Source organism: Phaseolus vulgaris, chromosome 11 (assembly GCF_000499845.2).
Source record: "Phaseolus vulgaris cultivar G19833 chromosome 11, P. vulgaris v2.0, whole genome shotgun sequence".
Lineage (NCBI taxonomy): Eukaryota > Viridiplantae > Streptophyta > Magnoliopsida > Fabales > Fabaceae > Phaseolus > Phaseolus vulgaris.
The window spans coordinates 14,635,138-14,707,226 of NC_023749.2; the positions used below are offsets into that span (position 1 = coordinate 14,635,138).

Consider the following 72,089-nt stretch of genomic DNA (forward strand, 5'->3'; position numbering starts at 1 on the left):
CATTTTTTAGTTTTCAAAAGTTTGAGAGGTGTAATCAAAGGTCCAACATCCACCTTAGCATGGCATCAAAGTTTTAAAGATTCATGCCAATGTCTTTTGAGTTACCATTTTTAATGAATTTCAATTTTTACAGGCTAATGTTACGGAATTAGTTAATTATTCTGTTCAACAAGATTCTGTTTTCTCTCACCTTAATGCCATAATGTTTAGCTAGAAAACGGTGCTCATATCACGATGCCATTAAGTTTTTGGTAAGCTGGGGTATCTCATTCTTAATCTCACCCCCCAAAAGTTGTTATTCGAATCTCCACAAAATTTACGAAAGCATCCATTTACTTTTAGAGTGGCGTTCTCCAAAAATAAAATAAAATAAAAATATATAAAAATGTTTTATATTTCAAGAATTTAAAATTTATTGAATGATTCATTTTAACACATTGTTTCGATATGAAATTTGTTAATTTCTAAAATGTTTAAATATATTTATTTTGTTTCAATTTTTTTAATTTTAATTTTTTTAATGGATAAGGATTTACTATCAAATGCAAAAAAATTATTCAAATATCAAATAATGATTAATAATTAAAAAATAGATTAATAATTTTTTTCTTGAGTAATCTTAATGGATGTTATTTTTTTTACTTTGACGGTTTTTACTTTGTTTACATTAGTAGAGATTGTTTTCAGTTGATTCACAATTATTTGAATTGACATTGTGAGGGTTCTCTTTATTATATTATTGATTGCAAATTTTGTTGACTTTTGATTGATGTTGACTAAAAATATATTCAATTGACATTGATCACAAATAATCTTACTTAATTAATGATCATTAAAAGTTTTACCCATTAGTATTTGAATACAAATTTCTAACAAATTATTGACACAAAAAAAATAACATTAATCAATGATAAGAAAAATATCGAGTAAGAAATAATAATGGTTTACTATCACAATAATCCTAACAATTTAAATAAAAACTAAATTTTACTAATAAAAATAATTAAAAAAATCTTAATCATCATCTATTAAAAAATAATCATCCTACTAATGTGGTTAAGTTTACAACACCTAATCAAAATCAATTTGAGAAGACAAGACAACAAAAAATTAAATTCTTACTTTTTTTAAGGTAAAATTTAAAAGTATCTAATTTTATATAATCATCTACTTACTCTTATTAGACTCTATAATTTTAACAATTCTCTTTAGATTATTGGAGAATCGAGCTATAGATATGATGATGAAGAATTTAGTATGGATGATATGATTAGAACTAATTTCATAGAACTATGTTGACATTAAAATAAATTAAATCTTTGTATAATATTTATTATTTTAAAAAATTTGTTCTTTTATTGAGTGAGACAACCAGTTCACTCTCACATACTATTATTTAAATAATCTTGTATCAAGTGAAGTTTAACTACACTTCTCTCTTGTCCAAACATTGGGAGTGTTTGTAGATATGAGTTGAATTAATTCTGTGTCCAATTGTCATCAAATCCAAAGTTTAAAACAAATTGTTATTTGGTTAGATCCGTTTTTTTTATATTTTAATTGATTATAAACATTCCCATCAAGTATTTTTCAATTATTTTTTTCTTTAAAGTTTTCCCTTTTATAAATATTAAGAGTGTTTGTGGATGGATATGCATAGATTTTAGTCTAACTTCTTCCTCAAATCCAAAGTTTAAAACAATGTGTAGTTTTTTCCCCTTGTTTTAGAAGCAAATTCACTTTAGTTTGTTTTGGTCTCTTTCTGCATTGAATAGATGATCAACACTCTTAACATGTGTTTTTCAATCCTGTATATTAAATTGGAAAATAATTATTGACTTTTAATTATCTTAAGCATCAAATACAAATATTTTGTTTTGTTTATATTTTATGTAGGGAAAATAATAATTGCAAAATCAGAAAAAAAGTTTCTTAAAATTCCAAAGTTAGAAGCAGGCTTTACAAAAACTTGCAGTCTCTTGTTGGCTAATATCTCCATGTTTTCACAGTTTCAACACTTTGTCCAAACAAAAACATCACTTTCCCATATTTGCCTCCAATCAACCACCACTTTTTAACACAATAGAGCTTTTAAATATCCTCTTTTATTATCCCATAAATGCTACAATATCAGCTTCGATATTATCTATGATTCCATTTGGGTATACAAATAAGGACAATGCCACTCTAACTTCAGATTTTAAACATAATTACTATTTTAATTTCTGAGTTTCTAGCTTTTTTTTTATAAGTTTAATTTATATAAAATGTAATTATGAGAATTTTCATTTTATTTTTTAATTTCACCTCCTTATAAATATAAAAGTGTTAATTAATTAAAGATTAAGTAAAAGGTAAGACATAATTGATAAAAGGTAATTAGTACTGTTTTCATTTCAACTTAAAAAATATATAAATTTTTTAAATATAGCACTTAAAAGAAACTTATTTAGTATAACTATTTTAATTTATATTGAAAAAGTTGATTTAGAATTCATTCATACATCAATTATTAAAAAGAATCCATTAAAATATTTCCAAAGTTACACGCTTCAGTAACAAAGTAAGACGCTTTTTTTCCCTAATCTATAATTTTCAAAATGAATTCTTATCACAGTTACCTTTATGGTTGCTTGCAACAAACAATTAATTAAATTATAAGAGACGATAAAATTTCCTTTTGTAATTTTTTTTCCTCTCTTTCGTCAAGAACAGAGATGATGTTTAAATGAATAATTTAAAACTGAATGAAAGAGAAAACAGAGGAAATCCCTTCCACATGTGCCGGCGCATTTCTCTGTATTAATATTTTGCCGCGCCATTCTCATGCGCTCACTGTTACTGACGTTGCACTCAGATTTCTGCTACCTCTGTTCTGTTCTGTTTTTTTTTTCTGTTCTGTTTTCTATCCCATCTTTTCATCTGTAATTTTTTTTCTTTTCATTTTCTTCTTTCAATGAAGAGCGATTCCAATGACTCTGTCTCCCCTTATTCTCCCAAACACAGAACTCGTCTTGTAACTTCCCGGTTCATGTCTCCAAATTCAACCGCTTCGCCTGAACCTGGTTCAGGCTCCCCGCTCCGCCGGTTCAACCGCTTGGCGAGGAAAGACTCCGCCACTCTGGCTGATCACATTGGCAACGACAGGCTCAAAGAAAGGGAAGAATACCACCACCATCAGAATCAGAAACCCACAAACAGAACAGGCTCTGTTTTCTCTGCTCTCACGAAACAGAGAAGCTGCAGGGAGTTCAGAAACAACACCAACTGCTTAGAAGAAAACGATCAAGATCGAGATGTTATTGGTAGGATCATGAAGAATGGTGTCTCCGGAAAATCTTCTTCTTCTTCTCCTGTGGTGAAGAAACCAAGTTCTTATCTTGATCCTGCGAGACAGTCTCTGGATGAGAATACCTTTAAGGGAAGCTTTCTTTATGCTAAGAACTCAATTAATTCGGAATCGGAAAATATGAGTTTGGATTCTGTTTCTCCGCAAAGAGCATTCAGTTCGAGAAAATTGGGTAGGGAGGTTTCTTCTAAGTACAAGGTAGCATGTGACAGAAAAGGAGAAGCTTCTGATTCAGACCCTTTCTCTTTTGATGATTCATGGATGATGAAGAAGTTTATCACACAGAAAGCGGTGAAGAAGGCTAATTCACTTATTGGGTACATGAGTTCCAAGTCTCAGTGGGCATTGTCTCCTGGGAGATCAGGATCACCACCTTTCTCTTTCGAAAACAAGGATAAACCATTGTCGTTTTCGAGCTTGAAACCTCCACACAAGAGAGTGGAGAAGATTCTGAGCATGGGTTTTGATCTCTTTAGGACTAAAAAATCTTTTTCTACTAGCGAGATGGTTCATCAATTGCGTATGCTTCATAACCGGTTGATTCAATGGCAGTTCACAAATGCTAGAGCTCATTCGGTGAATCACTCCATGTCTCTACAGGCTGAGGTATTGCTCACACTCCTGAATTTTGTATAGTTTGACACTCATATGGAGTACAAAGATCTGTTAAGAGATGTTTGATTCAGTTTTTTGGAGAAACTGACTATATTTGCAACCTCATCAAAGAACTAAGTAAAATAGAGTTTAATAGGCATAGAGTGAGTTTTAAGAGTTTTAATAGATAAACACTATCGATCAATCAGAAATCATCCTTAAAATGATGGTGAATAATTTAAGATAGCAATTATAAATGTAAATAAACATACTAGATACGGATTAACTTCCATACTGCAAAAAAAAAAGCAATTATTATTCCATATTTAGCCGAATCAAAACATGCAAGAAACATATTTGTGTAATGTTTTAGGATTCTTGTTTTATGAAATGGTTTTATACTGGATGTCTAATGGGGATAATGCTTTTGTGAATTGTTATGTACGTGTTTAGAGCAATTTGATAAGTGTTTCGGATGGTCTAACCAAGTTGCGGCATTCAGTGATGCAAAAGAAGATAGAGGTCGAGAGGGAAAAGCTCAAAATGAAGCTAAATTTTGTACTGCATTCTCAAGTGAGTGTATAGTGTGTCTCATTAATTAAGATTGATTGAAACAGATTCTAATTAAGAAATGTGTTTTTAGAGGTTTAGTTCTTTGTTCATTTGTGTGTGTTATGGTTGGTAGATGAAGCTGTTGGAAAGGTGGGCATGTATAGAAAGGCAACATTTAGCTGCAATTACCACCATGAAAGAGTGTTTGCATTCTGTTATATGCAAAGTTCCTCTCTTGGAAGGGGCAAAGGTAAGTCCAAGTAAAGACAATTAAGCCTTACCTTACAAGAAAACATGCATTTAGAAATTTTACTGTTATTTACAGGTGGATATACAATTGGTATCCATTGCTCAGCTGTATGCATCTGATCTGACAGATTCCATCAAGTCAGTGTTATCTAGTTTTTCACCCTTGGTATGTTTGGTAACACTCAACTAGTCCTGATATTATCTGGTGAAAACTTAAGATTGAAATTGAAGTTGAAATTTCTTCATAATCAGGCTTATAAGACATCTGAATTGATATCAAAATTAGCAAGAATTGTAGCTCAAGAGAAGTTGCTGTTACAGGAGTTCAATGATGTGTTCCACGACATTTGTGTTCTTGAGGTAACTAAATACTGTTTAGGTTCTTCTTCATATAGTACCGATATCTTATTTTTTTTCATGGCATTTCTCTTTTTGATGAGACAAATAAGAGGCAAAAAAGGTTCTACTTAGTTAAAGATTCTAATCTTATCAATAAAAAACAACGTGTTATGTTAATTTTGTAGCAAACTAGAAAACTTGTGTTCTTTTATTACTTAGACATGAAATGTTTTACTCAGTTATTTATTTATTGATTGATTTGGCCATGTGTTGACAGCTTAAAGAAAGGAGCCTAGTCTGCAGTCTCATTCAACTCCAATGTTGAGAAGAAAAATATGAAAAGCTGCAATTACTGTCACAAGATCACTTGGTAGATATTCAAGTAAATAGTTGATCAGCAAAAATGTAACAACTACAAATAAAATTCAATGGTAACAAACTAAGAAGTGTTCGTATATAGAGGCTGCTAACATAGAATTAGCATTTGTTCATACAAGATACTACCTCCAAATCAGATTCTTTTTTGGCTGAGCATGCAAGATGAGTTTCTATTTAGCTATGACATATATGTGCAGTAAAATTTTGAACTTTGTCATGCAATGTTCTGGTGCCAGCTTCTTCTTTTAATAGTTGTGGTATTCTTTTTCACTTGGAATGCAATGATAATATCATATTAGAGAAGAATTATAACCATGGTGTAGAGTTCTTGCATTGGAAATTGCTCATTTTACTTAAAATTTAGCCTACTAATCTTCACTTAGAACTGAAAACTACTAGGAAATCTTGTGTTGAAGTTTTATGAAAATAATTATGTTAGCATTCTTTCAAGAAAACTACCTGTAGTCTTAATTTTTACACATACTTAAGAAGTGCAACAATAATGATATATGATTTACCTGATAAACAGAATGCTAAACAAACAATAACTTAACGAAAAAACAACTCAAGCTATACAAAGTCGTCTTCAAAAATGTTTTGGAACACAAAAGACTATAGGTTCAACCTGATATTTTAAGATAGGTGAAAAAACTACTTCATAGTTTATTAGTTCAATTACACTTAATCTGTGTAAGAATAAACAGGCATTAAATTTGTATTTTAAAATAGGTATATACATTATATTTGTTCCTCAGTTTTTTAAAATCTATTCTTTTAGTTTTCTAAATTGAAAATTACATTTTTAGGTCTTCAATTTCAAGAAAATCTATTAATATATAGTTTTAAATTAGAGAGACTAAAATAATTTTAAATGTGATTAATTAAAATAAAATTCACCTAAATTATTAGAATTAAAAAGACATTTTAAGTAGAAAAAATTTAAAAAATTATCATGTCATTATTTTATTTATATATTTAATTCGTGATGTGGATGTTGTTGATCATTTCAATAAAAAGTATAACATGCTAATACTGAAAGAAAGAAAAAAAAACATTTTCTAAAATTTGGAAACTAAATGGATAACTTTTAATTTGGGGACCAAATAAAAAAAAGTATATGTTTATAATGTGGAATTATATATTTAGTTCTTTTAAATAATAAATTAGTACAAATAATAAAATTATATGTTTTACAAAATGAAACTAATAATAAATGATAATATTTTAATCCAACAACTTTACCTTCTAATTTTTATTTGTATTTTCATCATTTTTCATCCATTCTTGCAAATCCACTCATATACAAAGACAACAAGGCATTAGAGATGATTAAGCCTAAACATATTTTGGTTACATCCATCAATAACACTCTTTATATTAAATATATTAAAGAGTTGATAAAAAAAATTGTTTTTAAACAATACTAGTAAATGTTATTTAACTATTAAACAATGATTTTAAATAATAAAGACTATTTAACTAAATATAACTTTTTATGTGAAAAAGGAAACATGTATAAAAATAAATTACGACTATCCTAATAACAATAATAATTTAGTAATTAAGGGTGATAAACATTGGGTAAAAAAAGTATTAAAAAAATAAAAAAGTATGAAAAAAATCACAATGAATGATGGTGAAGATTAAAGGTGAGATGTTTTTCAAAATTAAGAATTAAATCTCCGTCACTTTTGGGCGATCACAAGATAACGAAAGGCTGAGAGAGAGTGAACAAACCATCCATCATCAGAATCAGAACATGTTCTGTTTTCTCTATTCTCTTGAAACAGAGGAGTTGCAGGGAGTTAAGAAGTGACGCCAATGGCTTGGAAGAAGACGATGAAATGAAGAAACTTGATTCTCATATTGCTCCTGAAAGACTCACCCTGAACCAAAATAAAAAACTCTTTCAAGAAACTTTCATTATTCTAAGAACACAATTGATTCATAATCAGATACCACATTCTCTGGCAAGAACATGGAATTCGAGAGACGAGGGTACGAAGATTTTATCTAAGTACATGGCAACAGGAGGGGGAGATTCTGATGATTCATGGATGGTGAAGACGCACAAAGCGGTGAAGAAGGCTAATAATTCTGTTATTGGGTACGTGAGTTCCAAGTCTCACTGGGCATTGTCTCATGGGCACATCAGCTTGAGGCCACCTCAACCTAAAAGTGTGGAGAAGATTGTGAGCAAGGGCATTGATCTCTTCAGACACAAGAAACCTTTAAATATTGAGTTGGTTCATCAACTACGTTTGCTTGATAATCGCTTCATCCAATGGCGGTTTGCAAATGCAAAAGCTTGTGCTGTGAATCACACCATTTCCCTTCAAGTTGAGGTATTCATCAAACTTTTGAAAAAAAGTTATTATTTCTTCAGATTTAAGCCCAACCAAAATCCGCTACTGATATGAAATTATCGAGCTTAAATTTGCATACCAAACAATAAAAAAGCATGTTAGATATAACTTTTAAATAAGAATTCAATAAATTTAACATACTTGTTATGTTTGCTTTGATAAAAAGTAAGTTGTAAAGTATAACTTTTACCAAAAGTACTGTAAAAATCAACAAGTTTAGACTTCTGATTGAATGACATTGTGAAAATCTTTAGACTGTTAAGACAGACTATTTACTTGTACTTGTTATGTTTCTTTGTGTAAGGTTTTTGGGTTGTTGGTTTATGAGATGGTTTTATATTTCATCTCCAATGATATTAACAATTTTTGTTTATTACCGTGTTCAGGGTAATTTGATATGTGCTTCGGAGAGTTTAGCCAAGCAAAGATATTCACTAGTACTAACGAAGATAGAGCTTGAGAGAGAGAAGCTTGAGATGAAAATAGATTATATATTGCAATCTCAAGTGAGTTTATAGTGTGTGTCATTTAGTTATGATTGAATGCATTGAAATGGATTCTAATTGAAATGTGTACTTGAATTATGCCATTGTTGTTTTAGAAATTTAATTATCTCATCTTTGGTGTGTGTTATGGGTTGGTAGATGAAGCTATTGAAAACATGGAGAAGTATGAAAAGGAAACATGTAGCTGCAATCACCTTATTGCAAGAGTGTTTGTATTCTGTTTCATGCAGAGTTCATCTTTTGGAAGGTGCAAATGTAAGTCCAATTAAAGACATTTAGGCCTTATATCAGTGTAAAAGATTTGCATTTACAGATTCTTATTATTGTGTTGTTTACAGATGGATTTGAAACTAGCATCTGTTTCTCAGTGGCGTGCATTGAATCTAACAAATTCCATAAAGTCATTGTTATCTACTTATTCACCAATGGTATGTTTGGTAACAATGTATCAGTCTTGTTATTGTTGAGGACTTCAAATTGAAAAATGAAGTTAAAATTCCTTCATAATCAGGCTGACGAGATTGCTGGATTGCTATCAGAGTTAGCAGAAGTTGTTATACAAGAGAAGTTTCTCTTACAAGAATTCAATGATATCTTCCACACCATGTGTCTCCTTGGGGTAACTAAATATTTTGTTTGGCCATTCTTCTAGATAATCCTTTTCTTTTAATGAAACAAATAATCAACAAAAGAGAATCTAATAAGTAGTTAAGAGTATATTTATATCAATCAAAACAAAGTTTTATGATGAGTTGTTGATATATAAGACTCATGTTCTCTTATGATCAAAGCACTTATTCTCAAAAGCTAAGGATGGAGAACTAAACATTTAGATAGCTAAGTTCTTATCATAGCCTCACCTCTAAAATCTAATGAATCAACAATTTTCACTTTATGGTAATAACCACCTCTTATATGAATTTCAAACACTTAGAAAACTCATCTTAAAATCTAGTTATTAGAAGAAAAGAATCAAATATTTGAAATATTACATCATGCTACTTTACTAGTTCATGTATGTAGTAGAGCTTAAACATTCTACAGTACCCAAGTTCTTATTACTTTATCAATTTATTTTGACATAATTGATTTTCATTATGGGGTGACAGCTTGAAGAAAGCAGCCTGAGGTGCAGTCTTATTCAACTTAGCTGCTGAAAGGAAAATATTAGAAGCTACAAATATTGTGAGATGACTTGAGAGGTATTAATGTAAATAGTAGATAGCAGAATTAACAAATACCTATTATCTACATGTAAATTATAAACTGCAAACAAAATTTAATGGGAAAGAAGCCCTTGTATATAAAGTCTGCTAACATAGAATCTGTTCATACATCATGTCATAATAGTTTATTCCTTTCATAGATTATACTTCTACTGATTAACTACTGATATAGTAAAAAGTCATTTGTATAGTCACCATAACTTTTCACTTGATATACTATTATATCCCTATGAATTGAACATTCACAAAGCTACTTTTTCACTTGCATAAAAGGTTGTGAAATATAAAACCACCTCTGGGTTTGATACTCACAATGTTTTGTGTTCTGCTTTTATTAGGTAACATCTATTCATGTCTATATCAATTTTCAAATTTCTAACAAAAAGGGAAGAATAAGCTTAGCTTATAACATGTGATAGCATCTCATGTGGAATGAATAAAGGTGTGAAAAGAAAACACAAGTCAAACTACTTTTTTGACCAAATGTTTACTTCAAATTGATCTGTTCTCAAAAGTGGTTTGATTCAATTTATTTAAAAAAAAAAATCAAATTATAAATGATTGTGATGAAATAGATAATTAAACTAGACTAATTCACTTTATAAAAAGAGTTCACGGATCATGCATTTAAACAAGTTTTTCTCCCAAAAGAACAATCTTTAAGAATTATTAAAAAATTTGCTTATATAAATAAAACTCTTGTATAGGAATTATCACGCCAATAGTTCTAAAAGTAATACTTCAGAGCAACTAATTTAAGTTTTGAAATCCCATAAACAACTATTATGGAAAATGTTTTGAATAGTTAAATACATTTTTTATGTTCCAATCATGTACACTATGTTTAAATATATTCTTAGCTTTTAAAAATACCCCCAAAATTTATATTCTGGTATTTATACAGATCTTATTATTTTTTTAATTCAACAAAAGTACATCATTTTTAGAATAAAAGCTAAAAAATAAAGGGATAAAATTTTTATAGAGGCCCAAGTAAGAAAAAAAAAGTCATGTTTTTAGCAACTAAAATCATATTTAAACTTGTAGTCTTCTATATTACCCAATAAATTAAAAATGTTTAATAATTTAAAAACAAAAACAGATATAAGAACAAAGATAGATATTGGGATGAGTATAAGAGTTTTCATGATTTTCTTTTAGTTTTCTTTTGAAGGCACACTCATGTCAAAGTAATATGAGCCTAATTACAAGATATATGCAAGCAACAAATACAAAATGAGAAAAGGTTGTCACCAGGCATCATCAAGTTAAAGCAGTTGACTCTTAAAAAATAAAACAACCACTTCATATTTTATTTATTTATATATATATATATATATTAGTATTTTAAGTTAAAAATTAAAGTATTAACTATCAAGTAGATGTTTTTTATTTGAAATGTGGCAAAATATTAACAATCAAGTATATATTTTTAATTTTTTTAATTAAATAATTTTATTTTTAACAAATAATTTTTTTCAATAATAAAAGATGGAAATTTAAGTGTTAGTTTTAAATTGGTATAAAATTAAATTAGTTTAAATAAGAAAAGATAAAATGACTGTTAATTGAACATTGCAATTTCGCTCTTCACTTGCAAACATTGACATCTTTAGAACTTTGCTCCTTTGATAAGTGTGAAAACAAGTTAGATATATAAGAAGGGTAGGTTGATTGTCTATAAAAAAAATTGAAACTTTTGTAAAGTTGTTTTTGACTGAGTGATGCCAAAGCAAATTTTTAACTAGACGATTTGTAAAAAAAAATCTAAAAACTTTATTTTTAAAAACTCTCTTCCTTTTGTTAGGACAGATTTAAACCCTAAACAGATGTAATAACATACAATTTAAAGTTTAAGGAAAATTTTACATTGTAGATTTTTATAATAGGAAATTTTTTTGTTGATTTTTTATGATGGTTTGTTTGTAAAACCATATTACATTAAGCTTTTTATATAATTTTGATAGACTAATGTTGTGAAGTTATAATAGATTATTATTTGAAACACAATCACTGAGGTCTAGATAACTCAAGTATTATTTGAATTCTCAGTCACTTATGACTAACAACTCAAAATCTAATCACTCTTAACTAAACAATCTAGTGTATTATTTGGAACAACAATCACTCATTGTTAAGATTTGAGTATTCTTTACAACTCAACCACTCTAGTCTAAAAGGATTTAAAAAAAATAATAATTTAAAGGATCACAGAATTTTGCTTATTAGATATAAATATTTTTTTCAATGAATACAAGGTTAAAACGTTATTCTAGTCTAACTAAGACTTTACCAATTAGATGAAGCAAGAGAACACAATGTGTTATATCTTGAATAAAAAGAGTAGTTGAATCTCACATTATCTATTTGAAACCATGAAGCATATTCATGTTTGCACTTTGTTGTTTAAGAACACTTCATCAAAATCAGAAAGGATTTGTTGGACTTTACTCTTTTGAATTTTTTTTTTTCAATCCATTTCCTACATTTTACTTTTGCATGTTTGGATTTTGATTTGGATGTTTTGTAATTTTTTTCTAGGACGATTTAAGACAAGTACACTGAGGAACAAATATGGAAATATAGTGGTGTTGCAGTGACTTAACAAAAGGTGTTGATAATAACTATATTATATCTCATTTGCTATTATTGGTGTTATTCGTAGAATTGCAAAGCAAATGAATGGGACTCTTTTCCGTGAATGGTAAGGTTTTTTACAAAAAAAAAATCTCAAAGTAAACCACTTTGCTTTTTATTTCCCAAACTAAAACTCTTTATTGTTTATAGCTGAAAATTTGATTTTAGGGAAGTCAAATTCTCACTTATTCTTTTAGTTTTCGACAAAAAAATCAGTTCAGAATTTGTTTTTTAGAAAAAATTTAATTAAAAATGAGAAAAATAAATTTTAAATGTAAAAAATAATTATTTAACTATACAAGGTTGAATATAATTTTGTTGAGTAGAAAATTAAAATATTTTTTAATTTGAAAATATAAGTAAGTGTAATCTTAAGGTTAAAAATTAAAAATAATAAAAATTTGAAATGATTTTCACAAATGCAGTTAGAAATATTTAAAAAAATATAGGTGTTGGGTTTAATTTGTATTAGAGAGGAAGAAAAATAAAAAATAATATAGGAGGAGAATTAATAAAGTTTTTACTGCATTTTTAAAAAATTTCATATAAAAAATTAATAAATTAAACTACCTATATATTTATTTAACATTTGCATTTTTTAAAATCATATAAAAAAAATAATTTACCAATCACAATAAATATCTACAAAATTTAACATTTTCTTCTATTTTAAAAATATTTTAATTCTCCACACAACCAAATTATATTCAATGTTACATAATTTATAATTTTTTTCTCAAACAAATTATTTAAAATTTATTTTCTCTATTTTTAATTATTTTTTTAACCTATAATTTATTTTTTTCTCACTAACTCCAACATTGCAGAAAAATAAATGAAAATCTCTTCTCTGAATCTAATCACCACGGATTCTAATTCCAATAAAGTTTTAGACGTTAACATTGACAAAATATTCTTAAATTTATTTTATTATTCTACTATTCATTCTGGGTAAAATTTTAGATGCCAAAATCGAAAAATGGATATCGAGACTATGAGTACCACACACAACATTAAAAATATATATATAAAAAAAAAAAGTTCTACAAGCTGTTCCATGACCGAATTCCAAGATTATTTTTTTAAAAAAAAAACACAAAAAACAAGTAAAAATTCAACTCCCTAAACACTAAATTTTCATCATATATATTAAAATCCACATCTCTTTTTCACTATCAAAAATAAAATAAAAGAATTCAAAATTATCTCCAAAATTTAGTCTCCTGAAAACCAAATTCTTAACATATTTTTTACTGAAAACCAAGAAAATAGGTGAGTATTCGGCTCTTCAAAAACTAAATTCTCACTTGTGAACATTAAAAAATTTTAGTTTGAACAATAAAATGCAAAGTGGTCCTCTTATGAATTTTTTTTTTAAAAATCCGAACTCTGCACAGAAAAAGTCTATAAATGGAGTTATGAAGTTTTTTTTTTCACACTACTAGAAAGAAAAAAAAATGCTTTTAGAAACTAATTTTTTTATTTTTAAAATGATAAAATTAGTCATTAACTTAATTAGAAACTAATAGTCTTAAGTGACTAAAATCATGGTTGCTAATTTTAGATACCAATTTAGATTCCAATTTAGAAACCAATTTAGTGACCATTAAATAAAAATCAATTTAGTAATCAAATATGTAGAAACTAATTAAGTGACCAAATATGCAGAAACTAATTTAGTGATCAAATATATAGAAACTAATTTAATGACAAACTATATAAAAACCAAATTAACAACCAATTTTATTTAAATCAATTTAATGACCAAAATATATAGAAACTCATTTAGTGACCAAATATATAAATACCAAAAAATGTCACTATATTAGTCTCTAAATAATATAATTTATTATAAAATATTATTTTATTATTTTTATTATTTTATTATTATTATTTATTTATTTTATTATTTATTTATTTATCAAGTATAAAAATCAATACATTTGACGTATCAAGTATAAAAATTTACACAGCTGCACCTACTATCATACTCACTCTTACTTTATCTACCCTCTACTAACATGTTTTTTTGATTTGATGAGTTTTGCAGGAGGACACATAAACCCGGCTCTAACTTTTGAGTGTTCTGTTTTGTTACACAATGTGTATAAATGCCAACTAGACTATTGCATACTGTATTTAAAAGATAATCTTAACATTGAAAATATCTACAGTTTGTATTTAAACACATAACAATAATAAACTAACAATAACCTTAACATTGAAAATGAAAAAACAGACAATATAACAGAACAACTAAAATAAAAGGTAATAGTTCATTACCTTTACTTGTTCTGATTTTTTATCCACCCAAGAGTTGTCTTTACGTCGTTGGTGTGTGCGATGAAACAATTCTAATATAGTGGGAGAAATTCCATTCATCTTTGTCTAAAAAAATAAAATAAATTTCACACACTTTCCATATTATATATATATATATATATATTGAGATGTTATAAAAAGAAAATAGTTAGAAAAACAAATTACCATATTATATTTATGCTGAGATGTGCTAATAGAGCCACATGTGTGACGAGACCCTCCAAAACCTCCACAGCCAGAGACTTTATTTATTTTTGCGATCGTGCTTTTTTTTTGGAATTCTTCTGATGCCCATTGTTGACATAATATATCCCATGTACTATCTCCAATCCAGTTTGGCTTAATCTTTCTTTGTCTAGCCTTATTTAGATTATTTTTCATGGTTACAACACCTCGCATTTCAAAATTCTTTCTTGCCCACCTATGATCTGGTGGAAAAATCAAAAACTTATTCTGCATTAATAAAGAAACAAAGTTAATTATATGTAAGACTATCATAGATAATAAAATTAAACTAGATAATTAAACAAAGTTAATTATATGAAATCAACCAAAAACTCTTTGAACCACAAGTCCCTTGTTCTAATTGGTATCTTCTTCCACGATAGCCATGGATCAATATAAAGACTTTTGAGGATATCTCCAATCCCATTAGTTGCAGGGCGTGAAGGTAAGAATCTGCAAAATGTAAATTATCATTATTCCACAATTTAGTATTAATTTGGTTGTCCTAAGAGTAATGATAACATTGATATACATACCCTTGCCCATCAAGGTTTAAAACTAACTTGACATAATTGCCATGTGAATTTGATGCAGTAAAAGTTTCATTTGATGTAGAATTAGTTTCATCTGGTGTTGAATTAGTTTCATTTGATGTTGAATTAGCAGAAAACTGAGATGTTTTGGATGATTGATCAACATTTGATTTTGAACTTGAATTAAATGCTCCTTGTGCCAAAGGTTGAGTTGCAAACTTAGATGTTCTGAATAATGAATCAATGGATGGGAAAGCAATTGGTCGAGAAGCACAAGTAATTTGTGAAGGACATCTTGAACGTTGTTTGGTCGAATGTTCACAAAAAGTAACTTCTTTACCATGATTTTTGTTTGACATCTGCAATAATAATAAAACAAATTATAAATTTGTTGAAATCAATAAAACATAATAAAAAAATTAGAAAAAAATAGAACACAAATACAAATGAAACCTCACCTTTACACTATCATAAGAAAAGTGATTTACTCATCACTATTACCATTAACGTAATCATCAAGTCTATATTGATGTAAGATTTCATCATCTTTAGAATCATACTCAAATTCACTTTCAAAAAAAAATTCTTCTTCCTCTTCTATTTGCTTACTTTCTTTTGAGTTCTCAACAACTTTCATGTTTACTTCATCTATTTCCTCATACTCGTCTTCATCCACCAAATGACCAAGTAGCTCCTCATTTGTTGTGATATTAACGTTAGTTGTTGACTCTTGATAAGCAACCTCTAATGTATATCGATCATCAACTGTACATCTTGGTTTGGTTTTAATAACCACTCACCAATCAACCTTTTCTTTTATTTTTTCTGGATAAGGTACATAATATACTTGAATTGCATTTGTTGCAAATATGAAAGGATCAAAATTTGAATATCTTCTTTGACAATGAACCTCCACAATGTCATATTGGAGTTGAACTTTTATACCATGATTAATGGTATTATCAAACCACTCACAGTTAAATACCACTAATTGTTTGGTTGATTCTCCTGAGTATTCTACTTGCATAATCTCTTTGATAATACCATAATAGTATTTTTCATTATCATCCTTCACTCAAACTCCAAAGTTGATTGTTTTCTTACCAATACTCCATTCTTTCGTGTGAAACTTGAAACCATTGATAAAGTATATGGGCCAAGTATGAACCTTTTTTTGGGGGCCCCATGCCAAGTGATGCAAATGTTGATTTTGTACTAAGTTATTTCTATCATGAACCTATAAATAACAATCCCAAAATCATTATTTTTCATAATTAATAAAACTATTTAGAAGAAAAGTGTATAATACTTACATATGTTCAAAACCAAAATGGAAATTCATATGCAATTCTCCCATCAATATCAATTCTACTTATATTTAGAATAGATGCTTCCAAATATTGCACAAAGTGTCTGTCATTGTATACATTTTTATATACATTAAAACTATTAAAAAAATAAATAAATGAGATATAAAATTAAAATACTTACTCAATATATGGCTGAACTTCCTCATAATTAAGCAGGACATGCAAATGCAAAGTAGCTAATTCTTTCTCATTCAAATAATGACTTTTACAAGTTTCTGCTGGACGACCAACATGATTGAAAACTGATAAAGTTTTTTGGATCGTGTCATTTTGACCTCCAAAATCATTTCGACCAACTTTAGTTTGCATTGATTGAACATGTGACTCAAAATAATATGAACAAAAATGAGAAGTCTCCAAGCTTAAGTATGCCTCACAAATAGATCCCTCTACATAGGATTTATTTTTAACCATTTGTTTCAACCTATTCAAGTACCTATACAAAATCATAATGTTAACTACTAAACTCTTAATTAACATATAAAATTGTGTACATTAAATGAAGTAAACAATTACCTCTCAAATGGATACATCCAGCGGTATTGAACAAGACCTCCCACTCTAACTTCATAAGGTAGATGAATAGGTAGATGCTCCATGGAATTGAAAAATCCAGGAGGAAATATTTGTTCAAACTTACATGTCGTAATGATGATGTTTTTTTCCATTAATAAAAAATCATCCACTCTCAAAATTGTTGAGCACAAATCCTTAAAAAACTTACTTAATTCAGCTATAGGATTCCACACCTGATGGGGAAGTGCATGAAAAGCAATAGGTAATAATATCTCCATCAACACATGGCAATCGTGACTTTTCATTCCAAACAACTTCCTCTGATTTAGGTTTACACATCTACGCAAATTTGAGGCATACCCATCTGACATTTTCAACTCACTAATCCATTTGTAAACAATATTTTTTTGTTCGTTGGACAAAACAAACTTTGCTTTACGCTTTAAGACTTTTCCACTAGGTTGAACTTGTAGTTCTAGTTCTCTTCTCTTACAATACTCCTTCAAGTCCATTCTCACCTTAACATTATCTTTGGTATTATTTTTTATATCCATCACTGTGTTGAAGACATTATCAAACACATTTTTCTCTACATGCATTACATCAAGATTATGTCTTATCAAAATGGTTTTCCAATAAGGAAACTCCCAAAAGATGCTTTGTTTTGTCCAATTATGAGACCCACCATGTTCATCACAAATACAAGGACTAACTTCAGTTGTTTTTGGGAAAAAACAAACTTGTTCCCACAATTCATTCCCAGTCAAAAATTTTGGAGGTTGAGACTTTTCGATTCGATTTTTATAAAATGCATCCTTATTTCTTCTAAATGAATGGTCCGTAGGCAAAAATTGACGATGAGAATCAAACCAAGAAATTTTCCCACCTCTTTTCAATCTAAAAGCTTTTGATTGGTTCATATAGTATGGACATGCTAATCTCCCTTATGTACTCCAACCCGACAACATTCCATATGCAGGAAAATCATTAATAGTCCACATTAATGTAGCTTTCATCATAAAATTTTGTTTTCTTGAAATATCATATGTCAACACTCCATTCCATAATTGTTTTAACTCATCAATCAATGGTTGCAAATGCACATCAATTTTACCTTTTGGACTATGTGGCCCAGGGATAATTAATGTCAAAAGCATAAAAGGAGTAGTCATGCATAACTCTGGAGGAAGATTGTAAGGAGTGATAATTACCGGCCAACAAGAATAAGGTGGAGTCGAATTATTAAAAGGTGAAAAACCATCAGAACATAAAGCTAACCTTACATTTCTTGGTTCAGATGCAAATTCAGGATACATTTTATCAAAATGTTTCCAAGCTTCACCATCGGATGGATGACACAACACCCCAGGTTCTCGTCTATTTTCATGATGCCACCTCATATGTGGAGCAGAACTCATGGAGGCATATAATCTCTTAAGCCTAGAAATGAGAGGTAAATAATGCATTCTTTTAACAGGAACCTCTTTGTATTTATCTCTACCAACACCTCGTATCTGAAAATGTGGTTTGTGACAAAATCTACATTCTTTTAACTTCTTTTCTTCATCAGTGTAAAATAACATACAACCATCAACACAACAATCAATTTTTTTTGCAGTTAAACTAAGTTTTGAGACTAGTTGTTTGGTCCTATAGAAATCTTTAGGAATGAGATTACCAATAGGATGTGTCTCTTTCATAAGGGCTAATGTTTGATCACAAGATCTTTGAGACATGTTCCCCTCTAATTTAATTGTCAAAAATCTAACAGCAAATTCAGTGTGATTATTACATCCGGGCCAATACCAATATTCAGGAATGAATCCTTCTTATAAAGATGAACTTTAGATTTTTGCATTACCTTATTTTTCCATTTGACAAATTTGTTTCTTCACATGCATAGGACACAAATTCATCTACTCCTTTTAAAAATGCATTTTTATATCCACTTCTATCATACATAAATCTATCATACATCCAACTTCGATTTTGACGAATATCCATAATCTGTCGTATAACACAATGCATCATTCAACTATACAAGAAAGTTTTATAATCTGTCATTGTTTAATTTATTTGAGAACAATAAAATATTCCCTAAACTATGAACATACAATGACTAAAATAAAAAATGTCTAACCTTTTTTCGCTTGAAGAAAACTTGCAGCCCCACAAGTGTGCCTTGGACTAAAAGAAAAAGATGTTTATCATCAAGGTAGAAAAAAACTTGTACTAATGTAGAAAAAAAAATAATACTAAGGACAAACTTGTACTAATTCTATGATGTCTATCATCAAGGTAGTTCTCAAACAAAGCAAAGCTCATAGTAGCAGTTGTTGACAAAAAACTATCTTGCTTATAATTTGCTAAAACAAGACAACATACATGTATCTAGGGAAATTTTCTCAAAAAGCTTATGGGAAACTTAAAGGGAGGTGTAGAACAGTAACAATAATACATCAAAACCAATTGACCACTAAAAACAAAATTTAGAAAAACTAATCATTGAAGGGCATGCAGATTGAAGTACAACAAATTATTTATTGAAACATGTGGATTCATGCTGAATTGTACCATCTGTGTTAAAACTTAAAAAATACAAAGATAATACTATGATTGGAATTTAATAAAATTAATTCTTTTTAATAACAAGGAACATGATAAAATATATACATGATTGTCTTAAAATGGTTGGGTTGTGAATAACTTAAGCTGCTTAAGGGCTAGTTAAATATATTGACTCATACGAAAATAGTACCGTGAGCATAGATATTTACCACCAAACAAAAAGTCAGAGGAAACAAACAAAGTACTTACTCTCTGATTTTTTACTTCAAGGGTCTTCATTCAATATTATATGTAATAGTCCTATAGGTTTGGAACTAGACCACATTCGATCTCGTGAATTAAATAATGCTAGAAGATACTCACTATGTGGCATCAAAGATTGGAATAGAAACATCATATGTATTGTTTATAGAATCAAAAAGTGCGTGCAAGATTATGAGGCCAATTTCATACAAATATATCTTATTACTGTGTTCAGATGCATAAATTTAAGTGATGGAGAATTGTGTGAATAAATTAATGGATTGATTTGGATTGTATACCACACAGGGAATACTCTATTCCAAAAAACTAACACTATTATCTTATAAGGAATATATACATAGATTAAAAGAATTATCAGTTGATAGTTGAGATAGTTAGTTAAGTATTACGCAATCATTGAATGAGAAGATTAAAAACAATTGCCAAGTCTTGGATTTCTGAAATGGTAATAATTAAAAAATGTGTAGGAGAACCATTCAAAGAGTCTATGGGATTGAAGATCAAATACTGAAACTCCACATTGGAATATAATTGTTAAATTTGAAATAAGGAAAAACATCCTACTATGCTGCAATAAATACAGAGCGAGAATGGAGCACGAATTGAAACTTACAATAGAGCGAGAATAGACTCTCCTTTAGAGCAGAGAAGCGCAGTTTTCGCAGAGCGTGTTACCGTCGTAGGGTATGTTGTCGTTGCGTGTTGCCGTTGCGCGTTCCCGTCGCAGGGTTAGCGTCACGCGTTCCCGTCGCGGACGGGTACGTTGTCGTCGTAGGGTAGGGTACAGTTTCGATTGTAGAGTGTGTTACTGTGAGAGTGAGAGATGAACGAAAAATGTAAAAAATGTTAAAAGAGAAAGAAAGAGTTTGAAATTCAAACCCTACAACCCTGCATCCTATTTTCTCAAATTTTAAAAAAATTAAATTAAATAATAATTAATTTTATAAAATTTAATTTAAATATTAATTTAATTTTATATTTAAATAAAATTAAAATATTATTTTAAATGTAATTTATAAATTGATATTAATTATTTTAATATTATACTAAAATTAATAAATTAGTAAATTTATTCATATCAATTTAAAATATTTTATAAATTAATAATTAATAATTAATTTTATAAAATTTAATTAGTGCAAAATTAGTATTTAATTTAAGTATCTAATTATATGATGATTAGAAACTAAAAAAATAGTTTCTAATTTTATTATTTTTAGAGACCAAAAATTAGTTTCTAAAATAGATTAAAAGTGACTAAAAAAATGGTTTCCATTTACATTTTAGCAAGAGACTAGAAAAATGGTTTTTAAATAATTTTTAGTTTATAAAATGGTATCTAAATTAGTTATTATAAAAACTATTTTTTTTCTAAATTAGTTATCATTTAATCATTTTCTTGTAATGTCAAGTGATATCACTTGTACATAAAAGTGTAATCAAGGTGACTTGTAATTTGTTTTATCCAAATGTTTTACTCGATTAAAAGTGTAGTGGCTTAATTATCACATTGAACTTCTTATTTCGTATTCTACTTAATATGATAAATGTGATGCTAATAGGGGTTTCATTAAATTGTTTATCCAATTTGGTGTGAGTCTTAAGAAATGTAAAAGAAATTGAATGTATTGCAATGAAAGGAGATAGGAATTTCTACTTGGAGGATACTTCATTGACATTTCATTGGATGAAATAGTTCCAAGTTACTTGAAGCTAATCACATTGCTTAAGAAAAGAATTTGATCCCATTGAATTGTTGTTTCCTATATGGAATATTTGTAAAGAAAATTATTTTTTCATGCTTAGGAAATTTTCATTCATTCAATGAATTTTTTATTTCCTTTTCCTTCCTCACCTTTTTTTTCAACATAAATAGAGTGTTAAACTTTATTTGTTTCTCTTAAAAAATAATGTTAATCATGTACTTTTTATGCATACCATCATTTACACACTTTTTTGTACTAGATCTTTGTTTTTTATGTGTTTGTAATTATAAGCTCTTTTTTGACATTCTTATTATGTTTATTTGTTGGATGAGTCTAATAGTCATAGGCTATGAAATCAGACACGTTTTATGGTGTTCGCTTCCGCGCTTTAGACACGTACTGGACATGGATACGAGGATGGCATGATGTTAGATGCATTTAACTGGGCCAGATACAACCCAGTTTGTGGACAAGTTGAAGGTTACCTTCAAGTAGGTGTTGCAGTGGAAAGGAAGACGAAAAATGTAGAAGGGAGAAGGAGAACAAAGAAGATGAAGGATTGTTGTGGAAAGGAAAACGGAGTAGAAGGGAGAAGGAAAACAAAGAAGATGAAGGGTTTGAGTGAGAAAGTATTTAGGAAAAAAAAGTGAAGACAATACATTTTGAATTGAAAAATTGGGAAATACACATTTATTACTTTGACTGAGAATGAATGATCGTGTCTTTTCATTCTAAATTTAATTTTTTATTAAATATTAATATTTTAAAATAAGATTAAACTTTAACTTAAAAAAAAGTAAAATATTAAAAATAATATTTTTATTTTAAAACTAAAAAAAATATAAAATAAATTTAAATAAATAACAATATTTTCTTATTCAGATTAAGAAGTATATTTTAACAATATATATATATATAAATGTCGTGTCTGTGTCCTATATTTTTCAAATTAACTATATATTTGTTTTTGTATCCGTGTTGTATCAGTGTTCGTGTCTATGTCTCATAAGTCGTAGGTTTATAATATAAATAAACATTTATTGACTTTTGTGGTAAGTTCTAACTCATTTGATAAAGAAGTTGAATGTGAAAGAAATTTTGTCTCGGTTAATGTGAACAACTTTTTATTGATATCTTTTTTAATTGTTAAGTTAAGGTGGATAATCTTCTTTAATTTTCAACCGATCTTGATCGTAGCATCTTCTTCATCTCTTATCTCCTTTAACTTTTTTTTTTTATATTTTTCAATTTTGGTTAAATTTTTGGAAATAACATGCTCTTACTAATATGTGATTAGACATTTTATGAGTAGATGTGTTTGATATTAACATTTAGTAAAACATAATTTTTACCACTTAAATGGAAATCCTATAAACATGATACTTATATTATATTGGACAAAATTTGATGTTATAACTTGATGTCTTTATGGGAATGAAAGATTATACTTATATTAGCCAAAATTCAATGTTTATCTTTTGAATTAATATAATATAATGTGACGTCTATAATAGGTATAATTCAATGACATGGCTTATAGTAAAGGTCAATACTTACTCTTAGTGAAACATAACATTTATCCTTTAAATTGATATACTATAATGCAATGCTTATATTAGGTATAACTCGATGTTATAGCCTAATGTCTTTATTATAATGAAGTTTGAAACTTACACTTTTATATTCTAATGCATTGGAATATTAATAAAGAATTTCTCAAGACATATGAGACAAAGCTATATATTTTAGATGTGAAGTTAAGTTAAAGATACAAAAAAAAGGAGTGAAAAAGAGTTAAAGATATTCAAGGTGTGAGATCAAGTTAAAAATGTTCATGACATGGAGAGTGATGGATCACATGTGCATATCAATTGAGGTTGATAAACTTTTCTAGGACTGATGGATCCGCATGGATAACTTTGTAGATTAAAAATAATAAACTTTATCAAGCTCGGGATTTAAACAAAATGATCTTTATTATGTTGCCTCATTAAGAACCTTGTAGAGAAAAGCTAGTAAGATCGTAAAAAACCCTTAAAGGAAAAGAGTACAATCTTGGAATCACACCTCTATCCAGTGTATCCAACCTTTATGCTCCTTTCCCGATAACTTCTCTAATGCGATATGAACTGACCCCATTTGGAGAAAGTTTGTTGGTTATTTGAATAGTTTGGGTGTGTTTGAGTACTAGATTTGATACTTGAAATGAACATGGATGTACTTTTGAGACATGTGTCAATTCGAAACGTATGTTGTGGGAAGACATATCGATGAGAGGAAAATCTCAATTTTATTCCACAGTGTCTAAGTATGTCGAGATGCCTTTGTTTAAGTTATCCTCCAAGAACAACATAACACTATTTGTAGGTTCTAAGAGTTTTGTAGGCAACATAGCATTTTGTCTCGTAGAGTAATAAGAATGGTGACTCCTTAGTAGCTGATTGAGGAGTCGTCCTGTATGGACACAACATATGGGTAAACTCTTCTACCTAACAAGATGATGCCTTGGTCAATGGCCATGTTAAATTATGAAAGATGACTTTATTAGTTGTAATAGCGTAGCCATTGCTCCCGCGAGTGTTCTATTGAAGTGAAGATCTGTTTGAGACCTAGTGATGCATAAAATTCTTAAAGTTTGGGGCTCACAAATTGTGTTTCATTACCAATAATATTGATTTGTGGCATGCCGAATCGTATTATTATTGATTTCCATAAGAAATGTTGTACTTTCTCTGATGATATGTTTGCCACCAGTCCAACTTCTTTATAGTTGAAAAATTAATCAATTCCAACCACTAAAAGTTTCATCTGACAAACTGCCATCAGGAAGGGATAAAGAATGTTCAAGTCCCATTTGTTGAACGACTAAGGGGAAACAATAATGTAACTATTTTGGTGGAGCACGGTGTATGGCTATGTGTCGTTGACACTTGTCACACCAATGAATGTAACCAAAACAATCTTTTCAAAGCAAAGGCTAATAGAATTCGGCTTGGAGAATTTTCGAGGCTAGGGACCTTCCCTCGATATAGCTACCACACAAACCCTCATGAATATCTTGAATAACTCGTTTTGCTTCCTCGTTGGTGATGCACCGTAATAAAGGTGTTGAAATTCCTCATCTAAATAGATATCCATCTAGGATTGTAGATTGATATGCATGATTGTGAAATGTGGTCTTATCATCTATAATAGGCATTACAATGTTATTAGCTAAAAGGCAAATATACGAAATCATCCATGATTGCTCTGCTTTTATGCACAAGGCTTCTAAAGCAAGCACTTTTATGATTACGCTTAATAATTTTAAAGTCTACAGAATAAGTGATTGATGATTTTCAGGTTTCTTCATACTTGTCAACTTTGATGGTAAGTCAACCCTTGCATTTTGGTCACGAGGAACATATGTAAGGGCGAAACTGTTAAATTGGGGAGTCAGAGATCAAACATGGGTCAATTGTTACTCATCTGGGATCTCAGGCTTGGAACGTCCTCGATACATGTCTGGTTACCAACTATGAATCACCAAATCCCGAACTTTCATCTTGAGGACCAACTTCATTTTAGTCAATAATGCTTCATATTCCACCTCATTTCTACTTGTCTTAAATGAAAAACGTGAGGACTCTTCAATCATTACACCATTGGGTCCTTCTAATATCACCCTAACTCCAATTCCATGTAGATTTGAAGGCCCTTCCATTGAAAGGACCCAAACAAGGTCCTTTACGGTAGTTGATGGTGGGGGCGCCAAGTTCAGCAATAAGTCGGCCAACTCATGAGCTTTAATTTGACCTTATGGTTCATATGAAATATCATATTCTGAAAATTCCATCGACCATTTCACAATTCTTTTGGCTAGATCTGGTTTTTGAAGGATTTATCAGATGGGAAAATTCGTCCAAACGACGATGGTGTGACCCTAAAAATAAGGTTAGAGTCGTTGGCTATATTCAACACAACCAATGCAACTCACTCAATATGTTGGTAATGGTTCTATAGTCCCTGAATTACTCGATTGATGAAATAAATTGATCTTTGGGCTCCCTTTATCTCTTGGACTAGTACCAAGTTGATGGTTTGATCAAATACAATCATGTACAGTAAGAGCGTATGATGAGACATGGGTTTAAACAAGACATGTGGATGAGCAAGATAATATTTTAACCGAGAAAAAGCTTGTTGACATTGCTCAATCCATAAAAATTGTCCTTTCCTTTATATACGCTAAAAGTAATGGAACCTCTTGTCCTCAATACTCAGTAGCATTACTTTATCTCTTCTGCCATTAACATTACATTGTCTTCATATCGATGATGCATATGAATCTGATTATATCTCGACTAAGCATCCATGAAACTCAAATGTTGACAACCTGATGCATTATCAACAAAATGGTCAATGTTTGAATCTTTTGGACATGCTTTATTCAAGTTAGTGAAATCAATGCACATTTTCCATTTGTGTGATGTCTTTCGAACTATTACTACATTAGCAACTTCATCGTTTCTTGTCTCATCACCTCTCACTTATCATATGCGAACTTTCTCTGACGTTGTGCCATTGACCTGATGGAAGCATCCAAAGCCAGTTTGTGTAAAAAGAAATTGGGATCAATACCTGACATGTCTGCGGTCGTCCAGGCGAATGCTTCTTCATTCTCCCAGAGCATTGAAATCAACTATTCTTTGAAGCTGTTAGTCAAATTTGTGCTGATATTGACTAATATGTATTATTTTTTTTGTACTTATTTGAAGTCCTCAATGGGTTGGGAGTGTCAATCTTCTAACGTGCCTTGTGTTAGAATGGATGACTTTAAACTAGAGGGGGGGGGGTGAATTGTTTAAAGAGGGTTTTCGCAAACTTTTAAGTCAAGAATGAAATTATCTCAAGAAACAATTGATAAGGAATCCAGTTTGCCAAAACAACAAGAAAGTGTTGCAAAAACAGCAGTACCAGGAAAACAATCGGTTGTTTCGCAGAAACAATCGGTTGTTTATACCAGCAAATAAATATCAAAACTGAATTTAAAGAGATTAAGGATAGAGAGATTGCACACAGATGTTTATACTGGTTCACTCTAAACCCAGAGCTACATCCAGTCTTATCAGAAACCACTGAGGAAATCCACTAAGCAACCACACCTTGATCACTTACACCACAACCAAGAAAGTGACTTTGATCCCCTCAAGACACACTTCTCTTGGCCAACACACCAACACTAAGATTGCTGATCTTGATCCCCTCAAGAACACACAACAAATCTTAGCAAACACACAAACGAAATTTGTTCAACAGAGTACAAGGATTACACTTGTTACAGAAGATAATTTTAAATCAATACAAGCCAAAATCCTATTCCACACATTTTTATCAATCACAAACTCTAAGCAATCTCAACTCTTTGAAAAACTCAAAATCTCTATTCAAAAACATATTTCTCAAATCTGTTTTTCTGAATTTATTCAAAGATGTTTGTTATCAAATCTTAACAAACTATTAATTGCATTTAAAGATTGGTCAAAGCATTTAAAGACTGGAGCGTAAGCAGTTAAAAACATTTAAAGCTCAGTCACAGATAAAACAATTTTTCTGTTATGGTACCAAAACAAACAATCGGTTGTTTCGTCGAATCAATCGGTTGTTTTGGTTTTAACAACTCAACCATTTGAAAAACAGTTTTCAATGTTTTCTAAAAACATCTAAGTATAAACAATCGGTTGTTTCGACAAAACAATTGGTTGTTTGTAACTTAGTTTGAAAAACATTTTTCTTTCAAAAAGATTGAGAATGTCTATGCTTTGGATTCAATCAAGAGGTGGATTACAATACTCATCTACCCCAGAACCTATCTAGGACAGCACAACAACAGCAAGCACAACCAAGGCTTCAACATCCTTCAAAGGGTTTGGATTCTTCAAAGCTTGAACACCACTTGGTTCAACACCTTGGAGGTCTAACTCATCCATTTCTCGTATATATTCATTGACAATGTATATTTGATGATTCCTAAGACTTCTTTTGTAACATTTTAGTGCAATGTGTTGATGAACTTGAAGTCCCAACCTTGCCATATGTAGTAAGATACTTGATTTTAAAGTGAATTGTGACACTACCACTCTTAGTTTATTCAGAGATGGTTGACCAACCAGCAGACTTGATGTTGGAATATAAATAAAAAAGAGAAAATTTTCTTCATGATCTTGATACCTAATAAAGTCACAACACATGTTTGTAACTTGGAAACATGGAAGTATTAGAACCAATATACCATTATCAATTTTTCAGAAATTTCTCATATTTATCAAACTTCTTGATAAATGATTTAGAAAAGAGTGAAAAATCTTTTATTTATATGATAGAAAAAGTTTTACCAAAGTTTCATAATGAACAACAAATGTCTTAAGGTCAAAATTCTCATGAAGTTAAGATATTTAATTTTTCTGAGCATAGATGGCGATGAAGATTAAGAACGAATGTCTACTTATAAATAACATCAAAATCAATAAATGAATAAGAAAATAATGAAAAAAATATAAATATTACTAAAAATGATATGAAGTTAATGTTTTTGTTGTAGACATTTATCTATAATAATATATAATGAGAATTCTGTACACTATTTTTTTTTATTTCATCCTTACACAAATATTTTATTTTATTGTTTTATCTCAAAAGTTATCGTTATTTCTTTTTTTTTTTGGTACACTTTTTCTATACTTAAAAAACTAAGGATAACTTCTTTAAAAACTTTCTACCTCCCACTTCCCACTTCCCTATTTATTAATTGTAGTTCTATATTTTATGGTTTCAAACCCCAAAAGTTACACACAAAATAGTATTTATAGTCAACCAAATCATCCATCCTCTTTGCTTCTCTTTCCAACTTCAAATTTGTAATCGTAAATTCTTCTTTTTCATCCATCTTCATCCATCTTCATCACCTATTGTTTCATTCATTTACCTGCTTCTTATGTCATCCCTTCCCATCCAGCAGTTCCACACACTAGTGCAAAAAGAAGAAAAGGATACGCTTTATTTAGTGCGGCTTTTGCGCTACCCGCTTTCGTAAAAAATGCGGTGGCATTTTTGAAATTATTTTGATTTACGAATGCGGTTATTCAAATAACCGCATTCGTAAATTAAGTGCTTTGATTTACGAATGCGGCTATTCAAATAACCGCATTCGTAAATCAAAATTCTTTGATTTAAACCGCATTCGTAAATCCTTTTTTACCCTAAATTTTGAAGCGCGCCACACACAATTTCAAACTTTATTTCTCGTCTTTGCCTTCGTTTCGCGTTCGCACTCTGAATTCGTCTCCTTCTGCTACATCTGCATTCCATTTGTGCAATGTAAGTTTCTTGAACTCTCTTTCTTCCTCTTCATCTTCACAAATATATGCATAAATGTTTTTTCGTTTTTCTTATATATGTTTTTTTCCTTGCATTGGTGGTCTCGAAGCACTGTTTCGTTGGCTGACATTCGTTTTTCTTACATTGTTTGGTTTCTCGCATTGCTTAGTACTCTTTCATTGTCTTCGTGATTTCTTGTGGATTTTTTGGTTTGCTCCGTTGCTGCTTCCCTGTCCGCCGTCGCTTCTGCTGCCGCCACCGTTGTTGGCGCTCCCGTGACTCTTCATCAACGTTGGCTTCACACAAGATTGACGATGTTTTAAAATTTTTAATTTTTTTTTAATGATTTGGCATATACAAGTGTGGTTAAAGCAAATAACCGCACTTGTAAATGGTATTTAAAAATGCAGCTATATAACCGCATTTATATTTCTTGATTTACAAGTGCGTGTTGATCAAATGCGGCTACAAAGCCGCATTTATAAATTCGAAATAGCCGCATTTGTTTTATGTTTCTGCACTAGTGACATGAATGATGCTCACTCTCTTCATCTCCAAGATTGTTTTTCATAGGAGCACAACAACTCGAAGTTTCAGTGACATCTTTGGTGCCTTTTGAATCTGGATGTGAATCAGTTAAGGCAATAAAGTTGTTCCAAACAATATGAATACACATTTTAAATTGTATAAAAATTCATCAAAACATAATAAAAATATAATTGCAAATCCAAAATAAAAAATTATCAATCACTATTTTTATAAGTTATTTTTATTACTTAGATATATGAATAACACTATCAATCAAAATAACTTCTTTAAAATAATTTACAGAATACACTATATTTATATATTTATTGTGACTTTATCATATATAAATGCTTTAAAAAGGCGGTTACTTCACCTATACGTGAATTATTTTTATTACTTACAATATTATGGTTTTTTTAACTAGTATTATATTTTTTAGAATTTTCTAAAATGGATAAAATAAATTATCTGAAAATGAATTGTACCTGTACGGATGATGGGGACCAGGTAATACCTGTCCATTGGGTACAAAATTTGCTGATGTGTCGGTAGTCTCCTAGTTCCTTGAAGTTTTTCATCTCCCTGTGCGTGCTCCGCCGGTCGGGTACATGCGATTGCACTCCGACGCTCAAGTCAGTACTAGTATTTTTGGTGTGTTCTAGTAAGACATGAGAAACATACATTTTCCTCCCTTCAGAAGTTCTATTTATAGGTTGACTTAGGCCCTTACCTCTGTGAGCTAGATAACCAGTTCACCAGGACGTGTGTAGTGGTTCCCTAAAATCATGGGAGTGTATCCTTCAGTTTATCTTGTTACCTTGAGATACTTACCCAAGTATCTCGGAACGTGTTCTTGACTCATTCAAATTCAGTTGTAACTGCTCCTTTATTATGTATTTATTATGTTGTAAACGTTATTTGACTCGGTATTCGGTCGTCCAAAATCCGACTGATACATGAATAAATTGCCAATATACATTTATTGAATACTAAATCCTCAACCACGTTTTCAATTTAAAAGAAAATAAAATTGTATGTGATATACGATTATGATTACAAATCGTATATCCCATATACATTTTTTTTATTTTATAATATATAAAATTAAAAATAAATTCAAAGAATTCGTATATGAAATATACCGTTTAAAATCATATATGAAATATATGTTTATAATTTTTTAATAAATAATAATTTTAATATATGTTTTTAATATTATAAATTTAATAAAAAAATAAAAAATTAGATAAATTTAATTTATTATTTGTTCCTGTTAGGAAGATGTGACCTAGAGAACTATTGAAGGCTTCTTCTTCTTCCTTTCTTCGAGCAAATTACTAAAGCTTTACTACAATCCTTCTGGCCTTCGCGTTATGCCTTCGGCTCTTGGTCTCTCAGTCTCGGGTGAATGTCAAATGGGGGAGATACCTGCAGAAGACACTCCGATGCTCAAGTCAGTAAATAGGGTATTTGGCACTCTAGAGTGTACAATGATAATGACGTACCTTTCTTCTTGGAATGTGCGCTATTTATATTATTTTAATGGGCTTATCTTATTGGGCTTGATTAGTGGAATGGATCACACTTACGGTTGTATTACCTAATTCTTAATGATAGCATAACTTCACTGACCTTGGTTTGAGCGTTAATGGATCTAGTGTGTCGGCCGGTCTGACTGACCGTGAGGGTCTCGCTCAACTTGGTCAGGGAGACCGAGTCATGTTAGTGACTGGTCGGTCCATGGCGGTACACTTGCCCCCCCAAGCTCGAGGATGGATGGATCCAATGAGTCTTTGATGACAGGTGTTGGTCGGTTCTTATTTGGTGAGTGATTGTTGGTCTTCCCGAGGTATGACATGACCTCAAGTGGCATGACGTGACCCGCATTAATGAGGGGTTTTTTGGGCGTGAATCATTGTGAACCGTTGGATCTGGGAGATCTAACGGTTGAGATCGTTTCGACGTTTCGTATTTTGAGGCCCTTGGGTCCTATAAATAGTGGTTCCAACAGTGGCAAGGTACTATGCTACTTCTTTGTTTGAGTGTTCTGATAACTGAGTGTTCTTTCGCCCTCCTGCTCTGTCCCGGTCTTCGACTTTGTTTTGAGGTTAGTCATGTCGACCTTGTCTCGACCCACATCTTCTTCTGGTCCCCTTTCTCCTCCTGTTGCCCGTCCTTCGTTTTCGTCCTCTTCTTCTTTGTCGTCTTCTTCTGGGTCCTCTACAACCGACTCTTTGCGTGCCACTCCAGGTAGAGGTTGTTAGGGGGATGACCCGACCAATTTTGTTGACCGGTTGGGCTCTCCCCTGCAAGATGTTCCTCTGGTGGGTCTTAGCTGGGTAAACCCTAAGGTGGTTGGGATCTCGTCTACCTATTCGACCGAGGCTTCTGTATCCAAGTTTTTGGATAAGTGACCGGTTTTAAAGGCGGGCGGGCATTCTAGCTTCTTTGGCATTGAGCCATGCTCGTCCACCGAGAGTGTTTGTATGGGGAGACCAGGTACAGGTCCCCCTTCTTCTACATGTATGTTTTTCTCTTCTCAGACTTGCATGTTTCTTTGCCTTTTGACGAGTTTACAATGGGCGTCATTTGGTCGCTCAATGTGGCTCCCACCCAGATTCATCTAAACACTTGGGTGTCCATTCAGGCCTTTCGTCTGTTAGGTGACGCCCTACGCCTTCACCCTTCTCCTTCTTCCTTTCTCTCTTACTATACTTCTCACCCCGCCCAACCTGTTTCTTGGCACTCCTTGATTGGTCGGTCAGGGAGTGTTCTTTTCAATTCTTTCACCGTCTCTTATAAAAGGTTAAAGAGAGGTTTGTTAAGGTTGTTATTCGGTCGGAGGCGACGACCTATTTCTTTGACGAGACTGGTCGGTCCCGGTTTCCCCTCTACTGGACTAGCCAGCCTCGTGACTTTAAGGAGTGGCCGAAGCCGATGGGGGGTGCCGATGAGCTAGAGATTCTCTCGCTCTTTTACACACTCTCGAGGAAGCTTCTCACTAGGAAGTTGATCGGTGCTTATACCGAATCGGCGTGATGGGCGACCGTTAAGGGTATGACACTTTACTTTTTTTTGTCGGTCGGTCTTGTAGTTGCTTGCTAACACTTGTTATTTTTTTGGAGAAATTATGAATTAAGAGTGCCCAGCTGATGCCGACGTGTTGGATGGCTTCCGAAAACGGGCCAAGAGGAAAGGGCGTCCCAGCATCGATGCGCTAGACGCGACTAAGGGCTTGGGTGCCCGTTCCGACAAGGGCTCGACCGACCCTTCCAACAAGTCAAAGATGACTAATTTTTTAACTATCCTACTGAAACCTTTTCTTTATATTATTCTTTTATTAACAAATTTTAGATATAAGACTTAACTTAAAACTAAATCCAATGTCAGCTTTAGTACTAACTCCGTTAGATGATTAAAATAAAACATTCATTTTTTAGTACATTAAATCCAATTTTTTTAAAATAAAATAAAATAAAGGTCACACTACAATAATGGATAAATGGGGTATGATATTTTTTAACAAAAATAATTAAATAATTATTATTTTATTTATGCGGGCCAACGAACCAATCTGTCCTGCCCCGCTGTTGGCCTGCACGGGTTGCAGGTTATGTGGGAAGGGCCAAAGTGGGTCAGCGGACTAGAGTAGTGAGTCCACCTCGCACTTTTAAGTAGTGACCCATGTGACCCGTGCCGCATTACCACCTTTAATATAAAGTGTACAAATAATAATATTGTTTATTCATTTTTAATATTAAACATAACTATATATATAAATTATAAAAAAAAATGTTAACCCGTATTTTTGCTAGTATATAATTATTTGTCTTTCTCGTTTAATGAATATGTGATATCTTTTATCCTATTAAAATGTTGTAATAGTGAGAGCAGGTCATATAGATAGAATTTTCTCTTATACCCAATTACTAATTATTTAAATATATAAGTGTACCGACCAGTCTCCGAGAGTTGACTAACCACTAGTAATGTTGGTGCCACGTAAGCGAGTCCCACGAGCAGCGCGGGCCAGTATCTCGCAAAACACGTGCGCCAAGAAGCCGATGGTGGTCAGACATCGGTCATCAGGATGTACCGACTTGCCGCTAAACAGTGTGGAGAGGTCGGGCATCGGAGATCCAAACAGTAGAGATGGCCCACGAGAAGTGGATCCCAGATCACACACCAGTTATCAGTAAGGGAGGAGCCTAAATCACGAGTGCCCATGCATGTAGAGTGGACGGCGCATTCAGGCGTGACACAAAGTATAGAAGCCACTAGAAGGATATAGTCAGGAAGGGCCACGATCAGGGGCGAGCTGCATGCATGATACGTGAACAACTAGGGCACTCTCAGAGGCGAGTAACCCCAGAGATCAGGTGCATGAGGAGGCATCCAGGTGGTCATCCCGTCAGAGGTTGCACTCCAGTTAGGGACCCCACGCACTAAGTTATCCTAAGAGTAAGGTAACGACAGTGTTGAGCCCGCTCATCAGAAAAGCCCATTTCAGGTAACAGGAAACCCTAGTTTCAGTCTATAAATAGTAAGTTAACAAACTTGGCGAGGGGAGAATCCTCTTGCGCCGTGAACACACACACAGTAGCAAGAATATACAGTTTTCGGTGTTTCCTAGCCCCAGTATTGACTTGAGCGTCGGAGTGTAAACAGCCGTTAGGGCGCCCATTGTCTTTGTGTTTCAGGTGTTCATTACAGGGACCACAACAGCAAACGCAAAGACTTTGAGTGTTTGTGTGACGTAGACGCACGAAGACGTTTCGAGTCAACCGACGGAAACAATAAGATTACAACTAATTATATTAATTGATTTATAAGATAACTAAGTAAGTATTTTATATTCAAGTACGTGAGAAATCATGATCATAATTCTAAATTTATAAAATAATTTTAATGCAAGAAGTTATGCAATAAAAAATCTTCTTAAATAAATTTTAATTATTAATCCACCCCAATTAAGATACTCTAAGTGATATTGCTATTATACATTTGTTTTGTCAACAAAACTATTTGAGACTCCACAAAAGAAAAAATATATAAACTTAACATCACACAAAGCAGTAACATTATCAACAAACTTACAATAACACGCTGATAAATATAAATTTTATATAATTATTTTAAAAAGAAAGCAGCTTTCTACGTAATTGTTTTATTGGATTATCATTTGATTTGTTAAAGTATATATTATTTAATCTTATTTTGAAATAAATATTTACAAACAGATATTAAATAATTTTAAAAAATACTTAAAATCAAATTATATGCTTGAACTTATACAAATGTTCTCTTAAGTTCAAACTATATGGATTCAATTTTTTGCTCCTTCATATATTTTATTTCTATGAGAAGTTTAGGACCTTAGTAGAGTCAAAAGTCAAAAATGGAAATGAGAAAAATACGGTGCCGTTTTAATAACACCCTTTTGGGCATTTCCGTCCTATAATAGCTTCAACAGCGGCACAACACTGTGCCCTCTCTTTCTCAACCAAACTCAAACCATGGCCTCTTTTGCTCGTGGAGCCGCATCCCTAACCCGCGTTGGTCTTTCCTCTTCCAAGACGCCCATTCAACTCATCCACCGCCGTGGTCTCGCCGGAGCAGCTGGTAATTTTCCCCATCCAATTCTCTCTCTCAATTCACCCCTTCCCTTTATTCTCTTTTCATTCCTTTAAATTCCCATGATTCAGTTTATGCATTCTCGATCATCCAATTAGAAACGTCTGGGCTGTTCGTTTTGCTTTCTCTTGTGCCTTCCTTACTTTTTACGAAAACCTAGGACTCCGAGGTGATGTGAAAGGCACTGTGGGGAAATGTTATTTGATGGGAATACGTTGAATCAGATTTGGAATGTACAGTTTTGATTCATTTTTAAATGTGGCTTGTATAAGGGGTATTCACGATGAGAAATGGTATGAAAAATATTTAAATAAATCAAACTTTGTTTCAACTAATCTAGGTTTTCAATCTTGGTTATATGTCTCGTGATGGTGGAATAAAACAATGAGTTTTTTGTCGATTTGTCGGTGGTATGAGTGGATTTGAGTTTGGATCCTTAACTAGGATCTTAGGGGTGAGCATTGTACATAGAAAAAACTGACAAATCTGCATTAAAGATGTTTCGTGACGAAGAGTAGTCACCAATAAAACCGATAAATACTTCACACCAATAACATGATAATCCAAAATACCAGGAGCATTTTGTTTTGATTGTGTTGATATTGTTATTGTTCAATCAACTGATATTTGTTGTTTTTTTTTTTTTTTTGTATTCTGCCAAGGGGATTAGTTTTGTGTGTTGTAGGTCTATGTATAATGCAATATGTTGAATGGAATGGATTTAATCATTTAATGCTTGATTGTTGTAGATCACCATGGACCTCCCAAAGTTAACTTCTGGTCAGACCCAATGAGTCCGTCTAAATGGAAGGAAGAACACGTGAGTCTCTTGTCTTGTGTTTTGAAGATCTACTGCACCCAGTGGAATTGAATTGTTAATTTTTGCCAAGAGATGATTGGTTTGTTGTTTTGGAATTTGAAAATAATGTGTGAACATTCTCTGGGATGGTTGATTTGTGCCTGCAGTTTGTGATTATCTCTTTAAGTGGCTGGGGACTACTGTTCTATGGGGGATACAAGCTCTTCACAGGAGGCAAGGGCAAGAAAGAAGAGGTACTTTCCTGTTTATTTATTACTGCTTTATTGTGCAAAATGCCACACAAACATGGAAATTGTAAAATTCATAGCTATTGCTAATATTAATATAGAATTAACATTTTACATAAAACATAAATCTTAAATTGAAAAAATAATTGATTTTTGAAAATGAGCATAAGTTATTGTATGTAGACTTGATAAAATGCTCCAGAATACGTAATTATTATGTATGATACTCTCATTTGTATTGGTTCAGAAGTATAAAACGTAATAGTAAAAGAATTATTAAATGCAAGTTGTTGTATTCAAAATGTTTGTCAAATATCTAACATGAGTGGGTATGTGTGTGAATTGGGTTTGACATTGCACAACTACTACATATGTGCTGATATTATTTTTAAGTTCCTGTGCTTGTTGTTGAGTATGGGTCTGTATGACTTTGTTTGTTATAACTTCGTTATGCAATACTGTTTCTGCCATCTTTCAGAAGAGTTCTTTCCAATTGTATGCCATTGTAAAATATTTGCATTGTTTTAGTTCTTGCACTTGTTCTGCTCAGTACATCCATAGTTTGGGAAAATTCTTCTAAGTTGGAATGGAGATATTTTAATTTCGATGATAAAACTTCAGCTTTGTCAGGATTTCTATTCAATCCGAATAAACTGTAGCGTTTTTCATTTGAAAGTTTGGTACTTCCTACTTTGTTGTCGCTGAAGGCTGTTTATTTTTGTATGCAATATTGTAAGGCTAGATAATAATCAGATAAGTTAAGAGGGTGTAATACTTCAATGGATCAGATCAGGTGTTATTTATATTTCTCAACTGCTGTTGTTTGTATCTTGTAATATTTAATTTACAGCTATAAAAATTGTTCTAGCATGGTTCTAGATCTGGTGGTGAGTTTTGTGATATTGACAAAAAAATATACTACGTTATAGAACAGTTTTGTTGTAAACACATCAAGTGAAATTTAATCTTAATTATATTAGATGGCCAGTTTGGTGTTCAGCGAACCAGTGTACGGTTTTAATTTCATTTGTATCTTGTTTATAAGGTGTCAAGATTTTAGTTCTCCTTCACTGACTGCTGTCAATATTTGCAGTTGGTAAAAGAAGCAGCACACTGAGCTTTGGAGAATATTTACAATGCAAAATGTTCTTGGTAATAATCTAGTGCCCTGACTTTCCCGAGTTTTTCTGACTCGGTCTTGTTTGATGGCAAACAAATATTTTGGCCTGTTATCCATTAATCTATGGCTACATTGAATATCTGTAGATGATCTTTTTCCAGAACAATGTGTTACATTTAAGTTTTATTTACTCGTTTATGCAAATTTCTGCGTTCCTTTTCATTTGCAAACATATACTTTTACTGACATTGCGTTAACTACTGAGGAAGCTATGTTATGTTCCTGCCTCACGAGTTATGAATACTTGAATGATCGTAATGGGCCTAATACGTTTATTAACGTTGAAAGTTAGTTCTCATTTCGTGTAAGCCAATGTTTGGATCACCCTTCACGACAAGAGTAATAACCGGTATCCCTTTGCCAATGTACTTTCAACTAATGTTCACCAATCCAAATCAGTTAACGAGCTGAGATACTTTCGTTTTTAGCTAAAATTATGTTGGAAAATGTGTTTCTTCCGTTGCATCTCGAAAGCAACGCCTAGTTCGTTTAGTTCAAGCAAAATAGTCATCTTTTCTAAATACGATATTTGATAAATTAATTAGTTGCGCAGATCTTATAGGTCATGCAATTTAATTAAACAATGACATTCTGTTTTCAATCTCGTTGCCCCTGTAAAATGACGAAGTTCTGCATGTATTATTAGGTCGTGCAAATTTAGCAAATTATGGTACTCTACTTGTTTTCAGTTTCATCGTCCATGTTAATGAAATTATGCAGAGGTAGGGTGGTGATTATGCACTATTGTTGATATGTTACAAGACCATTACTATTTGAACAAAGGTTAACTATACTACTTTGCCTAATTTTAGGTAGTGAATTTAAAAGATATATTAACTATAAATAAGAAAAATATGATTTCCGATATTCTGATATTACTACTGGACAGACATGCTTTGATACAGACCTTGAAAAAGGATATCAAGCAGTCACACTCCCTATTCTATGGATGGATAGAGAAAATATAGAATATAGCTTAATTACAAACCAGGCTGATATTCTGACTCTTCCTTGTAATCATTATTTTCATCTTGAAATTCAGAATGGGATTTCTTAAAATTATCATCATCACCGTCCTCATCATCATCATGGCCAATGTCAATCCCATCTTCATTTTGCTTTTGTACATGCAAAATCTCTTCTAATTCTTTTGGCCCTTCAAATAACACTTTAGTTTTTGTTTGTCCTGCATTCTTGTCAGCATTTTTTATATGTCTCTTGATCCAGTTTTGTTGGAGAAGACTCTGTTCATGCACTTCTGACTGTTTCATCTCGTCCAGTCTCTGATTATCTGGGTATACGTTAGTACCACTAAATGTGACCTGGTGTTTTCTATTATACACTTTCATGACATTGCCATCTTCGCGACCAGGCTTTAACAAATTGCCCTGTGACTTATCTTTTCTTGTGCTATTTTTGTTCCTTCGCTCATCCTCCCTTGCAAAATTTTCCTCATTATAGACTTTCCCAACTCTGCTACCTTTAGCCTCATCTTTATAAACCTTTCTATTGCCCATGTGATTATCAGAAACCACATTGTTCTCCATTAAACTACTATTCACAGTGCTTCTCCAGCGCTTCCCCTTTGCTCTTCTTTCATGGCCATGTTTCCTCTTCATCCAAGCCAATTGCTTCACCTGACCTCCACCATCTGCAATTTTCTCTACTTCTCCTGCATGTTCTTCTCTCACTGCTTTCTTCTCTCTCCCATACCCCACTTCGGCATCATCAATATATTTTGCCGCACCACCACCATCGTTTTGTGGGTCTTCGTTTGCCTTTCCAATCTCCCCTTCAGTCCAAATTTCATCTTTTATCTCAGTTGCAACACCCCCATCTTTGGACTTGGTTAATTCACTTTTAATTGCATCGTCATTGTCATCACCCTCATGTTTGGCAGATTCACTGGAATCTTCCTCCTTCTCAGACTCATTTTGGGCTTGCATTGTTCCATTTGCTGCCACGATTTGAGGAAAGGTGATTGGATGACCATTAACTGAGCTTTCAAGACGGCGCTTCAAGTCTTCTATCTCTGCTTCCTTATGCTTAACATTCTCTCTTAATGCTACTATCTGAGAGCTTCCCTGGTCCACATCGCCCACCTTTTCTTGCATCAATCTCAGCTCATTCTGCTGCTCCTCAAATGCTGTTTCCATCAGTTTCTGCTCATCTTTCAGTGAATCCAGGGTGGATTGCATCTCCACAACTGTTCTAGACAACTCCATCTTCTGACTTCTCAGGCCGTATATCTTCCCCTTCATCTCTTCGTTCTTTCCTCTCAACTCCTTGCTGCGATCTTTTTCCTTCTGTATGATTAAGGTAACAGAGTGTTGTTCTAAATTAAAACTTTATGGATTAACTTCTCCTGAAGTACTTCCAAGGAGAAAAATGAGAAAATAAAATATATTTAACTTCTCCATATGTAATCTATGCACTTCATTTTTTTTATAGAATTTCTTTTCATTTAACATTTCTCACCACATTAAGAAGAAACTCTTTTTATCTCTCTTTTTGTTTCCTTCTCCTGTATAAAAGTTTATCTCAGCAGGACTTTAATCCACTTTACTACCAACCTAACATTTTTCAGAATTGAATCAAAAGAATCTTGAAAATCCAAACAACATTACCATATTTCATCCTAGACAACCTTTCGACAATTAACCCAAAATAACGCAAAACATTGATTTCTGGTGTTATATAAGGTAAAATTTTGATTAAATGATCATCAACCGACTCCATATTGAGAATTGACAAATTAGAAACCATAGGTTCACCATTTCCTCAACTCCCAATATAATCTTTTCTTGAATTTTCGATGTATCTTTCAGAAATGCATTGAAGTTGTTCAAGCTCATCAAGTTAAAGTTACATGATTCAAACCCACTTTCATTTTTAACAAGTAAGTTAATAAAAAGTGAGTGTGTGTTCTTAAGGAAGCTTTTATATATTTTTTTATTGCATGTGGCTCCTTACGTGTTGTGACAAGAGAATGACACGCAAAAGTAAGGAAGAGAAGTGAAGAAGAGAGAGGGGTGTAAGGGGTATGGAGAAGAGAAACTGAGAAGAGTTAGTGACCTGAAAGAGAAGCTGAAGAGCAAGAATCTGATGATCTTTCTCTTTGACTAGAAGGGTATAGATGCGCCTCTCTCTGAGCTTGTGAAGCACCATCACCCCAAGCAGTGCAGCCCCAAATGTGATCAGCCATATCAGCGCATAAGGCCTCCCTCTGTGACTCCCTCCACTGCTGCTATGCACCCCCTTGTTGTTAGCCATCTCTCTCAGAGTGGTGATGATGATGATGAAGAATGTATATTCAAAAACACCATCAAATATGAATGACTTCTATGTTTTTCTGTCCTTGGAAAGGAACAATGATAAATGAAGTGAGTTCTCTCTCTTCTCTCTTCTTGAAGAGTTCAGATTTTGGATTGCTTGTCATGCAAAAAGAAGGTGCCACCTACTCATATCTGAGGTTACGGAGTTCACAAAGTTGAGTGTGTATGGAAATTGTGTCAGAACCTTTCATCTGGGAAACCTCTTTCTCTTTCCATGCTCTCCTCGTTTTGACTATTACACCCTCATACATAAAAATACTACCTTGGTATTTGTTATCGATCACTCATTTTAACATTATTTTATGATATGTTATCAGCATTATGTTCCTTAAAACTATAAATTTGATAAATTTATTCTATCAGTTACTTAGTGTTTGAATGCAAAAAATTAGCACAAACAAACTGTTACTTCCAGTTAAAGGTATGAAGCATGTGTGCCAAATGGGATGATGTGTGTCCAGCTATTTACTAAGGTGTTTTCTGGGGTTGTAAGTTACTACTTTGACTTTGTTAAACCTTTCAGATTCCTTTTTGGTTCTTGTGAGGGTATAACTTTGATATTAATAATCATATCAATAATCTCTTTTTTTCATATTAATAACGTTCTAAGAACACAATTTGCAGGAAATAATTTCTATTTCTATTTAAAAACATGACTAATCTTTAATTATACTTGAGAATCAATTTTTAAAAAAACTATAAACAAGTTTTAACTTTTAATTTAGGGTGGTCTTAATTTTTTAATTTCAAGCTAAATTTTTGTAGTCGTGTTAACATTGATTTACAGAATGTTTATAAACCGTGCTTAGAAGTATAAAAGTCTGCAATAATAAAAATTGACAAATCACTATGTTGCTGTGGATAATGATAATATTATGAGAGTAGAATTAACCAGGATGATAAGGGAAATATAATAAGTTTTATTTTAAAAACTAGAAGCTAAATTTATAAATATTTTATTTTAAAATAAAAGTAAAAATATATTAAAATTGATTTTTTTGCCAAATACATTTTATTTTGAAAACCAAAGAATCGCAACAAATATTCCTATTTTTTTTCTATTTAACAATAAATGCAAACATAAGAATAAACCTATCTTCATTGATGGTATTCTGTACTGTGATTAAGTCCTCTCAGTTGTTTGCGTGAATCGATGTCACATTAGTTTAGTTGAGTTGTTTGTTGCACACTTGCAGGTTGCATTCATAATAAAAGTTATGTCAAATTAATATTTTTATAAATAATGGAGAAAAGAAATTAATCTTAGCAAATATAACAAATCCACCTTATTTTTTTCTGGTTTTATTAGATAAAAAATATCTCTCTTCAATTCGACAATACTATATATTTTATATGGAAGAAAATTCAAATTCGATTTTGATTTAATTTTGATTTTGAATATAATTACCAATATTCAAACTTTTAATTTATAAATTAATGAAGAAACTAACACACTATTTGAATTGTATAGTATTATTTTTATAATAACACAGTAATTAGTGACAAAAAAAAATCTTTGACCAACTCAAAACCGAATTCAAATATTAATATGTGAAGGTATAAGTGGTATTGTTAATAATAATAAGTAGATGGATATGTAACTTGCACACAAAATCTGTGATTTATATTTATGTATTATTTGATATCATTTTCATTACTAATTTTGCTATTGTATAAGGTCTTAAATAAGATTTTATTTTGTTTTATTGATGAACAAACTATAAAGGTTAAACTTAACTCACTTTTACTAAAAGGAAATAAAATTGTTTATAACTAAATAACCAATTTTGAGTTTTAATTTTTTAATTAATTAATATAATTAATGTGAAATTTTTTTATATTTCTATTCAACTCCTTATTTTAGAACGAACATGTTATTTCATATGTGAAAGATGATGGATTGTGAATAGTTTTAAATTCTAGATTGTTAGGATGAATTTTAAATTTGATAATTTTAAATAATCAAATCAATAATTTTTTCAGAATTTTAGTTTTTTTAAAATTCTTTATTCAAGAATTCAATTTCTTTTGCATACTCCTCTAGGAATCTTACTTTAAAGTTTTTCCAAGTGGCATCTTCTCCTCTGTCTTCCATCATTTGCTTAATGTCTATCCACCATAATTCAACTTCTTCAGTTAGTACATAAATGACATAGGATAACTTTCTCTCTTCAGGACATTGAGTAGCTTCAAAGATTCTTTCTATGTCTCTCACCCACTGGTCTGGTTCATCTGGATTTACCTTCCCATTAAACTTGGGTGGATTGTGTCTCAGAAAATCCTCCAGACTAAAGGTATGAGGTTGTTGATGAAGCTGAGATGTTTCAGCTGCTAATCTAGTTGTTTCTAATTGATGAAGGACGGCTTGATGTTGTTGTGTCATAGTAGCACTCTGTTGTTGCAAGGTTGTTGCCATCATCTCTATTGCCGAACTAAGTTGGGCATATCTACTGGTGGAGGAGGAGTAGGTGGTCTACGTGCCATCTACTAAGCACATAAAAAATTGGGTTAGAAATTACTAAAATTTTCTAACTACATCTTTAAGACAAATTAACTTCAAAGAAATAATCATACGAAAGAAGTAAAAACCAATCAAAACTTATCTTTGAAATGTACTTTAGCTATTTAGAATTAAGATAGAAAATAATCTCGATCCAGTCATGAGTGTGCACCCTCACCACTCTATCAAGATTCTTTTCATTCTTAATACTTTCATCTTTGTTCATAACAACTAATTTGACTCAAGCACAAACAAAATTTCAAGAAAACAGCTTTGTTAAACATCAAATTAGAAACTTTTAGCTAAGTCTTAAAGCTAAACTTAAACAAAAATCTACACGCAGGAGAAACACAATAAACCCACTACCCTCAAGTTACCCTAAGGATGAACCACTCTGATACCATTAAGTGTAACACCCCGGAAAGTAACATCTAACTATTACAATACAGGTTCTACATATTTCTATACAAGCATAAAGTTTTTCAAAACATTCCTAATACATGATTAAGACATATAGAAATACAAATATTTATAATATAAGTTTCAAAATCAACACCCTAAAGCTCTTCAGATCCTCAAACACCTGTAATATCATCTGCTTGTGTACGTAGTACAGTCATCGCAGTTCAAACACAACAAGAAAAGCAAGGGTAAGCTAGTGAAAATAGAATTTTATAATATACACAATTAAATCAAAAGAGAAAACCAAGTTACATGATCAATTTCTCAAATTATTCAATCTTCTTTAAATCTCAACAATAAAACAATCACATAGATCTCACATGAATCTACACATTCAGAATATAAAACAAACAACGTCTTCCGAAAGACCCGTATTAAGTAAGTCCTACCAAAGACTAACACCTGATCCAAAGATTACTAGCGAATACAACAAAAAGGATCAGGGTAAGTTCAATACAACCCAAGTCGTGCATCTCATATGTCACGGTGTGCATGAACTCCTCCATCAGCTTCTCACCACCTGATATCTTAGTCTATGTGACTTAGATCATCAGTGAAGCTCGGAGATCTCTGTTACCACATAGGCATCAATACTTAATACACAACAAACATCAGTCCATACAGTATCCCAAATGTATGAATTCAATTCCATGCCATTTCGTCATACAATATCATTCAAAAAGTGATCCACAATATTCAAAAGTCTATTTGACATAAAAAATAACACTTTAATACTAAATCATCAAAACCTATTTCCACAAATTTAAATAATATATAAACAACAACCCAATATATATAAACACACAACATCCCTGCAAGAGAAATTGAATATTGGGACCACGTCCCTTCCGGATCCAGATCTTCTAGCCTAGGGTTCTATTAAAAATTAAATTTAGCTTCCCTTACCTCAATTGCTTGCTTTACAAGCAACTTTTAGAATTTTATTCCCCACAGTCTGGATAAACTTCAAGATTTACGGGCCTAATGCAAATTATCCAAACAGAACAAAAATTCAATATATAATAGAATAAGTTGAGAGGATTAAACTTCTCAACTGACCCCACCAAGATTGATGACTAAATCCTAAGGAGAAACAGAGAACAAAGGATATTTAGAGTAAAAATGAACTTACTCTGTTTGAAAATCTGATCGGGTAGAAATATTCATTAACTTCTCAGCTACAGCGTGGTATGATCAGATTCTAAAGCGTGGTATGATCAGATTCTAAAGCGTGGTATGATCAGATTCTAAAATAGATGAGGTATGGAGTGAGAAATTAAAAGAGAAGGTAGAAGGGAGAGATGGAGGGAGAAAGAAGAAAGAAAAAGAATGGTGCGTGCAGGGGTTCTATTTCTTAAAAAGAAAAGCGTTGTTAAAAAAAAATAAAAATAGTCCAAATGAGGCTTTGTTTGATTGTGTATCAGTGTCTACCATGGTCTAGAGGATTTTGTTTTACACATTCTTTAATTTTCATAAATGTGGAATATCCCTGGACCAAATTGACCTTGCCAAAATTTTCCTTTTGATACTCTCTACAAAAGAGTAGCCACACACCTTAAAAGCTACATTTCCTTTAGAAAACCATTGTGAACTTTAGGGTGGAGAAGAGTGATATGTTTCACTCATCAATCAATTTTTGTAATTTTAAAATAACTTTCCAAAGAGATAAAGTAAGGAGAAAAAAAAAAAAGAGGGTAAATCATGCTTTATTTTTCCTTCTCAAAGTTATATCTTCTATTTGAATTGAATCAATTCTCTTGAAGTACATGTGTTGCTAGTAAATATTAAGCATAATATCCAACAACTCAAACTATAAAGGAGTTTTTCCTTTTTTTTTCATCATGGTCAACTTTATGCTCAAACATAGCAACACTAAAACTTGGTTGTAATGCTAACATGCTCATATTTTCAATATAAGAAAATTATTAAATAGAAACTAATTTTAAAAATTAAAATAATTAATTATTATTTGATTAAATTAGAAACCATTTTATAAACTAAAAATTATTTGGTATATAAATTAATTTTTATTATTAATAAATTTTATAAAATAGTTTCTAAATAAATATCTAACCATTAGCTACTAAGTTTTTAACTACTTATTACTTTATATTCTAAATTAATATTTTTTTTAGCTACTTACTACTTTATATTTTAAATTAGTCTCTATTAGTCTTCTAGAAATTAATTTAGAATCTAAAATATTAGTAGTTAAAACTTAGGTAGCTCTAATTTCGATATCAATTTAGAAACTACTTTATAAATTTTTATTAATAATAAAAATCACTTTAGATAAAAATAATTTTTTAGTCTCTAAATTAATATCTAATTTAGTTAATATAGTGATTAATTATTTTTTATATTTAAATTTGATTAACTTCTAAATTTGAAAATATCGGAAGCATTTATTAACTTCTGAAAACTTCTACATTATTATAATTAAAATATTTCTTACATCTATGACAAGTTTCCTTTTTATCGTTATGAAGATAAGATTTATGTTGTGTGTTTAGAATGAAATGAATATTGTATTCATATTTGAAATGCGTAAAGGTGTGTTCTTAGCTTTTATGAAATGTTAGGTAGTTAATCTTTAAGGGTACTTCCGTAAATCTCTATGAAAAGAATTTGTGAAAAATATGAAAAACAATATTGTAAAGATAATAAATTATTTTGAGTTTATGATACTTAAGTTATGCAAGAAGAGATAATTAATTATCATAAAATAAATTATTATCATATACGAATAATCAATTAATCCTAAAAGAGTAATAAATTATTATAAATAAATGGTTATTCTAAAAGAATAATCAATTATGATAAAATGGTGAATTATTTTGAGCATGTCTAATTCCTAATCAATTATTTTAAAAAATAATAATTAAATGTGACATAATAAATTATGTCTAATTGATTATGATATTAGGTCAAAGATGATGAAATTAATTAAATTGTCATATATTTAGTAAAATTATTTAAATTTAGAAGGATTGATAGATTAAATGATATATAGGGTTATATTAATATATAAAACATTTTTGTGTATTTATACCTAGATTTGAAATGGATGAGATTTTAAAATCATTGAAGATAATAAAGAATGACTAACTTGAATATATTTGAAAGAATTAAAATATTTTCCAATGAAAAGTTACCATTCAAGAAGGAATCACGAAACAAAAGTGTTGATCTTATTAATTAAAAAAATTTGATAAATTTAACACCTTTAGTCATATGCTTGAAAAATATAGATTATAAGTCTGTTGGTTGGTAATGAGAGGACTCGTAGTACCTGCATATACATTTATGCATGGATATTAAGAAAGGGAGAAGTTCCACAAGACCTAATAAAATGTGGGGTGAGATATGGTTTTGAAAATGTGAAAGTATTTATAAAGCATGAATTGTGAATCACAACCAAGGAGAGAAGACGTTTTTTTTTTCAATATTAAATCAAATATCAGGGTAATATATAGTCATGAAACGATGATGAAAAGGATCACATATATATTCGAGTCACATGCTTATTGTTATGGATGGGATCACTGGAAAAGAAACTCATGTAATAGGAAATTGTCTATATGTTATGAACTCATGTTTTATGGAGCTCTATTAGATATTATTTGGTGAAGGAACTCACACAAACTCTAAATAATTTTGTTAAGGAATTATGTCGTCTAGGAGTTGATCCTTAAAGAAAAAGATAATATTAGGAAGATTATTGTAAATGTTTGTTAATTTTAAAGGTGTGGTGTTGACTTGTGTCGAAAGATTACATTGTCGATTTAAAAACCCTCAACAATAAATATAAATCATTAGTTGGTGAGAGTACACTTTAATACTAAGGATGAGATGTATTCCTAATAATAATCCAACTTAAATAAAGTAAATTCGCTAAATTATGGGAGTTTCGATGGTAGAGTTGTCCTAGATGTGGTAAGTTAAGAAAACAAAAATTAGAAATAATGCGATAAGAGAAAAAGAAAAATTATTAATACATAACAAGGAATGATATGAGTTGTATATGGTCTTTTGTTTGCGAATTAGAAGAAATGAGAGACTCCATCCATACATAATATTTTTAGTTAGATGGTGGGTCACCAACTGTGTATTCATGCATGAATTAGTACTCTCAAGAACAGGTGGACACGTGATGCTATCATGGATAAAAATAATTTCGTTGGCCATTTCAAATTTCATATTGCGTTAGTGGATGGTCTGTATGCACAACCTTATACTTTTGATTGGACTCGTCCAAAACCATTGTAATACCATCACATTGCCCATGTAGAGAGATTATTAACTTGTCTAATTCTTCATCTTCTCCATTTAATGGATTAGACTCCCTTTAGAAGGAATTAGAAGTTATGCCTTATGCTTAGCCTACTTCATAGACTATATTGCCTATTGTTCACCATAGTCAAGCAAAGTACCTAAAGAGTGACTCTGTTAGCAATAAACTTGGAGGAAAATGGTAGGGATGAAGATGAAGAGGAACTAGAACAATATCTAATGAAAACTTGGAGGAGGATACTTGGTTAGATGAAAAAGAGGATCTAGAAATACTTATCAACTTCTCTGATATAACATTGAAACGATAGAGAACTCCTAAGGATAACCAGAAGAGGGTTAATGGAGATTCTTTATATGGATTTTTTTAGGAGATTATTTTGAATATTAATGAATGTGAAGTAAATTGTAAAAGACTCTTTTAAATTTAGATATTTTTTTTCTCTTATATTATTTAATTTTGGTATATCTAACATTTAAATGTTTTCTTACCTAAATAATCATATTTTTAATAAAACTGATACTATACTTATCATTTATCAAACCATATATATATATATATTAGTTTTGGATATAAAGTTTAAGGTTTAGTATCAAATTTTAGTTCAAATAACATGTGTCAAAAAAATATTAGGGTTAAGCACTTAACATGATTTTTTTTTATAAAAATTGTTAAATCCTTATTTAGTATGAAGTTGTAGATTACATTTTAAATTATTACATTTCTCAATATCTTAGAGCTCTTAGAACAGAGAATAAAGATTGAGTTTTTATTTCACTATTTTTCTTTATTTTACTATGTGGTCCAATAGTTATATCAAAGAGACAAATTCAACTTACTCCTCTCCTTCCAGGAAAGAAAACTATTGGTTGTAAATGGGTATATAAAATCAAATATCATTCTGATGGCACTGTTGAGCGCCACAAAGCTAGAGTTGTTGCCAAAGGGTTCACCCAACTTGAAGGACTTGATTTCTTAGACACTTTTATACTTGTTGCTAAACTCACTACCCTCTGCCTTCTCCTTGCTGTTGCCACTACCAAAAATTGGATTCTAAAACAACTTGATGTCAATAATGCCTTTCTTCATACTAGTTCACTTCACCTTTGTGCTTTTAGTGACTTTGACTGTGTAACATGTCCTACCACATGCAAATCTGTCACTGGATATTCCATCTACTTAGGAGACTCCCTAATATAATGGAAATCAAAGAAACAACCAACTATCTCTCGCAGCTCCTCCGAAGCCGAGTATAGAGCTCTTGCCACCACCACGTGTGAGCTACAATGGTTGTCTTACCTCCTTCAAGATTTACATCTTCCTCTCTCCCAGCCTGCAACCCTATACTGTGACAACAAATCTGCCCTTCAAATAGCGTCCAATCAAGTCTTTCATGAACGCACCAAGCACATCGAAATTGATTGTCACCTAGTTCGTGAAAAACTTAACTCTGGTATCCTCAAACTGTTGTCCATTATTTCTGTCATGCAAGTTGCTGACTTATTTACCAAGCCCCTTGCTTTCGCATAGTTCTTTACTCTCAAATCCAATATGGGCCTCACGAATATCTACTCCCAGCTTGAGGGGGTGTTAACATATTTAGTTTTTCTGTTTTAAGTTATTGGGTTTTGTTTGTTTGGCCCAACTTTCTTTTTTTGTTTCAGCTAGGTCTTAGTCTTTTTCTTATAAATACACCATGTATTTTATTCTCTAATACACAAGTAAATAAGAGTTTTTTTTGTATTTTTTTTTCTCTGTTTTTCTCTCTTTTATGCTTAAGTCATTGTCTCTTTTTCATTTGCAATTAGGATTCATCATAACTTCCCTTTCTCCATCGCGACGTGCGCTCCATTTGATGCACCACATCAAATAAGGAATATTCATCTTCATTGACTGTAATAATACTCTTATTCTGTTTGGGACGCTCTTACTATTATTTTCATTGATCTATTAGAGTTATAATCCTCATTTTCATTACCTACAAAAGAAACAAGAAAATGGAAAAAATATATTTATGAGAATAAAAAGAAAAATAGTTAACATCTCTTATTGTATTACAGTTTAAAGGTTATATATTATAAGTGCAAATTTTTAACATTGTTAACCCAACATAAATCACCTCTAATATGAATTTTAAGATAATTATTGTGAAATCAACAAACTTAGTAGTTTGTGATTGGAAGGCATATAAAATTGTGTTATACTGTTTGTACATAGCCTATTTTCTATCCCAATATTATAAATTTCATTGATTTGAAAAATTAGTTAAAATTTATATATATGAGCCAATCTCCTAAAAGTAATAGAATTTTTTTTAATGCTATGGAACAACAAAGTATCATGAATCCGTTAATGTTAGGGAGATTCCCCTGTAGATTTTTCTGGTGTAGCAGGTAAGTTTTTAAATAATTTTATAAAGTCATTAAATTGGGAAAGTTAATAAACAGATTAGAAGCTGTTATCATTTTTTAACATATTTATGAACTAAATCTACATGTTACCCAAGTTATTCATTGCCACCCTTTATTTCTTTATTATTATTGTCACTCTCATTTACTTGGTAACTTGTTACATAATTATTATCTGTAACATATGAGAGTAATTTTTACATACTGAAGGTTTTATACTCAATCAGTTAAATTTGTCATAACTACGATATCCAAAATAATTATAATAAAATATAAGACTTTTATGTTACATATAACAACTTTTTATTGAACCAGAAAATTCTAAATTTTAAATCCTAAATTTGTTAGTTTTTGAGTTTTACACTTTGGATTCCGATTAAATTCATAACATATTTTTATTTAGACATGGAAAGTTAATTGATGATTTGAGACATGGATGAATGGGTTTAGAAATCCTCTACAAACCCAAGAAAAGTACTGTGCTGTAAAATATTATTAGCCAACATGATTCAATGAATATCAGTCTTTTTTATCAAACAGTGTACCCTTTGCAGTGTTTTTTTTACACTGCAAAGTATTCATGCCCCAGTTGGGTTTGTGGTCCAAAACTATCAAGTTGATGTGGCCAATAATAGATTTGATTACAGTACCCTTGTGTAGAAGAAAAGTGTTCTCTCTCGGGGAGAGGGGCTGAAAGTTTCAGTAACAACAAAGTTAAATTTCAACTCACTAGAATCAGTCCAGTGTTTATCATTTCTATTACACACACACAAGTTAAATTTCACTGACAAATTGCTTTCGGGCCATTTAGAAAATTACCCTTAAATCTTGATTAGTCTCTTAACAATGAGTAGTCAAGTAAAAATGTTTCATGCAGAGATTCTTGCACCAGGGCCATTGTCTGTTTGTTGAATTTTTCCTCCATAAACACATGACTTAGCCCCACACTATAAAAACATGTCAATCATTTTTCCAAATGTATACATTTTCATATTAATGATCACTGTACTCCCTGAAGTTCCTACCTTTTTATATGGAACATATCAGAAGAATATTTGGTTATTTCAAGTCAAATATAAGTGAAGACAAGCACATTGGGGACAAATTCGGAAATATCACTACTAAAGGCAGATAGTGGTCCAGCTCAAGTGACTCAGCAAAAGGTGCAGTATTGTGGTTATTGGAGTGACCACTTCCCGTTGATAATAACTATACTATATCTCATTTGATATTGATATTATTCATAGAATTGTAAAGCATGTAAATGGAGGTTGTGAACTCCTTTTTTGCAAGTGATATATCACTAGTGCATCAAGCTGTCATTTGAGGTGACTTGTAATTTGTTCAGTCCAAATGTACTACCTGATTGAGAGTGTAATGGCCTAATTGAATTTCTTATTTAGTATTCTACCTAATATGATAGTAATATGATGCTAACAAGAATTTCATTAATTTTTTTAATCAGTTCAAGGTGACTCTCAACAAGTGTAAAAAGAAGTTGAATGTTTTGCCATGAAAGGGAAGAGAAAGTTTGTGGTAGGAGAATATTCGTTGGATGCAATAGTTCCAAGTTACTTGAAGCTAAATCACATTGCTTAAGGAGAGAATTTGATCCCACTGAACTGCTGTTTCCAATGTGGAAAATTTGCAAAGAATATTACTTTTTCATGTTTGGGAAAGTTTCATCCATCTAGTGAATTTTTATTTCCTTCCTCTCATCTATTTTTCTGCAGTACTAAGAGCATTAAGCTTCGTTTGTTTTCTATAAAGAATAATGTTAATCATGTTTTCTTGTACAGGTACCATCTTTCATTTACACACTTTTCACCACCCGATTTCAGTAGGACCCACAAAACTATTTTGGTACCTGAACTTTGATTTTGCTACCTGTACTGATACTGATACCATGTGAAGAGATGCTAATGGTGGGTGTTTTGTATGAAGCATTGTTCTTCCCGAAAAATCACTGCATAACTTTTCTAGGTACTGTTTTTTCTATTCTTTAGGTTCAAATTTAATCATGTCCATTTTCTTCACTTTTTCCATCAGCTTCAAAATCTTAGAAGTAGTCTATTTTCTAAGACATCTTAATATATTAACTTATGGGGGTAAAACAACAGTTTTAAGTTTACCGCACATGCATTAAAATTGACAGCAGCAAAAATTCAAAAAGAAAAAAAAAAAGTAGTTTATCTTAGTCTACGTGTATCCAATGGTAGACCATGCCTGATGACTAATTGGCAAAGAATCCACATGAAGGAACTGTTGTGCTTGAGTTTGAACTAAAGGCATGTCCCTTGAGATGTGCTCTATAACATACTGATCGTGTTTCCCTGATGAACTGCAGCACAAGGATTATTTGTATAAATTTCATTTAAAATAATTTGGATGTTGTTGACTTGTTTGAGCCTCACCAGATTGGAGAATACAAATAACAGTGTGTTGTTAAAAAGTAAAGTGTTCTCGAAGGATTGGAGGTAGAAAATGGATACTTCATGGACTAGTCTCCAGAAAACAATAACAATAAGTTAGAATTCCCTTCGACTTAAAGATTCCACATTACCTAGTATAGTACTGTAAAAATAGTGCATACAGGTGGAACATTGCCTCATTACCTCATGAGTTAACTTTTATAGATGAATTTTATTTAAACTCGATTCAAAAGGACATCATAACTTATCTTAATAGACTGTTTTGTTCCTGCACTCCATATCTTCTTCTGCCACCTTCATACACAACATGAAAATACATTTTTGTCCTTCTTGTGTCACCCCATAGAGTAGTTTCCGGATTATGTAATTCGGAAACTCATTTGAAAAAAGACTTCCGGATTACATAATCCAGAAGTTAAATAAGACTTCCGGATTATATAATTCGGAGAATAATCATGCATATGAAAAATGACTTCCGGATTATGTAATCCGGTAGCTAATTACAAATTTAAAAAATAACTTCTGGATTACGTAATCCGAAATATTATAAAGGGGCATTTTTAGAAATTTGAAAACTTATGGAGGTGAGAGAAGAAGGTATGGAGGTGCAGGAAGAAACAGTCATCTTAATAATCTTAGTTGAATATATTAGGTCATTCATTATGAAGCTATGATTGGACCACTAACGTCTTTCAATTCTACAATGCTCAGGAGGCCTTTTTTACTTGAGTTGTTAGTTCCAAACCCATATTTTAAGAATATAAAGTGCATTTCTAACTTATCTAAAGAACTTAATACAGGCTTACATTAAATTGTATAAAGTGTAAGCAATGCTGACTAAATATTTATCCATAACAAAACAGATAACTATCTGAAAGTCCAATATGAAATTTAATTTCCTTTTTGTAACTCGACAAAGTGTTGTAATTGCATAAATGGTTGGTTGGAACTGCAACCAAAAGCGTGTTTTGGCCGAAACAGGCATCAAAACTGCTAGTGAGTAATTGTTGACTGTTAATATGAACCTATATTGAGCACAAAATTCTGACCTTTTACATCAGATATGTATGATCTATAGCCACACTTATGTACACTTGACATCATTCATCCTACTTGGGTTGGGGGGTACCCCTTTGTCACAAACACTGCTTGCTAAGAGATTCTTTAGATAACAGCACCTGAAGCAGCTCACTTAGCCTATCAGAACCAGGGCCTGGCCTAAACATTGTACCATTGCCACGAACAGAACAAGGGTCAGCCCCACCATCTGAGGTCCCAACACACCATGCCCCAGGAGAAAATCTGTGGGTGCGTCCCAGAAGTTCTTTGTCAATCTTGTCTAGCACTGGATCATCCTTAGCAAATTTGCGTGCAAAAAGTGCCTTGCTTTTAACCATTTTGTCAAAGTCCTTCATAGTTAAAGAGATGGGATGCTGCTTTGGGGGAGTGTCCCAAGCAATGTAGTGAAGATCATGGCTTATCGCTGTGTGACGGAATTCCTCAGTGTTACAAATGACAGTGTGAAAGTATCCTTCTGGCGAGGACACAAAATTTGTATAGTACATTAGCATAGTCCGTGGAAAGTTATCCCATCCCCATATACAGTACTCCACAAAGGACCGAGTCAGTACCACCCAAGCTGAACCTGTTCACACGGCATAGAAGTATAGGGATCTACCATGTTGATTGTGTATCATGGAACTATTATTTTGCAATCTTAGCACTGCTAAACCTTAAAAGGGCCTCTTAATTTAAATTTGCAGTAGAAAATATGTTTTCAAAATGTTTATAAAGATAATAGACACAGACATACCAGTAAACAGTTTAAAAGACGTGGGAAGAGTTCTTCGTTGAGTGGTCAATGCTAAATCAGATTTCTTTGATAAATAAAGGGCAGGATCAATAATGATGGGTCTTGCTCTTTGGTTCCTGCATAAAGTAAGTAATATAAGTTAATCAGGAGAGAAAAACATGCAGCATATAGTTTACAGCAATTTTCAGATAAATAATAATAAAATTCACTTACAATTTCCAACCAGCAATGCGTGTATGCTCAATGAAATTGAGATTTCTTGACAGATTCGAGAAAACAGAAAGCATATCTGCAAATGCAGAAAACAAATATCAAATTGGTTCAAGGAGTAAACTTCTTGCATGTTTGACATGATAGATGCACAATTCAATCAAACTCAAACTATAGACAGCATGGAATGATGTATACGAATCCTGATTTATGCCAAATGATAGAATATCAGACAGAAAGAAGATGCTGAAACCAGAAGACTCAAATTATTGAGTACAAAATACCATGAGGAAAATTGTTATGCACTTATGCAGGTACTAGAAACTAGATTTTTCCTTATAGGTCAAAGCCGAATTCTTTTGCATCTGACAACCACCCAAAACAAGTTCAGACTTCTATGAATTTATCTTGAATGTTTTAAAATTGTGTCCAGTTCATATTCATCATTACAGTAGTTCCGGTCATGCATAGAAAGAATAAAGCTAATTATAATATAATCCATGTCCCACATATATTCAGAATTGCAGTTGTGATTTCTTTAGCAACTAACTACTTAGATTGGAAAAAAATGCTCCTCTGATGTTTGTCTAATGTGAGCAGAGGTAATTAGTAAACAACCTTAATTTAAAGGATTAAGACCACAATGCAATTCAAAATTAATTCAACAGAGGATATACCTTTGTTCACTTTAGAGAGAAACTCATGAGGTAAATACACTTAGGTATGAGTGCACATAAGTTTTGTGGAAAAGAATCAGACCTTTTACAAAAACAATGGCTATTTATGGAAAAGAAGCACCATCTAACATCTGTTGTGGTAATGAAGATATTGAAAGATCTAGTTTAGCACCTCTGTGCTAGAAGTTATAGATTATGAATGTAGTCCAGCACATATAAACTATATTGACCTTCATAAATATCCAAACAAATCTCTAAAATATATGCATAAAATACATATTGAGGGGTTGCCAGGAGAAATTCAAGGATGCAATGGTATTGGTGGCAAGGCATATGTCAAATCTTCAATAATAAGACTCAAACTCTGACATCAAGTGGGATAAAGCTAGGTTGTTGATTTCTTACAGAGCTAGGCAGAGCTAATTTATGGAGATTCAATTTGGCGTCCCTCACATTTGTTAGGGAATAGAGAAGCCACCAATCCATATTAGCAATGATTTGAATATCAAAACGGTCTGAATGGTACCATTAGAAATATATAAAATTTACACTACTTGTAGACTGTATTATAAAAAGCACATGAACTAACTAATTTCTGTCTTGCTTCAGGAGGATGACTGTCCTTGAATTACTAAATACAACTATGCTTTAGGCTGGAATGACTGTGATGGAAGATTATAAATAGAATTTCATGGAATAGCAACATAAAACAATAGAAATACAGAGAGAGAGAGAGAGAGAGAGAGAGAGAGAGAGAGAGAGAGAGAGAGAGAGAGAGAAAACGAGGCAGTGAGAATGGCAAATGATTTTATTTCATTAGCTCAGGCCATAATTTACTTCCTAGCCTTTTTCTATCAAACACATGTAACTGTGTTTGATAGTATGTAATGTAACCCACTTATTTCAGTCATTAGTTGTTAAACAAACCTAATGATATTACATAGAGATCCATCCTGAATAATTGGCAATAATTGCAAGATTGATAAAGATGAACAATTGTCGTTCCTGTTGCTAAAGCATCAGTGCATACTTTAATAATGGTTTCTGTCCACAAAACAATAGTGTAGTGCTCAAGTGAAATAAAGCAACAACGTGTCAAAATGAAAGGCAAACTACACATGCTGTAGCAGCCTAACTATTGCCATCCATTGGCCATACATCATCACTGTACACTCGTATGCCATTCAGTGTTTGAAAACCTCTATGAAACAGCATCATGTAATCAAATCTAGACGAAAGTTTGTAAAGGTCAGACGAAAAGGCCATAATTTATGCATGCATTTTAAGATATAACATGAAGCTGCAAATAAAGGGCCAGTTACTAACCATCCTGTGTCATAAGAGGATAATCTGAAGCACTGAGGTTAATAAACCAGTCCCATTCTGAACTTTCCTTCAGTAATATTGCAATAGCTTGCAGGGTACAAGCAATCATCGTAGGACCCTTATAAGTTACCAAATTGGATTGAGACATAACACGCACATTCTCCACCTCACGAAAAACTGGATCAGCTTTCACTGCATTTGCCAATTCCAACCTTTCCCGGGGTGGTGCCTCAAGATCTAAATGCAAGATGTATTGATTCCTTGGGTGGTACACTGCCTCTAATGTCCTCATCATCCTATGACTATCACCCTTGGTGCCTGATATAAGGTAGGCAAACCTTGGTGCCTCCCTTTTCACCACACTAACATTAAAAGATCTTTCTATATCTGATTCCACAAAATATCCACTGGAATTCTCTGATCTCTTGAAGGAAATGATTTCAAACGGTGATTGCTCTCCCCCACCATCAGAGCTAAGAACCCCAAGAATGGCTGTCAGAACCAGACTCATAGATATAATCAAACTGGCAAAAAAGGGGAGAATCCACTTCCTGTCACTAAACACCCTTCCTGAATAAGAACCTGCATTTTTCCTCATACTCTTGTGGTACAGCCAAACCAGAATCAAACTTTAAAACCCCTTCACTTCAAGGGCAAACCAAGTTGGCTCTACCTGTGTTCAGTTCCTGCAGATGAGTTTAAACACAAATCTGCAAGAACCCCACAAATCTTTGCTAGATAAGAGAAGTACAATGATTCAACAGCGGAACCAGAGCCACCTTTAGCATCTAAGCACAGATGGGTCCATGTTTTCTGCAGGATAAAACATGGTTTTCAAACAAAGATGCTTACCTCAATCGGCATCAACCAACACCCAATGCCAAAGATTTTGATTTGGGAGCTATATAAGTATCATGAGATACATGACAAATTGACAATGGTTTGGGTAGGGGAGTGGGGACCCACCTCTAGATAACAGGCTCAGATCTGTTCGCACCCTCTTCAGAAAGGAACAATTTTTTAAGGCGCAAAAGGTGAAGGAAACTTCACAATAAGTCAATGTTAAGTCTCTTTACAAGACCTACCTATATTGTAATTGTAATTCACAGAAGCAAAACATACACCACAGATTTCACCTGCAGGGACTTAAATGCAAACCTGTTCTTTCTGCTTTCTTTTACTTCTCTTCTGCAAACTGTTCCCAAGCCAAGATCTATGTCACCCCAAAATTAAATACACCAACATAGGACCAATATTGGGAAGTGAACACACTTGAAAGGCAAGTTTTGGGTAACTTCAGATTCAAGAGATGTTTAGTTTAAAGAAACTGGTCCAAAGGAGAATAAGAAAAAGAGAGGATTCAATGAAGATTCAAAGTGATGAGTTTGAGTTTGAGGGTTATGAGGAGGATGTTGTCAGGAACAGGGTTTTCTAGAAAGAGGGGTGAGATTGTGTCATAGTACTCTTGTTGTTTTGGCCATTTCTTAGTCTGGGTGCCAAAACAGATTCAGGGGTGGTGACTTTGCTTTCAATGCTTTGTTGGGTGCTAAATTTTTCATCTTTTACGTTATGTTGTGGATTTTAATATTCATGTTTGGTATTTGATAACATTAATAATAATAATAATAGTATCAATAACGCGCTTCCATTTTATCTTCGTGTGCTTTACACGTCAGTTTTCTTAAGCAGCTTGCGTTTCTTGTTGTGAGTTGTAACGCGAACACTCAATTTGGTGAACTTCATCTTCAAACTTTTATTTCTCTTTCAACTCAACTTAATGTCTCTTCCTTTTTCAAATCCTATTAAATTTTTTATTTTTTTCATAGTAAGTGCAATCACAAATCTTTTTCCCTCATAAACCCAAATTTAAAATGAAAATCACCCAGTAAATCTTATAACCAGATATTTACTCAAGTAAACTCTTTTAGGAGAAAACAGCAATTAAATAATAAATAGATACTTTTATTGTTAACAAAATTGTGATTTAAATAAAATTTTAACTATTATTAATATTAACAGTTAGGTAATTAAATTTTATTTGAATATTAATTATTACTTTTAATATTTTAAAATTAATTCATTTTAATATAAATTAATATTGAAAAAATATTAGTATTAATAATGATTCATATATAAAATAAAGTTAAGTTATGATGATTAATATTATTTATTTTATTTAAAATATTAGTGATTTGTTATTATGAAAATGTTTGTAACAATTACTATTAATAATAACATTTAATTATTTAAATTGTTATTATTAGTAGAAATAACTTTCGTAATTTATCTTTTGGAAGAGAAACTTGTACAAGTTAAATTAAAGTAAATTTATTATTTGGATAATATTTAGTCTGGGTTTATTAGAGAAAAAATTTAATTACTGGCCCCTAAATTCAATTTCAATTTATATTTAGACATATTTAAATTTATGATATTAATTCTTAATATTAAAATATCAAGTATGTTAATTAATAATAATTGTTAATTTTTATAATTCATTATATAATAATTTAGATAAATATTTTATATTTTAAAATAAACCTTTAATATTTTAAATATTTTTATTAATTTTACGTTCACTTGATTTTAAAATAAGTAATAATAATAATGATTCATAATTATAATTTTATGTCTTTTTTAATAATACTCATAAATTTAAATTAAATATTAATAACCACTATTCATAACCACTTTATTTTTATTGAAAATATTTTCTAATAATTATAAGATTTGTATATTATTTTTTTAAATTATATTAAATATATTTATTATTAGTCAAATTTATCAAATTATTTTTTAAATTTATTTCTCAAATTTATTTTCCATTTTTAAAAAATTATTTCTATTTTTCTAATATAATTTTCATAGTGGTTAAAGTTTTTAATTCATAAATTATATAAATTTTTAAATAAATATTTTTAAAATATTGGATTTTTAAAAATGGTTTGGGCTTCTTCAAAATCGATTTTCTATTTATTTTTCAATATTCAAATTTGAAATTGAACAGCAGAAATCCGCCTATCCGAGCCGATTTCTCTCATTACTAACGATAAAAAAATATGCTTGAATAAATTTGTCACTATTTGTAATTCTTTTAAAATTTGGACTTATTGGGAAAAAAAATCGTACAAAGACCTGAACAAAATAAAAGGAAAAAACATTAATTTAGTCAAAAGTTGTCGGTCGTTTTTTTTTTATCTTATTTTCTGTATTTTTGCTATATTACACTCATAATATTGTTATTTACTTCTCATTTGTAACACTCCATAAATTCTATAAACTACGTAACAAATGGTCACTAGAAGGTATAGACTATTTTAAAATATTGTTCATACACATATAAGCTAAATACATTACATTTATAGGGAAAATCTAATAAAACGTTTATGATATTTTATATGTTTTGTATCCGTATATAATCGTAGCTCACAAAGCAAATAAGATAAAGAAAAAAAAGATGAAATAAATTTTTAATATATAAAAAAGAAATATATATATATATATATATATATATATAAATAAATAAATAAATAAATAAAGAAGACATGTCAATCAATATATCATAACTATTTCATTTTCTCCAAATATCAACGTAAAACAACAACATAGACCACCACACATGGATTTATATAATCGAGATATTCAACAAGTGAAATGTTTCCTGAAAGACCTGGGTTAAATATGTCCTATAAGATACTAACAACTAATCTAATCCAATACCTAGATTTTCAAGTGAACCAAAGAATCATGATATCAGGTAAATTCAACACAACTCAAGTATGTCACGGTGGATAAGAACTCCCCTATCTCTCTCTACATTTAATATCTTAGTTTATATGACTTACATCATCAAAAAAAGCAAGATAAACTCTTTTACATCATAGGTGTTGATATTTAACATATAATCAAACAATGACTCACACACTAAATATATGTCCTCAATTTCATACAAATTCCATGATTTTGAGTAATCAATTTCATATAATACATATCCTTTAAAAATTTCACAAATCAATTACATATACAAATTAATATTCACTTTACTTTTATAAAAACATTCATATGTAATCCATTCATTGAATAGAACACAAGAAAGAAAAAGATTTTCCTTTTAACTTTTATAGAAAAAAAATAAAGTAGTAAAATGACAAAGGGGCAAAAGGGTAAAAGCATATGTACATAAGAAAAACTTAAACAAAGGTTCAAGTCTTCACTTAGTGTTTCAGAAAGAAGAAGAAAGAAAACCTGATGGCTCCCTGGAGAGTAAGTTGCAACGATTGGAGAAGAAGAAGAAGAAATAGCCAGCAACAAGGTAAAAAAAAACTCTGTTTTTATTTATGTTATTGTATTTTATCACACATGCAACAAAGAGTTGTTTCCCTTTTTATAGGGTTTTACAAAAAATTTAAAACTAAAAATAACAAATTGTATATGTGCGGATATGTGTGTTACTCACTCAATATCCTTCGCTCAAGCTGGATGATGTATATTCATCATACCAAGCTTGTTCACAAAATTTTGAAAGGGAACCCATTGTAGGGTTTTCGTAAACATGTCTGCTAGTTGATCAAAAGATTGAATAGGTAGGAGATGTAGGAGTTTGTCCTATATTTTCTCATGAATCACATGGCAGTCAATGTCAATGTGTTTCATTCTTTCATGGAAGCTAGGATTATGAGCTATGTGGCGAGTCGATTGATTATCACAATAGAGAGTAGCGAGATCAGGGGTTTATACATGAAGGTCAAGAAGTATATAGTTGATCCATTGTAGTTCACAAGCAGTAGCCACGAGTGCTCTATATCCTGCTTCAGAAGAAGATTGAGAAACAATGTGTTTTTTCTTTGTTTTCCAGGAAATAAGAGAGTAACCTAGGAAAATGCAATAGCTAGTGGTAAAACGTCTTGTGTTAGGACAAAATGCCCAATCTGAGTCACTGAAGGCCTTAATTTGAACTTCAAATTCACTGTAAAAAAATAACTTAGGCACAAGATTGGCTTTGATGTAAAGTAGAATATGTTGCACAACTTGTTGATGATGAATTGTTGGTTCTTGAACAAATTGGCTAAGGAGTTGGATACCAAAAGTTATATCAGGTCTAGTGTTGGTGAGATATAGGAGTTTGCCAATGAGTCTTCTATAAGGATTAGGATTTTGAAGTTTATCTGCAGTTTCAAACAAAATTTAGTGTTAGACATAAGAGGAGTAAAACAAGGTTTACTTCCTAGCATTCTAGTTTCTTCCAAGATTTCAAGGGCATATTTCCTTTCCTAGATGTGACGACTTCAAGACCTAAGAAGTATTTTAGTTCACCAAGATCTTTTATATTAAAGAATTCATTTAGTAAAATTTTTATTCTTTCAATTTTTTGTAAAGAGTCTCTTGCAAGAATAATATCATCTACATAAACAAGTAAAACATTGAGAGAATCTTTAGTTTTTCTAGTAAAAAGGGAATAATCAAACATTGATTGAGAAAAATCAAAAGAAATAAGGAAAGAAGATAACTTAGCAAATCACTATCTGCTAGCCTGTTTTAAACCATAAAGGGATTTTGTAAGTTTGCAAACTTGGTTTTGTCTTTCAGTTATTAGCCCTGGAGGTGGTATCATGTACACTTCTTCTTCAAGGTCTCCATGTAGGAATGTATTGTCAACATCTAATTGGTGTAAATGCCAATTTTTAACTGCAACAGTGGTTAACAAAAGTCTAATAGTAGTAAGTTTAGCCATAGGAGATAAGGTATCCAAATAGTCAATCCTTTCAAGTTGGGTATAACCCTTTGCAACAAGTTTGGCCTTATGTCTGTCAATAGTACCATCTGCTTTATGTTTGATATTGTAAACCCATTTGCATCCAATGGGTGTTTTTCTAGATGGTATATCGGTAAGATACCATGTGTGATTTTCTTGTAGAGCTCTTATCTCTTTATTCATAGCAACAATCCATTATGTGTGTCTACATACTTGTTCAAAAGTTTGTATTTCAGTATTATAGGATATAGCAAAAGTATAATTTAAATGTTTTTCCAGTCAAATGTTTATATGATAAAACTAATGATAAAGGATATGTGGTCTTAAAACTGTTTTTACCATATTCATTGATCATGGAACTGTTAACCTGATGATGATAGTCTTTTCGGAATGAAGGTATCTTCCTTTGTCTAGTGGATTTCATCAAATCAGTAGTTGTAGTTCTTTCACGACTTGTTGCTTGATCTTCACCTTCTTGATTGTGTGTTTCTTCTTCATCATTCCCAAGGTCTCTTTTGTTCTCGTTGTCCTAATTCTCATTGACAGAAAAAATATAATTTCTAAAATTACTTAACCTTTTATCAGTGCCAACAAAATTGATATTTTCCTTGACTAGAGGTTCTAGTAAAAAATCAGTACTGTTTTGAGTGTCATTAATTTGGTTAATATTAGAAGTATCATTGGAACTTTTATAAGAAAAGATATTTTCATAAAAGATAACATTTCGGTTGATAAAGATTTCCTTATTTTTAGTATGTAGTAAAACATACCCTTTTATACCTGATTTATATCCAAGAAAAACACACTTTTTGGACCTAGGTTCCAGTTTAGTACGATTATTTTCAAAAGTGGAAGCAAAACAGAGAGATCCAAAGACTTTTAAATCAAGATAAGTAAGGGGAATTTTATACAAAAGCTTATAAGGAGATTTTTTTTTTCAAAACAACCAAAGGTAATATGTTTATTAAGTAAACAACATGTGCAACAACATAAGACCAATAAGATTTAGGTAATCTAGATTGAAAAATAAGGTTGTGATTTATGTTAAAGATGTGTTGTTGAGGAGTTTCACCATAGGATTTTTTATGCAAGATCCCATGTTTATCATATAATTCAATAAAATCAAACTCCTTACTATTATCAATCCTTATAATTTTCACATCAAGATTAAACTGATTTTTAGCATACATGACAAAATTACATCAAAGGATTCTAGTCTCAGCTTTTGATTTCATAAGATATATCTAAGTGAGTCTAGTATAATCATCAACGATAGTAAAGAAATACATATGCCCATGAATATAAGGAATCCCAATAGGACCCCAAATATCAACATGAATCATATTAAAAGCATCTAAAGATCGTGTATTACTTTTCTGAAAAGGAAGTTTGTGTTGTTTGGCAAAATGACATGTATCACAAGTAGTTTTAGAAATAGAGGACACATAGGGAAAAATTCTACAAATGTATTCAATAGTTTTGCTACCAAGATGTCCTAATCTGTAATGTCAAATATCAACATTGTTTTCATTACAATTAAGAACAGTGTTAAGGACAAAAAAAATATTAGATAGTATAATCCTTGATGCAAATCAGCACGTTCTATCTTGATTAGTGCTGAACTGTTCATTCTTCTGTTTGTACCATGGAGGATACCCATATTTAGAGTAACACTCATCCACTGTATGATTTGTTCTGTGACAATAAGAACATTGTTTTGATTGATAATTTGATCTTCCATTGCCTTTTCCTTAGCCACGCCATGCATTTCCCCTTCCTTGAGTCTTCCAAAAAATCTGATTTTGATTTTGATTCTGGGGTTTCCAAGAACCTTGTTCTTGTTGTTTCCAGTTGACATATTTTTCGTTGGTATTCAGGAGAACTTTTAGGTCTGCAGTGGCACCTATAAGTTGTCTTTCTTGCTGGAGAATTAGAGAAAAAACTCTGCTTATATTTGGAAGAGGATCCATAAGCAAAATTTGAATCTTAACAGTGTTATGGATCTCTCCAAGACCCTTTAAAAACCAGATGACATATTATGAATCTCTGTATTTAGCATAGATCTTTGACAAAGCACAATTACAAGGAACATGACAAACACAATTAGGTATAGGTCTTCCCAAATAATTTTCAAATATGTAAAATATTGATTAACATTTCTTTCTCCCTATTTTGTGGAATGCAAATCTTGGAGCAAATCTGAGACCTGATAATGATCTCTCTTAGAAAATCTCTCTCTCAAATCTTCCAAAAGATTTTGAGCATTGTCTATATACACAACACTCTCTACAATCTATGGTGATAAGGTTCTTGATATCCAAGAAAGATTCATTACATTACAACTTTCCCATGCTTCAAAACATGAATCACTTCTATTGGGTTTAGGAATGCTTCCATCAACAAATTTGAGTTTATTCTTGGATAAAAGGGCCTTTTTCATGTTTGTACTCCATGTACGATAATTGGTTTCATTTAGAGATGGAGAGACAAGAACCAGTCCTGAATTTTCTCCAAGATGCAAGTAGTAAGGACTAGTGAGATTCAAACATCAATCCATTGCAACAATAGTAGAAATAGTTTATGATGAGTCAAATTCCATTGTCCCTCAATAAAGGATCAAGAAACAATAAAGAATAAAAAATCAGCAACAGAAGCAAAGCAGACCTTAACATGTTCTAATACCATATAGAAAAACATAAAAAAGATTTAAGGGTAAAGTAATAAAATGACAAAGGGTAAAAACATATGTGCATCAGAAAAACTTAAACAAAGGTTCAATCCTTCACTATGTGTGTTTCAGAAAGAAGAAGAAAGGAAACCTGAAGGCTCCCTGGAGAGTAAGCTGCAACGATTGGAGAAGAAGAAGAAGAAATAGCAAGCAACAAGGTAAAAAAGTAACTCTTTGTTTTTATTTCTGTTAATATTGTATTTTATCACACATACAATAAAGAGTTGTTCCCCTTTTTATAGGGTTTTACAAAAACTTAAAACTAAAAATAAAAAATTGTATATATAATTGTATATGTACGAATATGTGCGTTACTCTCTCAATAGCATGAGCGAAAATAATTTCGCTTGAGTAAACATTGTTTGCGTTTGGGCAAAAATTGCTTCACTTGAGCGAAAATAGGGTCAAGACTAGGTTTAGTTGCAATACTATTTTAGCTTGAGCGAAAATTCTTCTGCTTGAGCGGAAATAGGACCAAAAAGATACACAACTTCTACTCCCTTTTTTCTTGAACGAAAATGGACTTGAGAGTAAGGTAAGTTCTGTTATATTTCACTTGAGCAAAAACATCATAAATTTAAGTACCATAACTAACTTAATTTTAAATCTTTACCCAAAATCAATACTTTAATATGTATTTTATATAACCTACATGTGCGTGTGTATTCAAGATATTTAAAAAGAGTTCAACTCAAACAAGCAACTTTCATTAATATTTAAACTTCAAACAATTCATAACACAATTTTCAACATAAAAATGTTTAAGTACCAAACTATCAAAATCTAACATCTCCAATTTTCAAAAATATATATTTAAACATTTTTCATCAAAATAACATCCTATAAAAAAATTTAGAACTTGTGGCCACGTCACTTTCACATCCAGATCCTCTAACCTATAGTACTATTGAAAAGTTAAAACTTGTTTCCCTTACCCAAAATGCTTTACTTCAAAGCAACCTCCCAAAATCAACTAGTATTGCTACACAAAACATGGGGACCAAAAGTAAATTATCCAAACATAGCTAAATTTTTGTATAAGGTTAATCAATTGATATGATCACTTTTCTCAACTAAATCTACCAAGATTGATAACAAAATTATAAGAAAAAACATGGAAAAAGAAATTTTTAGAGTTAATAGAGAAATTTTTTGAAAATATGTTCAAATAATAATGATTCCTAACTCCTAGTGCAAGATGTAATTAGATTATGAAATAAATGAGTTATGAAAGGAAGAAAAATTAAAGGAAAAAAAAGTTAAGAAGAAAAGAGAGAATATGAAAAAAAGAGTTAGACAGCTACATAATTTGTTTCATGTTTTTAAATGTTTGTATAAAAATATTGTTAGTTTTACCTTATTTTTTTATGAATTTTTGAGAATGGAAAACAAAATGAAACTAAGATAGTAATTTTATAATTAAAATATAAAAACTAAAGCAAAAACATTCCAAAACTTTCAATATCAATTTCACGCTGTCTTTTTTTTTTTGTCGGTGATTGTTTATTACAAGTTTATTGGGTTTTTCTTTTACATTTATTTCCTTTTTCAGGGTGCACTTTCATTTACCTAATTACTTTCGGGGTGGGGCCTGATTAAAAATTATTGATATATTGTATTTTTATTTTTAAATTTAAATAAAGTTATCTAATTAAAATATGATATTAAAATAATTATCAAAGATCTATCATTTATGCATTAGTATAAATTATTATTCTTCTTATTGTTATTAATATTATTATATTAATAAGCAAGACAGTTTATTAATTCAAATAAATGGACCACCATCAAAATACAGATGATCTTTGTGGTGTTGGTTAAAGAAAAATTTATTTTGTGAATATTTTACAAATCCTAAGACTGGCTATGGACCTAGAAAATTTAGGAAAAATAATATGGCTAATAATGAGAGAATTATTGAATTAGTACATTTATTAGTGCTTCTATTAAAGTAAAGTCTTGTTATAATTAATGTAGGGAATAGTTCTTTTTGAAAAGGTTAATCTTACCATTTTATAGATGTTGTTGACTTAAAATATCATTATTTTCTCCGAAACATAACTAAGTGAACACATTATTTAATTCATATAAAATGTAATATGATAACTACGTACTGAGATTAAGTTTTATTCATCATTGCTAAAATCATTTGTAACTATCACTTTTTTTTATCAGATTTTGTAACTATATCATTTAATCATGCCCAGACTAACTAAATGATAATTAAGGGTATGATTATTTATACTAAAAAGTGATTTATTTTTAAGTGTTTAAATGAAATCTATTATATAAAAGTAACTTCAAGTTATTTATAAAAAAAATATAAAAGTGAACACATTATTTAATTCAAAAAAGTAATAGTATAAAATATTTTATAATTTTAATTAATGTCCCATCAATAAAAGCATATATTCTAAAGTAGCATAAAAAGAATAATTTCCCATATAGAATTCTGACTTAGTTTTTCAATTTTCTTAAAAACTGAAATTATGCAAATTTAATTTCTTTACAAATTTTATACAAACTATTAAAATAATTAATATGTTTTTTAATATTAATAAATTGTATAATTTATTTGTGTAAACCCACCTACATTACTCCACATATATTGGAGTAGAGGAGGAATGATCATTCTTATCTAATCATATTTTTAAAAGTTCCATTTTACTCTAAAGGTTTTCTTTTTTCTCATTTTTTTTTATATATTAGTTATAATTTTGGTGGGATCAATTGAGAAAAGTGATTTTCTCAACTAGTTTTTATCATATATTGAAATTTTGTTTTATTTGGATACTTTGCTCTATGTCCCTAGATCTTGCAATCATATTGTTGCTTCATTTTGGAAATTGTTTTGAAGATAAAAATTTTAGGTAAGGGAAGCTAGTTATGTTTTTTTGTAGAATCTTAGCACAAATAATTTGGATTAGAGTGACGTGATCTTGTTTTTTGTAACTGTACCAGACAAACCATTCTCGGTCTCTGTGATTGATTGCCCGAGTCAAAGGACATAAATGTATAGTAAGTAACAACAGGCTTGATGGTGTTGAATGAGTCAACCCACACTCCGAAATATATGGAAAATATCTTTAACGTAATAGATAAAACCGATTAAACTGAAAGATACACCTCATATATTAAGGAACCACTATGCATGTCAATTAACAACTGATATTCGGCCCATAAGGGTCAAAGCCCATAAACCAAGCACTATAAATAGGGTCTTCTGTGAAGAAGCAAGGTATGCTTTTACATTCTGCTAGAATACACCTAAATCAGAGCACTGACTTCAGCGTCCGAGTGCAATCGCAAGTACCCCCCGACCGACCGAGCATCAACATTGAAGAAAGGAGGCTTAAAGGAATTTGGAGATCATCGACACATCAACAATTGTACATCCAGTCACAAGTACTATAGTTTTGGAGTAGAAGTGGTATATTTAAAATGACACATGAATATTTTATTATTAAAGTGAAAAAGTATATAAATAGAAAAATTAGCTATTCAAGTTTCATTTTAAAAGAACCACCATCTCTCTATAAAGTTTCTGACCTCCTCACTCATCAGTTTAATGATTTGAGTTCGCCATTTGATTCCTTACAACGAATAGTACAAGACTACCCAATCAAAAGTTTAGTTAGAGTAAGTTCATTTTTGCTCATTTTCTTTTGACCCTTTTATGATTTGTTTTTGGCATATCTTTTGCATGTAGTATTTTTAGCATCAAGATTAGTTTTTATTAGTTCAAAGTCCTAATGATATGGTTAGATCATTGATCAGGACTCAATGACATAGGTTAAGTTATCCTTGGATTATGTAGGATTCAAGCTCATTATAAGCATCATATTCAAAGTCAAGTAAGGGAAGCTAGTTTTTTTTTCCAATAGAACCATAAGTTAGAAGATCTAGATGTGGAGGTGATGTGGTCACCAATTTCAAACTTGTTTGCAGGGTACTTTGTCTTTGAGTAAATTGGTGTTTTGATTTAGATTGAACGTGAAAGTATAGCTATGATGAATTTGTTGATTTGATAAAATTTATTTTGATGGTCATCTGAGCAAGTTATTAAATGTGTTTGATTTGTATCATGAATCCTTTGAAGTGTAAATAATGATGAGTAATGGTTGTTTGATCCTGAATGTTGAATCTGAAAGAAGTTGGTTTAGAGATAATGAATATATAAATATATTAGTTGACATAATAGCTTTATGAGAATACATTTACAACTTTGAGCAAGGTGAAATCAATTTGGTTTTGATATGTTTGAGAAAATATAGTTTTAAAATTTAAGTTTTCAAAAATAAGATTGAAAAATATCAATTTTATGAAGTTTTAGTTTACGTTTTTTACTCAAGTGAGGGATTTTTACTCAAGCGAAAGATCCTTGCTCAAGCTAGAATGGTGCAGTGAATTTTGAGTTGCTCTCATACCCATTTTCACTCAAGCAAGAAAATTCTCACCCAAGCAAAAATGGGGTGAAATTTTAGGGTGCTCTCGAGTTAATTTTGGCTAAAGCGATGAGATCTTCGCTCAAGCGAGAGCCATTTTCTCTCAAGCAAAATTATTTTTGCTCAAGCTACAAAAAAACTTAAAAAATTTTATTTTATTTTTTAAAGACTAGTTTATTAAATTTTATTGTTTTTAAGTAAAAATATTTATTTTATTTAAATATGTGGTGAAAAGTAAGTCGTCATGTGTTTATGTGTAATTTTTTATATAATTTAATTGTTTAAACATCTAAAATTTGATTTCATTGAATGGTGTATTGATATGTTATATGAAGTATGAACTGATGTGAAAATGAGATCAAGACATAGTATTTTCAGGAAAGAAAATATCGTGTTAAGATTATTAAGAGATGGTATTGATTTGTTATGTGCTTTAAAAAGAGACGATCCTGACTTTATTGGAATCTTGGAATCATATAGATGAAGAGTATTAGGTAGTGAGAGTCGAAGGAGGTGTTGAACAAGGTGCTTAAATGTCTCCAAATCCAAGAGGAATGCTTGAAGACTTTGCTGCTGGTTTTCTGTGTGTGTCTAGTAGTCTTTGAATTGCTAATTCACTCTTTAAGATGATCCAAGGTTAATTTAATCTTAATCTTTTTCAAAAGATGAGTTTCTAAAGAGTGTGAAATTTCAACTTGTTGAAATATCGATTCAACCAGTTGTTTAACACTTAGTGTTTTTTAAAATGAGTTTGAAAAGCTTGACTTTGCTGTCAAACTAATTCAACCGGTTGTTTCGAGAATTCAACTGGTTGTTTTTCTAAAAACCTTAATAGAATTCTGTTAAGTGGTTTCAATCTATTTTAAATGATTCCAACAACTTTTGGTTCTTGATTTAACTACTTTGACCTTTTGATTGGAGTATAAAAAGGTTATTTTACGCGCCTATGCATTAACTAAGAAAGAGAGATTAATCAAAAACAGTTTTCAAGATTACAAAGAGCTTTTGAATCATCTCAAGTGTGGAATAGGATTGGGTCTTGTAATTCTGAACTTTAATCTTTGATTTACCTAGATGTATTATATTCCCTTTTTCCTTGAACATTGTATTTCTGTGTGTTTTGGTGTTGTGCAGTTTCAAAAGGTGGTTTTTGAAACTGTGTGGTTTTCCAAAAGTGGTGTGTGTTCTTAAGGGGTTCAAGATAATCACTTTTGATGTGTGTTTTGTAGTCTAGGTTTGATTACATAGTGAATTCTCAGTGGTTAGCTAAGGACGGGATGTAGTTCTTGGAAGAGTGAACCAGTATAAACATCTTGTGTGAATTTTTCTATCCTTACACTCATTAAACTGTTTTATCTTTGTTTTTCAAATCTGTTGGTATAAATAACCAGTTGTTTCGCAAAAACAACTGGTTGATTTTCTAGAATCAAACTTAAAACAAGTTTTCTATTGGTTGAATAGATTTTTAATTGATTGATTCTTCATAGTCTTTCACTCTAACTTTAATACTTGCGAAAACCTTTCAAAAACAATTCACCCCCTCTTAGTTAAGACCTCTAATTTTAACAGGAGGTTCATATGACTGAGTCCAAGGTTTGAAAGAACTTATAATAGTAGATTATGTGGATTTACCCGTGTCATATGAGGATGAATTTTCTGAAAGGGAGACTATGTTGTGATGTAAACATAGTAATCTAACATGTGCAGGTATTTGAGTGCTAACTTCGATACATTTGTCTTCCAGAAGTAAATTCAAGTGTCTATGTGATGTTTTCTATGAATTGTCTAACATGAATGATGTGAAGTATGAAATGATTGTAGACACTTGGTTGTGTAGTATCTTGATATAGAGGATGTAAAATGATTGAGATGTTTGTGATTAAATTATTTTAAATTTAAAGTTTCATTGAAAGTTTTAAAATATACTAGCTTACCTTGCTATTTGTTTTGTGGTTGTTTTAAAAATTTGTGATGATCGTGTGTTACACGTGAGCATATGATCTAAGCAAATGGAGTGTTTTATTTTCTTTTGAGATTTTGTTTATTATATGTATATATTTTAAATTTCTTATGAAAAAGGATATATTTTGAAATACTTTATAATTAAGATATTTATGTCAATATTTATTTAGAGATTTCATGCATGATGCAATATTTAAATGTGATAAATAGGGATGTTACATTTCTTGATGCCCTATATGAGGTTGTATGTTGTTGAATATGTTTTTAAGTGTTTGAGTTTGAAATGAGATTTGTGTAGTTAAA

At 31.1% G+C, this 72,089-nt stretch overlaps 6 protein-coding genes across 8 annotated transcripts in view; 4 read left to right on the plus strand and 2 right to left on the minus strand.

Annotated features, from left to right (window-relative positions):
* LOC137830489 (probable galacturonosyltransferase 10) overlaps positions 1-189 on the plus strand; it is a 2,981-nt gene extending 2,792 nt beyond the window's left edge. For all 3 annotated transcript variants that reach the window (XM_068637885.1, XM_068637875.1, XM_068637894.1), the window contains exon 2: positions 1-189. This exon is cut by the window's left edge. The gene's annotated coding sequence lies outside the window, so the exon portion shown is untranslated.
* A 2,468-nt stretch (positions 190-2,657) lies between these two features.
* LOC137823316 (QWRF motif-containing protein 3-like) lies at positions 2,658-5,760 on the plus strand. The gene is made up of 6 exons (XM_068628401.1): positions 2,658-3,955; positions 4,397-4,516; positions 4,629-4,745; positions 4,821-4,910; positions 4,997-5,104; positions 5,361-5,760. The coding sequence occupies exons 1-6, from the start codon at positions 2,957-2,959 to the stop codon at positions 5,406-5,408; spliced, it is 1,482 nt and encodes a 493-aa protein (XP_068484502.1). The 5' UTR covers positions 2,658-2,956; the 3' UTR covers positions 5,409-5,760.
* Positions 5,761-7,178: 1,418 nt separating this feature from the next.
* Positions 7,179-9,535, plus strand: LOC137832063 (QWRF motif-containing protein 3-like). The gene is made up of 6 exons (XM_068640046.1): positions 7,179-7,806; positions 8,214-8,333; positions 8,472-8,588; positions 8,672-8,761; positions 8,845-8,952; positions 9,443-9,535. Exons 1-6 carry the CDS (start codon positions 7,306-7,308, stop codon positions 9,488-9,490), a joined length of 984 nt encoding a protein of 327 aa, XP_068496147.1. The 5' UTR covers positions 7,179-7,305; the 3' UTR covers positions 9,491-9,535.
* A 25,490-nt stretch (positions 9,536-35,025) lies between these two features.
* Positions 35,026-37,607, plus strand: LOC137820470 (uncharacterized). The gene is made up of 4 exons (XM_068624586.1): positions 35,026-35,206; positions 35,968-36,038; positions 36,185-36,271; positions 37,359-37,607. The coding sequence occupies exons 1-4, from the start codon at positions 35,101-35,103 to the stop codon at positions 37,380-37,382; spliced, it is 288 nt and encodes a 95-aa protein (XP_068480687.1). The 5' UTR covers positions 35,026-35,100; the 3' UTR covers positions 37,383-37,607.
* Positions 37,608-38,278: 671 nt separating this feature from the next.
* Positions 38,279-41,092, minus strand: LOC137820462 (uncharacterized). Its single transcript, XM_068624574.1, has 2 exons — positions 40,521-41,092; positions 38,279-39,751 (listed from the first exon to the last, which is right to left on the minus strand). The coding sequence occupies exons 1-2, from the start codon at positions 40,716-40,718 to the stop codon at positions 38,426-38,428; spliced, it is 1,524 nt and encodes a 507-aa protein (XP_068480675.1). The 5' UTR covers positions 40,719-41,092; the 3' UTR covers positions 38,279-38,425.
* Positions 41,093-53,741: 12,649 nt separating this feature from the next.
* LOC137819284 (beta-glucuronosyltransferase GlcAT14B-like) lies at positions 53,742-58,523 on the minus strand. The gene is made up of 4 exons (XM_068623091.1): positions 56,900-58,523; positions 54,900-54,975; positions 54,687-54,802; positions 53,742-54,518 (listed from the first exon to the last, which is right to left on the minus strand). The coding sequence occupies exons 1-4, from the start codon at positions 57,495-57,497 to the stop codon at positions 54,010-54,012; spliced, it is 1,299 nt and encodes a 432-aa protein (XP_068479192.1). The 5' UTR covers positions 57,498-58,523; the 3' UTR covers positions 53,742-54,009.
* Between the last annotated feature and the right edge of the window lie 13,566 nt (positions 58,524-72,089).

Bases quoted from the DNA above. Each gene is read 5' to 3' on its own strand.
- LOC137823316 (XM_068628401.1), top strand. From the start codon at position 2,957: ATGAAGAGCGATTCCAATGACTCTGTCTCCCCTTATTCTCCCAAACAC. The intron at 3,956-4,396 runs GTATTGCTCACA...GTACGTGTTTAG, and splicing joins CCATGTCTCTACAGGCTGAG to AGCAATTTGATAAGTGTTTC. The intron at 4,746-4,820 runs GTAAGTCCAAGT...TGTTATTTACAG, and splicing joins CTCTCTTGGAAGGGGCAAAG to GTGGATATACAATTGGTATC.
- LOC137832063 (XM_068640046.1), top strand. From the start codon at position 7,306: ATGAAGAAACTTGATTCTCATATTGCTCCTGAAAGACTCACCCTGAAC. The intron at 8,334-8,471 runs GTGAGTTTATAG...ATGGGTTGGTAG, and splicing joins ATTATATATTGCAATCTCAA to ATGAAGCTATTGAAAACATG. The intron at 8,953-9,442 runs GTAACTAAATAT...ATGGGGTGACAG, and splicing joins ACACCATGTGTCTCCTTGGG to CTTGAAGAAAGCAGCCTGAG.
- LOC137820470 (XM_068624586.1), top strand. From the start codon at position 35,101: ATGGCCTCTTTTGCTCGTGGAGCCGCATCCCTAACCCGCGTTGGTCTT. The intron at 35,207-35,967 runs GTAATTTTCCCC...TGATTGTTGTAG, and splicing joins TGGTCTCGCCGGAGCAGCTG to ATCACCATGGACCTCCCAAA. The intron at 36,039-36,184 runs GTGAGTCTCTTG...TTGTGCCTGCAG, and splicing joins CTAAATGGAAGGAAGAACAC to TTTGTGATTATCTCTTTAAG.
- LOC137820462 (XM_068624574.1), bottom strand. From the start codon at position 40,718: ATGGCTAACAACAAGGGGGTGCATAGCAGCAGTGGAGGGAGTCACAGA. The intron at 39,752-40,520 runs GTCACTAACTCT...TTAATCATACAG, and splicing joins CTCTTCAGCTTCTCTTTCAG to AAGGAAAAAGATCGCAGCAA.
- LOC137819284 (XM_068623091.1), bottom strand. From the start codon at position 57,497: ATGAGGAAAAATGCAGGTTCTTATTCAGGAAGGGTGTTTAGTGACAGG. The intron at 54,976-56,899 runs GTTAGTAACTGG...CTGCATTTGCAG, and splicing joins TCCTCTTATGACACAGGATG to ATATGCTTTCTGTTTTCTCG. The intron at 54,803-54,899 runs GTAAGTGAATTT...TACTTTATGCAG, and splicing joins CGCATTGCTGGTTGGAAATT to GAACCAAAGAGCAAGACCCA.